Here is a 72,089-nt window from a genome sequence, read left to right as displayed (position 1 = left end):
TCGTCTCCCAAACAGGTCTTCAAGACGTCCTCTTAGAAAGTTGTCTAAGAAGCTCCCTAATTAACTACTTATCTATATTCTGAACTTTATTAAAATTTGTAATTGAATAGGCCAAAGTCTAAACAACATTTTCAATCAGGTACTGTTTCAGTCTACCTTAATTCTGAAAGGTTAGTTAGCGAAATATATTTCGAGAATAATTTAGAGATTCTACGAAAAATATGTACATAACAGGATTCGTCAGTTTCTTAAAAAGTGATTTTATATTACCTTAAATTGCTGTATATATAAGTGAAAGATATATAAGTGATATATAAGTGATACCAATACGATACTATATTTTTGATAGTTTCACAAGTTTGGTAATGTATAAATCGCAATTTAACGATTTACAATACTATTTAAAACATGAGGTAACCAACTAAGAAATTATCATAACCTTAATTTGATTATAATAATGACCATATTTTGACAACAGTAACATATAACAATACACTACAGATCATTGCAATACTACTCGAACAATGCTCTAAAAACTGGGTCGGAAATGAATAATTTCGCCGAACGTGTCATTTATTACTTTAACTACTGTTGGTAGTAAATATATTTACTAGAATATTGTGGTAAATATTGGTTGTATTGAATAAATGAAAAAAAAAAATATTTATATAGGATAATAAGTAGGTAGTTACTGTAAAATTTTAGAGTTAATTTAGAATCTTTACGAAAGTACTAGATACAAAGTACATAATATCGATCGAGACAAAGACTAAAAGAATAAAGGTAAGCGTTTAATAACATAATGTATAGTTATATTGAAAAAAAAAAACATTTTACGTTTTATAATTAAAGCATACTATGACAATACAAGCTGTTGATTTGCATCCGTGCCATAGTCAAGGAGGTTAAAATTAAATACGTAAATAATCGATTTGAATTACGGTAGGTGGGAAAAAGCTAATATGCGCTGCTTTTTTTGATGTTGTAATTTCATGGTATTTCAGAATTTAGCCCACGGTTAAACACAAATCATAACAGAATTCCCCCGCGGCCACAGTGTGTGCGTGATGGCAGCTATGTGTGCGTAGACAGAGAAAACTAATGTCTACGTGTGTGCGTGATTGTCGATGTGTGAGTGTCTTATCTACGAGTCTACGACATGACAGCGCGAGCGCGCGAGCGAGCGAGACCGAGTGATACGCGATAGCAATCATTTTACCTAAAGTTTCGAAAATCACCTTCATTATTGTCATTAACTTCGTTTTACTTTACTTACTAATTTTTGAGCATAAATTTAACACAGATATCTTATTAACTACAGTAATAAGCAATACTAGTGCGCGAAAGAAAGTTCACTAACATGTTAACAGCTGATTGATAAAATGTTCGTTTTGCTTTATCTTTCAGCATAAAGTTTTCGCAGTGATTTAGTTTTTATTTTTGAATTAAATTGGTTGATAATTAGAAATTTTGCTTCCTTCTTAACGGTCTTAGGACCTTGGAACACGGAAATCTTATTAATGACGTAATACTAGTGCGCTAAAGGAAAGTTCACTGACCTGTTAACAGCTGATTGATAACATTTTCGGTTTGCTTTAACATTCAGCGTAAAGATTTCGTAGTAATTTTGTTTTTACTTTTCGATTAAATTGGTGAATGATGGTTTAGTTAAGTGTAGGCACGAGGTGATTCTTTCGGCTCGTAGGTAGGTATTATTGGCGTGGTTAAGAAATCAACTTATTTACACTAATAAAATTGATTAAGCTGACTACGTATTTACAAAATGTACAAATAAATAAATTACCTAGTTTAGTTACCCGGAGGTACTGTTCAAAGCTGTCACCTTCACACTCTTGGCACAATCGAGCACGACGAAGTAGCTGGTTGTCCTTCAGCTAACATAACACTATCACATTCGTTTTTAATGTGTCGAAAGCACTAAGTTAACGGTCCTAGCACATAAGTCTGTCACATGACCAGCATGACCCTCCGTGATGAGGGTTCCCGGTCGGTAAACATTTCCCGGAACATAGGTATGTATGGCTGTCATTGCACATCCTTGGCAGTCGTAACGGGTAGTCAGAAGCCAGTAAGTCTGACACCAGTCTAACCAAGGGGTATCGGGTTGCCCGGGTAACTGGGTTGAGGAGGTCAGATAGGCAGTCGCTTCTTGTAAAGCACTGGTACTCAGCTGAATCCGGTTAGACTGGAAGCCGACCCCAACATGATTGGGAAAAGGCTCGGAGGATGGATGGCTGTTAGTACACTGTTGTCACTGATGGCATACAGGCGGACCATCGCCACCAACTCGTGTTCGTGTAGTTTTCCGTCATCTCGCACTTTGTACCTACACGTCGCGGAATTCAAAGCGCACGTACGCAGCAGCGGCGGCGACATCAAACACACTGCTTGCCGTCGGCGCTTGTTTGTTCCGGCTTCAAGGGCACGCGGGGAGCGGCGAGGCGAGTGTGTGGGAGTACTCGCACTGTGATTGGGTGAATTTGGGTAGGCTGGATGATCTACGATTTTTATTGAACGATCGTTGCGTATGCTTTGTGCATGTATCGTTTGCGTTTGTGTGAGTGCGCAGCGCGGTAGTAAGGCTAGTAACACACGCGCCGAATTAAAGTACGGCTGGGTTACACTGACGGATATACGTAAATAAGAAAAAAACATGAAAAAATTACCTACCCATTTTTTCGTTGATTTGGGTCGAGAATCATTAGCATATTTACGTCCTTGACTATGGCACGGATGCAAATCAACAGCTTGTATAAAACATAATTTAAAGAGATAGTGGAACGATATGAAAAAATCTTCCGTCTATGAAAGACATGCACCAAAGTATACACCCTTTTAAAAATATCCTCGGAAATGTATGATATTAAAAATGTTGTGATTTTATAATAAAACCGTTGCCAGTTGGTCTCGAACGTAATTAACTTTTTTCACAAAGATAACTGTGTTTTGATTTTTGAAACGTAAATTACTGCCCCGAGAGAGTCATCTGCAACTTGAAAAAAAATAAATGATTATTTGCTTTTTCAGGGAAAATTTAGTTATTTTCGTGATGGTGTTGAAAATACTGCAGTTCATTATGGACGAAAGTTTTAGTTTTCAGTGAAAAAATATAGTTTTATTGAAAACCATCGACGCTTAAATAAACGTAGAACCAAATTAGAAGCGACTGAAAACATTGTAAGCATAATTTCCCTAACCGAGTGTCAGTTCTTCTGCATATATTCAAGAAAAAATCGATTGAAATCTCAGCAATGACTATTCGAAAAATAAATACAAAGACGAAGAACTACTAAAATGTCGAAGAAAGTTTAACGAATAAATATATGATGTCAATAGAACGAAAAAGACTTTTGACAAAGTGAAAACCAATATCAACTATATCCGACTTCCACTACTAACGTTTTATTTTCAGCAGACAAATCAAACCACAACTATAGTACTTAACATGAAGAAAACCCACAAGACAATTCAAATAATAATATGCATACTATTCATTCTTATATACCCTTCAAAGTCATGCTGTTACCACTACCCAGAGCCATATATGGGTAATTACTACCCACAACAATATATACCTTTGGGATATTACTACTATCCAAGCTACGATTTTGAAGAACATTGGCCGTATTATAATTTTACTAAGAATGATACTAGTGTTACGAGTATGACAACCAAAGCACCTGTTGAAGATAGGCCTAATGGAAGAACATCGTGTAATATATGGTGCTGGATAAGAAGAGTGGCCCTTTTTATAGTTCAGCAGTTATTGGCTGATAATATGTAGTAACTTTTTTTGTAATAAAATATGGTAATAAAGAATACACGTTTTGTAACAGTATATTATGAATAGTTTTTAAGTAAATGTAAATATAAAATTTAAATGATTTGTAACTGTTTGTCACCTTGTATTGTTATTGTTTTATTGTTTAAGTTATATCCAAGTCCTGTTCTATGTTTTCCCACTTCAAAAATGGAAACCTATTTGTTTCAAACCTATTCTTTGTGATCACATCTCAGAACTACTTCCAACATTACAGTTTACTCGTAATGATAGGTTTTTAAGAAAAGGCCTTCACCAAACTGATACTATAAGAAAGTCATTACTGTATAAAATTAAGTGATTTCTTTCCACTTAATGTTTACGTTAAACTCACAAAGTCTTAATTTGTTAAGTTATAACCATTTCCTAATCTCTGTTGATCCGCGTTTAAGGAGTCGGGGTCAAGTTGCCGAACTTATGACGATCTTTGTTGATTTAAGATTATACTGCTTTCAGTGACTTTATACTTAAATATTTGACAGTAAACTTGCAATTTTGTTGTTTTAATGAAGTTTGAATCTTTTGAGGAACTTTGTTTTTGAGTCTTATTTTGCATTTTGACAACACATTATGGCTATTTCTGCTGAATCTTGAATTTTTAAATGTATTTTTTGGCATTTAGGAATTTGATGTATAAAGTAAGATACCCGCCGCCTTTTCACACTGGCGGAATTTCCGAGGGGACATTTACGGAGCCAGCGATGTCGTTCCGTTTTTGTCTTTCATAATCTGCTTGTGTGAAAAAGCTATACAGATCACTGACAACATTGTTTCTGAATTTGAAATCTAAGTATCTAAGGCTGCATTACTGAGACAGCGTATTAAACTAAAAGGGTTAACCAAGAAGGTTACTGGTGAGTCTTAGGTTTACAATAAACTTAGGAGTAAGAAATTCGATTTGGATATACTTGACATCAAAGTAGGACGGTTTTAAGAGTCAAATAAATATTTAAAAAAATCGTAAATAAGTTCGATACGAAAAAAACCTCTCAATAACACGTAGGTAATGAATCTGATATTTGAAGGGTAGCTCCTAATGGGGTAGAAATTGAATTATATATTTCTTTACCCGTAACCTAATATTAGTGCCAAGGTGTGATAAGTAGGTACTTGCTAATCGTGAACATAATCCTACTTAATATTAGGGTAAAAATACCAATGCTTACCCGTCGCTCGTTACCTAAAATAACTGAAGGTAAGTGTTACAAAAGAAATGGAATGTTCAAAGCTTGCCAACCTTTCCCAACTAATGGATGCAGCAACAGTATCAGTGATTTTTAACTTTCAACCTAGTCTTACCCAGGCAATCCGATACCCTAGTGGTTGCCAGACTTTATTTTGTATAGCATGTGCCTACCACTTAATGAAAAAAAAAGACTTTGTAAAACTGACAAAGGATCAGTACCATGACTTTACTTAACGAGCGATTCATGACATACAACCCTACATAACATGGATATACGTTTAATGCCCTTTAAACACCCGCCATTAATAAAAACCGGCCCAGTGCGAGTCGGGCTCATGCAGAAAGGTTCCGTACGTACGTATGTATGTACCTTATAAAACGGCCTAAAAAAATTACGTTTGTTGGATGGGAGCTCCCTGAGATATTTAAGATTTTTTTCTAGTGTTCAGTATTTATATTTATAGCCTCAACAATAATACATCATCTGAGAAAATACAAACTGACCAGTAACAGATGGACAGTCACACTGATAGACGAACAGAAAGACAGTGAAGTCTTGTAACAAGGGCCCGTTTTTGGCTTTATGTATGGAACCCTAAAAACAAATTTCATTGAAATTCCTTTTTCACACCGAGTGAATATCGTTTCTGTGAATAGGTTTAACCTTGGCATTTATTAATGTCTGAATTTTTCGCACATACTTTTAAATTGGCTTCTATACTTCTTCTTTTATATTTACCTAAATGGAAGATTACGTTTGATCCATTGATGGAATATCTTTTTTGAATCATAATTGTACAGTATCTATTATAAAGAGACATTTAAAGAATTCAAAGGCTTGCTTGGCAATTGTTATCAAGAATAATTCGTTTTCATTACTTAAAAACGTGCACAATTTTAGATTAAACAGATGGCAGGAATAATTAGTACTTTAAGAAGAAACAGTATAAAAATAGTACGCATAAATAATGTTAATGACAACATAAAGTTACAAAGATATGAACCAAGGAACCGTAATCCTAAAGATAAATCAAGTGTTAATTGTTGTTCTGGGAACGCCAAGTAAACGAATTGCCAGCCAAAACATTAAAATGTATTCCTTTATCTTTTCCCCAGTAAATAAAGAGGTATCTTACAACAAAGAAAATCCTTCCGAAATATATTACGCTGAAACAAATTACGTGGCAACACAGCTGAATGTATTTTCGTCTGGCAATGATTGATGTTTTTTGTACCGTTTTTTATCAATTGCCTGCGTCCAATTTGTTTTAAAAGCAGTCATTATTAAAAAGTCACGCCAATTAATTGCTTGACGCGTTCGTTTAATTGCGAACAATAGTTTTGAAGATGGGTCGTCACATAACATTTTATCGTCATCATCCTCCTGCCCTCATCCCAATATTCTATCTGGGATTGACGCAGCATGTTTTCTTCTTCCGTACTCTTCTATTTGCCATCATCTTACAAGTAACATTTATTGAGCGAAATTCAACAACACTATGTTTTTGTTATATTTCGTTATTGCATCAAAATGCAGTTAATTAAATCGTACCTTCTGATTTTCTCAACTGTATATTACATCGGACCTCTTATAGTAAATCGGATTTTTGTAAGTTCTGTCCATTTCTCCTCCCGTCCGGGACGGGGATCAGCTAGTTTGTTATAAAAATAGCGCAAAAATTCTATAAACGTACAACAACTCTAACAACAAACAAAGTTAAGCAAATAAATCAGTCACGTATGAAATAAATAAAATATAGAACTTTTGCAAGTTTTCTTCCACGCAGAAATATTCCTATGAAGATAACTTTGTCCTCCCAAGTGTGAACGGTTTGTGTTAAGGGTCGCATAAACATACAAAAATCAATCGATTCTGATGTCTGTCTGATGAAGCGTTATCTGCAGTATTTTCATGGATGATATACTCTTATATCTTACTAATATTATAAACGCGAAAGTTTTGTGTAGATAACACTAACAAATGGATTCAGTTATGTGGCCTGTTTTATGTCAGATTAACATACAGGCTACTTTTATTTGGTTTGATATATTGGAAACAGATGAAAGAAAAAATACATCAACAAGTTTCAACTACCACATTTAGCCAATTGAAAAAAATACTGGTTATAGAAGTTACAAAATGTACTGTTTTAATTTACAATAAATTATGTACAGCTGAACGTTCCAAATTTAAACAGAAGAAAATATATATTTTTCAATTGTTGTCCTTATCTAAATTCCATAATTGCACACACACAAACACAGTTTTTAAGTAAAAAAAGTTTGTCTTAACGTTACAATAAATCCTTAAGTAATCCAGGTTAAAGTACTTTATTACTAACTTTCATATTAAATAACACTTTGGTCTAGTTTTAATTGGCTTCTAATTATCTGTCACCTAGATTCTAGCTGAAGGCCTGACTTAGTTTAGTTAAGCAAACTACAGATACTTTTGGAATTAATTTAAGCTAGTCAAAGGCTTTAATTTACAGTCATAACTTTGCTCTGGCTTATTTGTAATCTAGAATTTTGGTGACCATTGTCCTGGGTATCTTTTATGTACTTTGAAAAATATAGTTTTCACCTTAACGCGTAAAAACTGGATTTGGGTCAGCATTTAATATCTCTGTAGAAATGATTTCTTCATTCCAATGTCATATACCAGACTCATTGTTTGTCAAGTATTCAGTTGAACTTTCACGCTTCAAAAAAGAAAAATCTTAAGTTACGATTACTTACATTATCAAGTTGTACACTTACGGCCAGTTTCTTCATCAAAAGTTAAAGTTAAAGTAATGCCTAAAGCAAAAGTAACGGTCAAATTCGTTTTTTCAAGGCTAAAGTGACAGCAAAACTAATAGAAAAATTGAATTTGACCGTTACTTTTACTTTAGACATTACTTTGACTTTTACTTTGGCTTTAACTTTTGATGAAGAAACTGGCTGTTAATCAAATAAGAAAACAATAACAGTAATAAAACTATCAAGAATATATAAATACTAATGACTAACTTACGTAACAAAAGAAAGCTGCAATACCAAAAAGCGAACAAGTGAAATGCAGACAGAATTGAAATAACCGGAAAAATCTAATTAAATCCTGCGGAACCCGGAAAAAGTTAACTCGAAATTTTTAATTGTCCCCCGAAGGCTTCCGATCATTAACCGATCGTAATGGGACAGTAAAACGGGACGTTTGCTTTCGTTGGATCTCTTTTTCAAAGAAGTAGATGGCCCTATACACAAAGAAAATTCAATGAAGCGAAATTTGAGTAGCTATATAGAGGAAAATGTATTATAACATTAAAGAAGGCGCAAGTCTGAACGAATTTCAAAGGAAATATAAATATATTGTTTGCCATTATATAATATAATCCAATCCTGTTGAGTGTTGCCAATTGTGCCGCTTCTGTTACATTATAGACATCGATAACGTAACTTATTGAATGCCGTGACATTCACGTCTTTATTCGCTACTTCAAGATACAAAAAAATCTATTTCGTGATCAGCACACCTGGTGAATTTAGTCATTTTTTACGTTATATCGTCGCTAGCGTTTTTCCCTCTTATCGAAGAATCCTGAACAATGGCCGATTGTTTTGCAGAATTTCAACTAGTATATAAAACATTGACCCGCAAATTTTAGAAACAAAACATTTCCTGGCGTTAAGAAAGAAAAACATCCGATTTCTTCTGTTTCAGCTTTCAGTAATTTTGCTCTGCTCGAGTAATGATGTACAATTGTTACATCGCGTGACGTCACTGTGATATTTTTTACAATTAATTAAACCGCAGCAATGGAAAGTAAGTGGTTTTTAATATGTTATCGATCCCGCAAGTAATTGTCCAAAAATGTCTTAATCGTAAAGGAGGCATAAAAGTGTTTTGAAGAATTTAGGCAAAGGTATATACAGCAAAACAAACGAGTTCCTAAAATTCATTATTTTTAAATAAAACAAGAGATTTATTTTTAAGTCTTCACAAAATTCATTTGTGTGACATTCGCGTCTTTGAAAAGTTTCAAAACTGAGTGAAATCATATTAAATTTTCATTCCAATCTCGTGAACCGTTGGCGTTGTTGAGAGATTCTCAGCGTCTGATATTTTCCAATTAGTTGACAAGCTTCAGGACATAACTGTGTACGTTAAAATACTTTCAGAAATACTCATCCTCACGACTTTTGTGTCATTAGCTGTAATAGTGAACAGCTACAAAACAAAGTTTTTCTCCCCAAGTTTGGAGTCGGAACCTCCAATCTCGATCCTGTATGCGCGAGACAAGAAAAGTGATAAAGTTACAGATGACTGTTTAACTGAAATGTACCCACGAAACTTGTATAAGTATCCTCTGCGAATCGATAGGAACGACATCCCTTGTATCATACATTGTGTGCTCAAAAAGTTCGGTATTATGTCCAACGATGGCTACATCAACATAAAGAATTACTACAGGAGAGTGCAAGCGATCCATAGGTACGATCCCAGGATACTGATATCTGATGTCGGCGAGACTTGCGCCCAGAACATTAATGGAATGAACTTGGAACACGATGTGTGCAAGAAAGCCAAGGTCTTCAACGACTGCACGCAACTATACGCTGTATCATATAAAGACCCTGACGAATGGAAATAGCATATAGAACATGTAACGACCCGTTTAATTAATATTTATATCAATTTTTAATAAAACCAATAACCCTACACTGCTTTTATTATCAGGGTAACCCGCAAGAATCAAATAATTTGAGAATTTTTATATGAAGCCGATGTAAATTAAACCATATTTCTTTCCTCACGTTTCGGGGACCCATTTTCATTGAAGGCTTTTGATTACAACATTCCTGCATAATTTAGACGTACGCTCTCTGCATATCAAAGCCTTGAGGGTTTCATTAGATTGTACACAAGCTGCCCAGATTTTTTATTTAGTTTAGGAACTTTTACTTGGTGTCTTACGTGCAGACGCGACGGTTCATTGAACGGTTCATTGTACTATGATAAATGTGATAATAAGTCTGTACTCACTGGGGGACGAATGTCGGCCACGCTTGTCACATGGCGAGAGATGACGTATGACTTTCGCTTAACTTGTGACATTTTTCCCAGAAAGGGTCACGCGTCATTTGTCCTCAACGACTATGTAACAAACAATAAAGGGTAAAACTATTTTGATAGTTTTCTACTTTGAATACAGATGTGCGGTATGTTTACATAAGACACAATATTTTACTCCACTTTGAACCAAAGAAGTTGCGTTAGAAGGAAGCTTTTGACCAAGCAGTCTTTATGTTCTTGAAAAAATGGAGACAACAACAATACTAACTGTCAGATGTTCTAATAAAATTAGACGGCTAGCCAGTCCTCAGTATTGTCAAAAAGCCTTTTTACGGAGTCTTTTGAGTATTCATAGTATTCATAGATCTTTGCAGTTGGCAAAAATGGGAACTAAAGTTTGACAACATTTGCTCGGTGTATTCAGAATCTTATCCTACACCAATGCATTCATGCCTATGTAAAGTTAGGCCCTTATAACAAAACTTGCTCCGAATTATACATACATACAAATCTTTGAAGACAGGATCTTTATTATGAGTAAGGCAGTTTAAGGCACTGGCTACTATGTCATACAAGAGAAATATCTTAGTTACACAGAAACCTAACCGCCAGAAGAGAACAGGAACAGCCATTACTCAAAATAAAGACCTTAATGCCCATTTTCACCAACAAATACCTAAATTAAGGGATCCCCTAAGAGCATTTACGGAACACTTAATAAGAATTTCGTTTTCACCAAAGTTTAGGTATCCCTTATCCATAGTTATTTATGTCAAAATTGGGAGAGCCCTTATTCTAAGTGGCACTTAGATTAAGAGATTGTTGGTGAAAATGGGCATAAAAACTTAAAAGTAACCTAGGTATAGGCTACGTTTTAGTAAATAGTCTAACATTGAATAATTTTTCTAATCAGTCCAATTGATTTTGCGATTAGCGTTCAAGCAAACAATATCTTTAGCATTACAATAAAATATATGTAGTACAGATTTCTATAAAGACAACGCTATTATGCATGTACACAGTCCTGTGGTAAAGTCACGTGCATTTTATCGCGACTGCCCGGCTAGTTTACAAATACATTGCGTTGTAACCTTTGCTTAGGCACGGGGTCCTTTTTCTTGTTGGCTTGTTGATATACTTGCATGTTTGAGCATGATATTACGGAATGTTAAGTTCTACTATTAGAGAACTTTGTTCACTAGGTTTTTATGATAAAGATGGTAAGCACTTCGGCCACCCGTATAAATATAGCCTTTCTAGATAAATAGGCAATCACACTTCTCTCATTTTTGATAACGAACCAATAGTTCCTGACATTGTTCATCATGATTTCAAAAGCAAACGAAGCAGATAAAGATGAATAAAAAACGTTAAAATACAAATCTTCAAACAATCCTTATTCATATAAAATTAATTTAGACCCAAACAGTATTATCAAAACAATTAGTTTTCTCTGAGGCGGGAAAGTAACAATGATAAATTAGACAACATCTGACATTGTCGGAGGTCAGCACAAAAAACCTTTCAATTGTCTAGTTCATATATAACTAGGTATATATCCTTTAGATCCAGTCTAAGCCTTTGAATAAGGTTTATTCCTAGAAACGGGTCCTGTAATTTACTGACCAATTCTAAGAATTATTTACGGTTAGTAAATGTTTTGTAAGCCCCAAGTAATCTGTCTGTATTCTAGATTAGGTTAGCCATCTTATTTAACGATAAAGAGACTTGTGGTAATGTAATTTAAGACTATAATTATCTAACTTTAGCAACTAAAGTTCCAGACACATAAGACTTTTTACACAAAGGTTTTTTGTCCCAGTTGCATCTTGGTCCATTGATAGATCTATACTAATAAAAGTATAAAGATAGACAGATTTGATCGTTTGCTTGACGCGACTCGAATCCAGGATTACTGAATCGATTAGAATACTTCTTTCACTGTTAGGACGCTAAACTATCTGTGCTGAACATGGGCTATGTTTAATCTGGGATAGTTTATTGTGAAATATTAAAGTACACGACACCCAAATTTTCAGTATCTACACTGTCTTTAATTAAAAACTATATACCTATTTTATGATCAGCTTTAGCTACCTACATAACAAAAGCTAATTTGCATGCTATATTAATGTTTTGTTTCTTTCCAGGTTCCCTTACCAATACATAGAATAAATGTCAGCAAGCATCTAAAACCCAAAATTTTCCTCCATTCCAGAAATCCTGGTCTTCACGTTACTCATGATGTCCAGTTTTGCTTACGGTCGCATTTCTGTGATGTACGCCCACGACAAACTGAGTGACATGGTGGCACAGCAATGCTTAAACGAGATGTACCCTAAGAACAAGAGGGTTGAGATCCAGGAGTCTGATGAACCCTGCATCATCTTCTGTGTCCTCAAGAAGTTCGGAATCATGAGTGCTACGGGTGTTATTAATTTGGAGATTTATAGGTACGATATTGCTTTATTTTCAAACTATTGCCCTGCCTTAGGTAAGTATATATAAGTATCTAAACCTTCCTCATAAATCACTATCATTGATGAAAATCCATAACACGAGGTAGACAAGGAGGAGAACTTTATTTTTGAAAATGAGGAAGCACTCACTCCTCTAACATTTGATATTGTGTTTCTTCACTGAAGACTCCTTGTCACTTGTTAAGCAAAGTTTTGACACATTCAATTCCTTCGTGCTATTCTACAAAAACAATCCAAAATCAGTCAACCTCGCGGAAAAATCAGTCAGAGTCCTAAAAATACACAAAGATTCTTCAATGTTCAGTCAGATATAAATCGTTTTAGTCCAACAACTGTCAGATAGTTGTCCAAGTAACACGTTGAGGAATCCAGATAAATGACGTAAAGAACAGTCGGTACCGCGATGTCAGCAAACTCGAACAGAATTTTGAGGAAAATAGAAAATGTTCCTTTGTAATAAAATATGTATAAAAGTATTTTTGTGTGAAACGTATTCACATGTTCGAGGAAACTGTTTCATGTGGAGCGATCGAAAACAGTTGTGTCTTTATTTCCGGACTAGCTGTTCCCCGTGGTTCTACCCGCGTCTCGAGATAATTACTTCCCGCAAATGGATAGTAGCCTACGTATATTTTTTCTCAGGTTCTTGATTGATGTTCCCAAATTTTATTTAAATTGATTTAGTCGTTTTGGCGAGGAACCTGTCAAACTGGCAGAGCAACTTTCGAATTTATAATTTTAAGTAAGGATTATGTGTCAAACGACAGAAATGCTTCATTGAATACATGTTGATGGTATTAACGTTCAATGTATAATAATATCGATTTTCCTTTCAGAAAACGAGTGAAAATAGCGCACCAATTAGCTCAAAGGAACGGAATCAGCGACTACGGAGGTACCTGCATAGAAAACGCTGAGGCGACTCAACACAAGCAAGACGTTTGTAAAAAAGCTAAAGTCTTTAACGATTGTACACATTTATACAGAATCCTACTATAGTAATTTCTTCACGATCCAAACAAATCCGTCATTTCTTCAGTAAATAGAGCCATTTACTATCTGTCCGAAATTTTGTACCCATTAATTAATTAGATTGTGGGTCCTGGGGTCTCAAGCCTCAAGCAAAAAGAGTGGTAAATTAGACCCCGTCCTAATTTACTTGATCCAAAGTTTCCTTGATAAATATGAATCCTGGCTCTAATTTCCTGTTGAGATCTTTGACCTAATAAAAATGAATTTTGTATGAAACAAATGAATGTTTGAAGATGTTTCGTTTTATTTGTGTAGTCTTTGTTTCCCTGTGAGCTGGCAGATTGAACAAACAGAGTTAAAAGAAGCATTTCAAAGAACATATCAGACAAATTCAATTGGAATTTCTACTCGAACGGTTTCACATTGCCTTGTCAAAATAGCAATCCCGATCTACAACTAATTCGTGGGGAGCAAATTAAATGGATTCTCTTGAGAGAATGTTCGTGGATATACGCTTGGCTTAATAAATGTTTTAATACCTAATTTCCGTCGTAGAAAACGTAGAGGGAAAGCAAAAACTGTTGTTTCATTGCTAATGAGGTCTAATATAGGCTATAGTAATATTCAACTCTAACAGCGTTTTCACGATAGCAGATTTTGTACCGCGTATACATACGGTATTTCTACGAGCAACATATTTTATCATAAAGACAAAAACCTATCGCGCAATTTCAGGTATTTGTATGTACCAGTAGTTGATCCTTTGTATACGCGCGACATCGGTCGATCGAACCCCGTTGCCGCAGAAAAATTGGGTGGAAAATCTGCTAGTGCGAAAGCGCTGTATTGTAATATTCTTAATATTACTTAATAACTATGTTGTGACATCATTCGGGTTATTTTTATTTAAGTACATTTCATCATATATCTAATCGATATATCTAGTACGTCTGAAATTGTACACTAGGTACATATTTTTGCAGAGAGATCCATATTTTCTCGCTTCAAAGCTTTGACCTTATGCGGACAAAGATCTTTGGTATTTCATTCACAAAAGCACACCCACGGACAGTGGAGTTTCTTTGGGAAAAGAAATCCGGGTCAATTACCCATCTATGTAGGTAGAGGATTTCATTCAACAGTCGACATGGGATGCCACTAATTAATTTGTATTTATAGACCAATATACTTACCGTCAGTTAAGTAGCTTGTGATTATTTTTGGAGGTTATCTTTCTTCTTTATATCTGTGGCTTTGGATCGACTATATTTTTGGGAATCTCAAACTAACACTCGCGTCTTGAGGGAAATACTTCCCGCATCCGGATAAAAACCTCATATCTTTAAGTATCCAATAAAATATATATCTACATGTACAGGTATTACATGTAGTATGTATATTACATGTAGGTAGATAGAGACCATTTTACTGTTCAATGTAAAATTTTCGATCGGCGTCTACATAGCTGAAATGCTTTTAGAAAATAAGCTTAACAAAATCTGGAAGGCTATTTGAAATTCAAATTGGGAATCCTTTGAAGGCATTCTAGAACGATTTTTTAAATTACAATGCTTTTGCCTTACAGGCGCTGACTTTGTTTTCTTGTTTAGCCAATACATTATTAAGTATGAGGAAGCCTGCAATGCAATTTTTTTTTCGTAATAATATTCACTCTATTTGCATACATAAAGGCGCCAAAATTCGTTCTCGGTTTATCCAAGAATACCTGTGTATATCTACAATGAAAACGGTAGAGTAACCATGAACAGTTTTGTGTTTTGTGCTGTATTTCGTTTTTTACACACGTTATAGTGCGACAGATTGAAAACTGGTGTACCACAGGGCTTAAAATATTGTATTCGGAAAACCTGACAGATTTTACAGATATTTTTTTACCTACGAAATTGTTTTTACTGTAGCTTGTGTACGAATATTTGTTAATAGAGCAAACCACACACAGAATATATCTCGATGCAGGATATATTTTAAATAGGGTTCACTTATTTACACTTGTACTACAACTCCGTTAAACTCTGGGAAAATTGTTATGTTATAATCTAATTTATAAAGTCATCAATAACTAGATACAGATAATAGGCTTTTTACACAAACAATAAAACACACCTTAATAAATTATTTTATTTAAGAAATCAAAAACTCAATTACCGCTCAAAAGTTGAGAGATGACGAACATCGCTATTTTTTGTATCCAGCACCAAATTGAACAGCCCTTCTTCGCTGGTTCCTCTTCTTCTTCTTCCTCGGCCTTCGTGGTTGCTGCCATGGTTGTTTCATCCTGACAGACCACCACGGTTAACAAAACCGTGAAACAAAAGAAAACAAGCAAGAGAACTCTTTTCGACATCATGGTCAATATTTTGTTCTAAATTCGAACATGTGCGGTGACCACGAATTTTGAAATGAAATAAACGATCGTCAGATGTTTTGCAATGGTACCGTAATTTAGATAGTTATCGGATCTGATAGTGATCGGTTATTTCTTTGTAAGTACATGGTCGAACTATAATTTTATTTGTGTAATTTTGTGGTATTAGGGAAATGGCATTTTCGGTGCGATTATGTAGATAATTATGTAGATAGACATTGATTGCACAATTTTACTCAATGTTAAGTCCTATACACAAAGGTTACTCACAATTTTAATATAATGCCTAGGTAAGCTAAATAAAGATGTAATTACATATTCTGAGTCAAACACGAAAGGTGATCTTCAAAGGCGTTCTTCGAAAATATATTAAAGATACTCCTCTAGACTATCTGAAATATTTCTCAGTAGGTATTCGTTTCACGCAATTCGAGCCGAAATTGTCTTTTTCACAATAAAAATATACGTTTCAACTTCCATTGGGTAAATAAACCATTAAATACAAGGAGAGCACTAAAAAATACTAAAGAGGCAGCTTTCATCGTATAAAATATCTTAATAATGTGGAATTGTAGCTTTCAGTACTTTGAATGAAAAAACCAAGAAAAAAGCGTAAGAAAGACTGACGAAAAGAAGGCAAGTAGTAACTTGAATCGATAATATTATTTACTCATACTTATCGTTTTTATACATCAAAGTTATCTTCAACTTGAACGATTTATAGACGGTATGAAATATTGGTTGTCTGTATATATCTACCTTACCTGAAACATGAGTAGCAAGATGTTACTATAAAGATTATACGTGATTCGGTATAAATAAGAGAGAGTCTCTAGCGAGAGATAAAAAATTATTGATAAACGAGAGAGTTTGAGTTTTTGTTGCTCTTTGACTCAAAACCTGCTGAACGGACTTTGATAATGTATACTTAACAGTAATATACCATACTAGCCGTTTTCCCGCGGTTTCACCCGCGCCCCGTGGGAGCTACTGCCCGCGCCGGGATAAAATATAGCCTCTGTTACTCGCAGATAATATAGCTTTCTAATGGTGAACGAATATTTAAAATCGGTCCAGTAGTTTTTGAGTTTATCCATTACAACCAAACAAACAAACAAAGTTTTCCTCTTTATAATATTAGTATAGATAGATCCGAATGGCAAATAGGCTACCTATCTACATACAAACCTGTAGCAAACAGCAAGTAAAGTATTAAATTTATAAACAGAAATAAATTAAAGCCGTCTATCAAAAAGGTTTAAAAAAGCAATTTTTATCTCGCTACTTTAATCCAATTGTATTTTCATCGCTCAGGCAACAGTCAATTAGTTCAGCACTGCGAATATAAACAGACCCTTTAACGAATACAAAGGGATAATTCCGGTGTCTTTAATAAAAATTTGTTCCCGTCATACGGCGAAAGCCGCAGACCACGGAATCTAATAAACTCCCATTACAGAATCCGACCAGTTAAACTAGACCCCAATATTCCTTAATCTATGTTCAAAAGTACGAACAAATCAAGAGTTATGGACAGGTACGCGTGTCTACTTAATTTGGTGGTGTAACAACGCTGAGAACAATTTGCGTTGTTTCAGTCAGAAGTTTTAGTGGCTTTTTTAATTTATATTTTAAGGGATTTTCTCACGTTTCTGCGAAATGGAACGGTGGATTATTTTATGATATTTTTTTTATCTTTTTTGTTTAGCTTTCAGGTTGTATTTTTATTCGTTAGGTGTACCTAGATGTTTTATTTCACGAAATCAGGTGACCCATATTTGTTTCTAAATGTACATCCCCAATCATTATTTTTGTATGGACAAACTCAGGAACGTTCAGTAGTGGCCGTGTTTTCGAGTCTATCAAAGACAATGAGCATGAATATATATGTCACCGTAAGATTACAAACATCGTTAGATTACAATCTATCTCGAGAGATTGTAAACTGTCGAATTATTGTAAACCGTAACACCTGATTGCAATTTAACGCATTATTTTTCGCTATATTATAATCTATCGATGAGAAATTGTCAAATTGTCAACTGTCCGAAAGCTCTCCCTGATTGGTCAGTCTTTTTGTAAGATCGAGAGCGATGTAGAGCGGTCAAATTGTCAACTGGCGTAGAACGGAATGCATCTTGCGCGCTGATTGGTAGAACGTCAAAAAAGACAATGTTCTTTGCAACTCCCGGTGTCACAGCTCTTTGACGTGCAAAAATAAGTGACGGTTTAATTTTTTATAAAATCAAAAATTGTACTTAATTTTTAAGACTCAAATTACACACAATTAAAAATTGTATTAAAAATTGAAGTTAGTGACGAAAACGAATCGCTGCAAAACCGACTCCACGTAGTCTTGTCTGCCCTACCCCTAGAGTGCAATTCAAAACCGCGTAGGCGCGGAGGGGCGAGGCGGCCTGCGAGCTGAGGCGCAGGTAGTTTCAGCGCTCGCCGCCGCGGCTGAGGCTGGCCGGCTCTGCCGACCAGCAAGCCGAAGCTGCGGTGGTGAGCGTGAAAACCATCTGCGACGATAAGCTCGCATGGGACCGCCGGAGCCCCGCAGCGCCGGAGCCGTGACAGAAGTTATGCTTGCTGCATGTTGCATGCTTACTTCCATGCTGGGTCAATTAATATGGGATGTGTTATATTTTAAACAAAAAACTCAGTAGGTACGAGTTAAAAAATTAGAAGGTAAATAAATATTTTTATGATGTCATTTAATAGTATTTAAGAAGTTTACTGTTAGAATGCATGCTACAAATTTAGATGCAAAAAAATAACCATCATGCTGAGTTGTATTTAGAGTGGAAGATAACTCGTGGCTAAGATAGTATTATTTAGATGCTCGACGCTTTATTAATTGTGGCTGACTTAGTAATTTAGAAGGCAACATACATTTTTGGGGGCGAATAATGATATTAAAAAGAAGCCTGTTTAATTAGCACCCCTTTTATTTTATTTTTAAATATTAGTTTGTATTTGAAGACAAAATACCTAACTGTATTTTTATAAGAGTTATTTTTATATAAATTTAATACTTGAAGAATTTTTGAAGAGCATTTATTTTATTTAACTGACACCTCTATTTCATTCCTAACTCTACGGGAACTCCATGGGAACAGAACGGCTGGTCGTGATTGGTCGATCTTACAAAAAGACTGACCAATCAGAGAGAGCTTTCGGACAGTTGACAATTTGACAATTTCTCATCGATAGATTATAATATAGCGAAAAATAATGCGTTAAATTGCAATCAGATGTTACGGTTCACAATAATTCGACAGTTTACAATCTCTCGAGATAGATTGTAATCTAACGATGTTTGTAATCTTACGGTAACATATACATACACACTTATATTACACGTAGTATACAAAAAATAACTCACTGGCAACCGTGAAGCCGAAACTTGGTACTGAGTTCTCTGTCAGTTTCGACGAATCGTAATTTAGTCCAACCGTATAGAAATTCTCATCACATATAAACTTAGCCCTATTACAAAATATCACTAACGGCCAGTTTCTTCATCAAAAGTAAAAGTTAAAGTAATGTCTAAAGTAATAGTAACGGTCAAATACGTTTTTTCAAGGCAAAACTAATAGAAAAATTGAATTTGACCGTTACTTTTACTTTAGACATTACTTTGACTTTTACTTTGGCTTTAACTTTTGATGAAGAAACTGGCTGTTAATCGTACAAAACAATAAGTATGCCATGTGTACGATATTTTATAACCGTTCACAGAGACACTTGAGAGTAGGTACATGACATTTCTAATTAATACCCACTTATAAATGAAATATCGTAATAAAGCTATTTCAAGCAGAAACCATTAAGATAATTATGAACGTAAGCTGAGCAGTGACAAGTAAAATATCTCGGTTAGAGGAATAACTTAAATTAAACGAAGCTGAAAAGCAATTACTAAACGGATTCCTGTGTAACTTGTCAAAGTAGTTGATGTGATGGGATTGCATTTTGATAACTGTTTTGCTTTGGTCGCAAGTAAGTTGGCGAATAAGGATTTATACAAAGTGTGTTATACTTTATCACATTAAATTAAATACGTTAATATACTGGTTAATGTATGTCGATTAACACCAAGAAAAAATAAAAATACGCGTAAAAAAAAAAATGTTTTTTTAACAAAATAAATACAGTAAAAATGTGCGAGAAGTAGAATATCTTTTAAAGTTAGTCAGTACAAACAACGGAAATTACAAAACATTCGATACTTCTATACTTTATCTCTGCTTTATTTATTATACATGATGTTGTAAATTCTTCTTCTTCCGAGCCTTTTCCCAATCATGTTGGGGTCGGCTTCCAGTCTAACCGGATTCAGCTGAGTACCAGTGCTTTACAAGAAGCGACTGCCTATCTGACCTCCTCAACCCAGTTACCCGGGCAACCCGATACCCCTTGGTTAGACTGGTGTCAGACTTACTGGCTTCTGACTACCCGTAACGACTGCCAAGGATGTTCAATGACAGCCGGGACCTACAGTTTAACTTGCCATCCGAAACACAGCCAATGGTGTCTAAGATATACTTAGAAAGTACATATAAACTTAGAAAAGTTGCATTGGTACTTGCCTGACCTGGGATCGAACCCGCGCCCTCATACTTGAGAGGTTGGTCCTTTACCCACTAGGCCACCACGACTACGATGTTGTAAATTATGAAAAGGAAAAATGATTCCTGTAGCTAAACCACGGTATATCAGGTTATTTTTTTACAGTTCGCTATACAATATCATAAATAAAGTATATGTGATAGGATTTAATGTGATTAGGTACGACGCACCCGATATGTACGTGGAATAATTTCGATAGTTACATAAGAAATGATTGGTTTAAAGTTTCAGTTAGGTTCTTAGACGTCAAATTTTTTTCAGCAATATACAGACCTACAGCCGAAAATGGAGATTAGTTCTAATATATAAAAAAAAACCGGCCAAGTGCGAGTCGGACTGGCGCACGAAGGGTTCCGTACCAGTATTTATAAAACGGACAAAAAAAATCACGTTTGTTATGGGAGCCCCAAAAAATTTATTTAATTCTAGTTTTCAGTATTTGTTGTTATAGCGGCAACAGAAATACATCATCGGTGAAAATTTCAACTCTCAAACTATCACGGTTCATGGGATACAGCCTGGTGACAGACGGACGGATGGACGGACGGACGGACAGAGGAGCGAAAACAATAGGGTCCCGTTTTACCCTTTGGGTACGGAACCCTAAAAACGGATATAAGTAAGTAGCATGATTATCAAAGTAAGAGTAAAGTTCGTGGCCATGAGAGTCTTACGTATGAACTTCCAAGCTATAATTTTAAAATATACGATCATATTTCACAAAAATGCGTAGGAAACTTCCAGTAGTCTATTTATAGCTAGTCTATTCAGTACTGAAACTATAAAAGTGCAGGTTTTATTAAAACCTTCCAAGAAAATTATATCTCTAAAAAAAGTTTTCCTCGTATATTTTATAAAAATAGTCTTTGAATTTTACAATTTCGTTACCGGTTTTCTAGGAAGAAAATTAATATGCAAATCTATGGTATCCGAATTCTTTATAAAATATTTGATTACCTAGGTACTTACGTCCATCAGCACCTTCTCTTTTTAAAAAGTAAGGTACAGTTACACCATTTATCCATAATGAGAATCAAACTATGACCAACCGTATACTGGCCGCCCATAGGTGAAATCTGCGGTTTGACAACTGAAAATGACTTAGCTCACCTTAACACTTCTTACTATAGACAATTTATTTGTTACACTTTTGCCGAACATTGGCGATTACAACGTTTTTAATTATTACCAGCGGTCCGCTTCCCGAGGTAAATGGATGGTGAAAAAAGCTCAAGAAAACCTATGTCCTTTTCCTGGATTGGAACCATCTCGCCTCTAATTTTCAGCTTAAACGGTTCAGCCATTCTTGAGTTATAAGTAGAGTAAGTAACCCAAATTTCTTTTATAGGTACATATACATAGGTAACGACGTGAACACAAACGGTGTGACGCTTACTAATGACGACATGCTTTTATCTCCGCCCCATGCTTCACTCTGCTGATTTGATTTGCATGTGTGCGTTTCGCGTATACAGGTATGGGTATGTTAACTTTGAACTGTCTCCGTGTGAGTTTGATGGGCGTTTTGGGGGCTGTCTGTTATTTATTGACGTTTGAATCATGCTGATTATCAGCTTTATTTGAATTTGTTTTTTTACGTGTCTTCTTCCTTATTTGCTTGTGCAATCAAAACACACAAACCCACACCACACACACATACTTTAATTCCAAAACCACTTACACTTCGCAACACAAAGAAAGTCAAAAATAAACAAAAAACACATCGTAAATCACCCACCTATTGGCTAAAAGAATGACCTACTTCCTGAAAATAAAACAACTGGTCACTTGTGAACGCGATACCATACAACAACTATTACATGGTTAATATGACCACCTGGTTCCCGCCAAAATAGAAAACAAAATGCCAGTTTCGCAACAATAAGGATTGTTCGTACAATCATCTTTTTCTCAAACGTTTTATAAGCCCGGCTTGTCACCTCATTCAAAATTCATTAGACTCGCTTCCGTCCTACTGAACACTTGGTAAGTTTACTTTGAATATCCTTTTATTATTTAAAAAAGGCTCCAATATTAAAAATATTTCTGTACCATTATTTGTGTCTTTTAACAGACTTCATTATACTTTGGAAAGCAAAACCATACACAAATAAATAAACAGTGTTCTCCTATTAAAAAAAAAACAGTGAGTGCCACAGAGTTATCTGATACCATTTAGATTATTTGCTCAAATAACTTAATAGATGGATGTCAAAACAATTGTAATGATCAAAACTATTCGGCTCTAAAACAATAAATAGTTGCCTTTCTACCATTAAAATCTAAGGGTACTAGACTAGAAGTTTTCTCATACATTTCTTAGAAGTAACTTCCCAAGTATACAAACGGTTTCACTCGAGTACTTCTTCACATACCATTATCGGTTATCTCTTCAATTCTGAAATCGCATCGTAATTCCGAAGTGTACACATTTCTTTCTCCGTCTACACAATTTGCTACAGCTCATTCCTCCCGATTTTATGTTTATTTCCTTCTCATATTTGTTCTGTTAAAATAACTTGTATTTCCTTCGGTAGAAAGGAAGTTTTTGAAAGTCGGTTTTTCCTGAAGCATTGGCGCCAGGAAAGAATAAATAAAGTAGCGAATCAGTGATAAATGTATGTCATTTGTAAATCTTTAGTTGTTGCTAGGGGTTGTAAAAAATGCGACCATTGATGGACCAGTAAAAATGACAGGCCATTAATAAAATGGGCGCTAGTTAACCTTACAACTTTGAACAAAATGACTATTGGAGATGTCATAATAATCTCCGTTGTTTAACCGACAAAAAAGAGACGAGCCTGTCGTATTGTGAGCCTGCCGTGGGACGCCGGCCCTGCCGTGGGACGCCGGCTTAGAATTGCGCTCCCCCCAAATCATCCCGTGGGTGTCGTAAGAGGCGACTAAGGGAAAACCGGAGGTCGGGCAGCAGCGCCCTCCGCGAACTGTACACGCTCACTGCGATCGCCAACCCGCCTGCCAAGCGTGGCGATTAAAGGCAAATACCCCCTAAATGATATTCACAGAAACCAGGCCCCCAGTCCCCGGCAGCTCCGCTATCCCTGGCGCGGGTAGCGGTCAAGGTAACGGCGGAGCAGGGGGTGCTAAGAATCTCCGGAAGAGATCCGGCTACCCACCCCCACGACGACTGGCCCTGGTAACACACAACATACGCACATTGAGGACTGACGAAAGGATCTGCGAGCTGGAAGAGGAGTTGAGCAAGCTACATTGGGACATCATAGGGTTATGCGAAGTCCGTAGAGAGGGAGAGGACACCGTAACCCTGAAGTCTGGTAACTTGCTCTACTACCGGGAGGGCGACCAAAAGTCCCAAGGTGGTGTCGGGTTTCTCGTTCACAAGTCCCTCGTAAACAACATAATAACCATCGACAGTGTGTCGAACAGGGTGATATACCTAATACTCAGAATATCTGAAAGATATTCGCTGAAGGTCATTCAGGTATATGCACCGACCTCGTCACACTCCGATGATGAGGTGGAGACTATGTATGAGGACGTAAGTAGGGCCATGCATAGTTCCAAAACCCACTTCACTGTTGTTATGGGGGACTTTAACGCTAGGTTGGGCAAGAAAAGCGGTGATGAGTTGAGAGTGAGGCAAATTTGGGTATGGGCAACGGAACCCTAGGGGACAGAGGCTGGCCGACTTTCTGGAGAAAGAGGAACTCTTTATGATGAACTCTTTCTTCCAGAAGCCGCCTCACAGGAAATGGACCTGGTTAAGTCCCGATGGTTTCACGAGAAACGAGATAGACTTCTTCATGACCGACAAGAAACGGATATTCAGTGATGTCTCTGTGATCAACAGGGTTAAAACCGGTAGCGATCACCGAATCGTAAGAGCCTCACTGAATATCAATGTTAAACTTGAAAGGTCCAGTCTGATGAAGTCTACGCTCCGACCTACTCGGTCCCATATTCAAAACCCGGAAAGCTTTCAACTCGAGCTCTCTAATCGCTTTGCTTGCCTCGAGAACTTAGTGTCAGTGGACGAGATCAACGACGGGCTAGTGGAAACTGTCCGCACGGTAGGGTCTAAGTTTTTTAGACCCTGCCGTAAAGATAGACCTCATAAACTGACCGACCAAACCTTAAACCTCATGGCTGAACGACGCTTGCTACAGTTGCAGTCTTCCCACGACGCGAAGTCATACAGGCAGCTCAATAGACGCATATCCAAGTCCTTGCGACACGATCTGCGTCTCTTTAATACGAACCGTGTTAAAGAGACCATACAGCGAAACCAAGGCTCCAAAGTGTTCGCAAAGGACAAGTCTATTGGGCAAAGCCAGATGACTAAGCTGAAACGGGAGGATGGCAGCATAGCGTCGACCAAGGCAGAGGTTTTAGGCGAGATCGAGAGGTTCTATGGACAGTTATACACTTCGGTTGCAAAGCCCGTTGACAGCTTGGCAGGAGATCCAAGAGCCAAGCTGTCCCGACATTATACCGAAGATATCCCGGACATCAGTCTGTACGAGATTAGGATGGCCCTGAAAGCAGCTTAAGAACAACAAGGCGCCGGGTGAGGACGGAATCACCTCAGAGCTTCTGAGAGCGGGTGGAACACCGGTACTTAAAGTCCTCCAGAAGCTCTTTAACTCCGTCCTGTCCGAGGGCAAAACGCCTGAAGCATGGAGCAGGGGTGGGGTGGTGTTGTTCTTCAAAAAAGGTGACAACTGCCTATTGAAGAACTACAGACCCATCACACTTCTAAGCCATGTTTATAAGCTGTTTTCAAGGGTTATCACGAACCGTCTCGAACACAGGCTTGATGACTTCCAGCCTCCCGAACAAGCCGGTTTCCGAAGAGGCTTTAGTACCATAGACCACATCCTTACGCTGCGGCAAGTTATACAGAAGACCGAGGAGTATAACTTGCCATTATGCTTAGCGTTTGTGGATTATGAGAAAGCCTTCGATTCGGTGGAAACATGGGCGGTACTTGAGTCACTCTAGCGATGCCATATTGACTATCGGTACATCGAGGTGTTGAAGTGTTTGTATAATAACGCCACCATGTCGGTCCGAGTACAGGAGCATAGCACGAAGCCGATTCCATTGAGAAGAGGCGTAAGACAGGGGGACGTTATCTCCCCGAAACTGTTTACCGCCGCAATGGAAGACGCCTTCAAGCTCCTGGAATGGCAAGGACTTGGCATCAACATCAACGGCGAATACATCACTCACCTTCGGTTTGCCGACGACATCGTAGTCATGGCAAAGTCGATGGAGGAACTCAGTATGATGCTCGAGGGCCTCGACCGAGTTTCACAACGGGTGGGCCTGAAAATGAACATGGACAAGACGAAAATTATGTCAAATGTCCATGTTCAGCCCACCCCAGTCTCTGTTGGAAGCTCGGTACTCGAAGTTGTTGACTCATATATCTACCTAGGACAAGTAGTCCAATTAGGTAGGTCCAACTTCGAGAAAGAGGTCAACCGCCGAATCCAACTCGGCTGGGCAGCGTTCGGGAAACTACGCAATGTCTTTTCGTCCGACCTCAGTGCCTCAAGACGAAAGTCTTCAACCAATGTGTGTTACCAGTGATGACTTACGGCACCGAAACGTGGTCTCTCACTATCGGCCTCATCTCAAAGCTCAAAGTCGCTCAACGAGCTATGGAGAGGGCTATGCTCGGAGTTTCTCTACGTGATCGAATCCGAAACGAGGAGATCCGTAGACGAACCAAAGTCACCGATATAGCCCACCGGATTAGCAAGTTGAAGTGGCAATGGGCAGGCCATATTGCTCGCAGAGCAGATGGCAGATGGGGCCGAAAAGTGCTGGAGTGGAGACCACGGACTAGCAAGCGCAGCGTAGGACGTCCACCAACGAGGTGGACAGACGACCTTATAAAGGTCACCGGAAGACGCTGGATGCAGGTCGCTTCCAACAGGTCTGGATCTGTGGAGATCAAAGGGGGAGGCCTATGTTCAGCAGTGGACGTCCTATGGCTGAGATGATGATGATGATGATGATGTCGTATTGTTATTACGTCATCTCCAGTATCTTTCATTCCTCTGTGGTGCTGAGTTAGTGCTGAGGCTGAAGTAGGTAGAAAATCTATTAAGCTTAACTATGACTATACATAATTACTTAAAGGTATATCTTTTATTTCCAGAACAATGCATCTATTCAAAATAATATCTTGTCTGTTACCATTCGTCATGGAGATGAATGCGCAGCGGTCAGCGGGCACATTAGTTGATTTCACAGATCCTAAAGTAAGTGAGATATTTTCAGTTACCTCTACTATGCATACGTCAACTGTAGGTACTTCAAATAAAAACTTTAGAATACCTAAATGAGAGGTGAGGTAAGATACCTTGACTAACCTGCATCTGAAATAAAATCTTGGATTTCCAAAACAAAAGTCGTAACAGTTTTTTTTTCAAATTCTTGCCATAACTGCTTATTACTAATTTAAAGGTTCTTTTGGAGCTCTTCATCACTTCATTAATTTTGCTGAAAACTAGATGAACAAGGTCCCCAGAAAAATAAACCTACTAGCGATTATTGAGATAGATTGGCGGTTAATCTAACATCTTCTTATTTTATGTTTCAGGTGCAAGGGCACCTGGACGCTCTGGTCCGGATGGCACAATCCTGCGTCATCAAAGTACGAGCTACTCCCAAGGACGTGAGGGCGTACTTCACGAACTCCTCACCAGTGTCCAGGTCTGGCCAATGCTTTGCAGCCTGCATGCTGGAGCAGAGTGATGTTATTAACCATGGCAAGGTAAATAAGAATAACTTATGTGTACCAATTGAGCAAACCTAATGTAGGATGTCCTTACACGGTAAACCGACGATTTGAAAAGGTGTTGAGCAGTGTATGCATGCGGGTTGCCTAAGACCGGGATGGTTGGCGTTGGGAGAGGCCTACGTTCAGCAGTGGGTAGCAATTGGCTGTTATGATGACGATGACTGCCATTCGCTCATTATATTATGTATTCACACCTATGTAACATGTTATCCAATGTAAATCAGCTAAACAGATGAGCTAAAACAGTAGTTATCTATGATACTGTTAAAACGTCTGCCTTATAAAAGATCCAGACAAAAGAATATCATACATTTACAATATTGGATACGCTCACGTAAATCTTCAGTTTGACATTCATTGGATTATGTCAGACGCGCCTATCGGTGGGCTTTGTGTCAGATATAGTTCTCTAGTAAGAATAGTAGACGTTTTCAAATAAAAGAGCTGATCAGATCTGTCTGAGTAAAATTAAATTATTCAGTGAAATAGTGAGTTAAAGGTATTTGTAAAATAGAATCTGAATCTGAGCAAAATAATTTTATAACGTAAGTAATTACTTACATAAATATGAGTGTGAAATAAGTACCATAAGGCCTGAAACACAATTAAAGTACCTGAACACAAAAAGATCCCATAGCCTAGACATCAGAGAATTGCAAGTCTCTGAACACAGCCTTTGCATTCGAGATTCTAGTGTTCTGGTATTTTGTAATTATTGATTCCGAATATTGCATTTTATCTACTCTAACAAAGTCTTCAATCTTCCCCAGGTGAACAGAGAACTCCTAGTCCATCTAGCAAGCTTGGTAAACGGCAAGAACTCCCGCGTGGTCCGCAAGCTTAACACTGTCTCCCGGCTCTGCCTAGACAGCATCGAGGGAATGTCAGATAGATGCCAACTAGCGTCCACATACAACGACTGCTTGAACGAAAATATGATTGAATTCGCCTTCCCTCTGGATATAGCCGAAGAAGCTGTGAGGAAGATGCCTTTCCATTTAATACAACCCAAGTGAGTAAATTAAGTATAATTAAGTAAGTAAAACTACTTTTACGATTATATTATATTAATCCCGACGTTTCGGATCCTTTACAGCATCCATGGTCACGGGTAGACTACATTTCTACTATTCGTAGAAGGTTATGTTAATATAACCGCGATAAAATCCGTAAAAGTAGTTTTAAATGTCTTATATTCACGTAAGAGTCAGAAATCAATATAATTAAAAAAGTTACTGTAGACAAGATTACATGTAGATATTAATTTCACAAAAGGTCGCGCAGCGTCAATTTTGAAAACATATAAAATAAGCAAGAGTAACTTAAATATTATGACGTTGATATGTCATGATAAAAGTAGCGGTTTTATAAGATCATAGCTCACTTGAACGACTTTGCTCCCGCCCGGGAATAATTACATTTTTCAAATATGGCCTTTAAGTATTGCTCTTTTATTACTCTTGAGGTATGATGACCTTTATTTTTTACATTATGAAGATTTTTTATGGTATACGATTTGAAAATTGTTCTTATAAATACTTTACATAAAATATCCGGGTCAGACTACCGGGTATCTTAGAAGTAAATATTTGAGCACCACGACACCTTCACGACACAAACCTTTTTTCAAAATTAATTGTAACACACATCCAAAAAATGTATTGTGATGATTATATACTGTTTAATACAAAAAAAAATGCAATATTCTGTTTTATGTTTTGTATATTAATGCTCATGAGTCTGTGCTTTGTTTTCCTAGTATATAAAACGTGTGTAGAGTTTCCATAATTTACCGTCACCTATAATTTCATCTTACATTTAAGTCTGCGAATCTGGCAATTGAAGGAGTTTTGTAAAATCCTATATTTCTGTGAGTCAATGAATAATTAACTTCAAGTTCTAAAATTAAAAGAAAAATATGTTTTCCCCTGAAAATGAACCACGAAGATGAATTCTTCTTGTTTTATTTTCAGATTACCTCGTATGAGAAAGACACCCATCTAAAACAATTGCCAGGTGAGCAGATCAGTACTAAAAACCTTTTTTTTATCTTTTCTTCCAAAACTTATTTTAAGGTCTTTCTCCAGACAATTGGTATACCTAAAGCCAAAAAATACGCCACATAACATAATAGTATAGTTTCAAGTGTCTTTAATTAACTACAAGTAAGTTAAATTGGACTAGAATATTGTCTGTCCCCAAAAATTATTGATGAAAAGTTCAATCAGAAATCCATGTTTCAATGGAAAGAGTGATAGGAGGCAGCCTATCGCAGACACTATTTATAAAATATAATGTTATCACTATACAGGAGGATCCTGCTTCCCTTGCATCTTAATGCAAGCCTCAAACGATTCCTTCTGGCAAAGGTATGATGATGGCTCTCCTAAAGACCCGAACATTCTAGAAAATGCTCAAATTAATACGTAGATATTCCTAGTGCATTAATGCATTTATCATAGGAAACAGAATTAAATTTTAGTTTGATAGGCGAAGTAACGATTAATGAACTAAAAATAGTCATATGTCGTGCAATTAGTCATATAAAATACTAAAATAAAATACTACTAAAAACCGCAAAATATATAAAACCCCACAACGATTATTGTCAATCTCATTTACTATAAAATCAACGATATAATTAGAACTGTTCTTTGAGACTCTCATTCGAATCTGTAGAAAGAAATTAGTAACACAATATACCTTCGTAATTTCTGTATTTATATTCAATTAGTATGCAGCTCAAAAACATATTCGTAACTTTCCTTGATTCTAATTGTCTAAAACAAATGAAATTTTAAATCATAAGAGCTCTGTAAACAAAACCCTTCACGAACCCAATCGTTAAGAAATATGTATATACGAGGGTTTTCAAACTTGGTAACACAATACCGTATTACGAACATTTTAAAGCCTGCACCAAGAATCCTTGTTTGCAAGATTTTCAAGTTTAACCGTCGCCACCAGAGATTGTGAGAATTTCACAAATTGGTTTAAACAACTTTTGGAAAAGTTCAACCGTCAAGACAAGTTGATTAAGTCTCCCAATCAATATGTAGATGGATTTCAGAATATTTTATCTACCTGACTTAGTTAGGGTCTGTAAAAGAATTATGGAAATGTGAGACTAGGATTTTAGTCAACAAATATAATTTATGACATTGCCTTTTTTGTCAAGGTTAGATAGACATTACTAACAACCGTTTCCATATTCATCTTCTTTCTATGTGTGGTGTTGGTTACTAGAGATAGACTTTTGACATATGCCAATCAAATTCCTATGTCTAGTAAGCAAAACAACAGATAGATTGAATATAGGGATGGGCCTTAAGAGTTCAGTGTGAAAATGAGACGGAACTATGAATTTTCTTACTTATTTCGGAATTACAGCCTATTGTGTCTTTGCTCATGTCTTTCGCTTATTTTACACCCGATTATAAAATTAGTATAAGTTACAATTAAGCACAATTTTCTTTTTATTTATAAATTTTTGTTTGTTTTGTTTCAGCTTACCCCAAGAAATCCGGTCGATCCCCTACTGAAGAAGATTATCTCTAGTTATAGGATAGATCAAGAAAACTTAGTTTCAATGTTATATTTTTATTTTTATATGGATGTATTAAACGCTTAAAATTATAATTATGTTTTGGAATTTTATTTAATATTAATCGTTTGATGAAGTCAACGCAGGCTTTTAAACAAATTCTAACCGGTCAGATTCGAAAAGGATTGAAAGACTAAAGATACTTACTGAAGTGAACGACACACCTATTTCTACTATGTCCCTATGTCTCTATGTCTCCTATGTCTTCTGACCCAATATTCCAAAAAATAAACCTGGCAACAATATTGTGAACTGAGTCCCACCATCTTAAGGATATAGACTTATGTTCTCGTTAGAATTTAGAATTATGATTTCAAGTGCCTTTTATTGGGTGCAATAGTAGTATGGGCTGTAAGATTAATAGCCTGTATTGAGGATAGCCAACAAATCGATATAAAGTGGTACTCATTTTTATTTATATAATAGGAGCAATAAATAATCTTTAATGTGGTATGAGAGTGCCATTCTGTTTGACTATCAAGTATTTTCCCATTTCTACAAATGTATCATTAGGGAGATGGCTACTTCCTGTAGCCGGATAAAATATAGCATATGTCCTTTATTAGAACTAGTCTGTCTATGTATCAAATGCTATTCAAATCAGGTCAGTAGTTTTGGCGCAAAAGCCGAATAGACATACAGATTGACAGAGTTGCTCTATTGTAAAATGTTATATGAGAAATTATCCTTACCTTATATTATTCATATACTAGCTTCCGCCAGCGGCTTCGCCCGCGTGGTGTGTTGATAAAAAGTAGCCTATGTGTTAATCCAGGGTATCACCTATCTACATACCAAATTTCAATCAAATCGGTCCAGCCGTTTTTGCGTGATTGAATAACAGACATACATCCATACATTCTCACAAACTTTCACATTTATAATATAAAGTAGGATTATGTGGTTTCTTTCTAATTTTTATCAAACCAAAATATAAATGATATCCCATAGAAACACGTTTTTCGAAATGCGTACGGTATCCTCATACGGAGATTAAATAATCCACGGCTGATTGGGACGCCCCCAGTATCTCCGTGACAGGCCTGCTAATCCGTCCCCAAAGAGGGCAGATAACACTGTTTGTCGGGGACTTGGGGGACAAACGAGGCCAAATATAATAATAATGGCCCCAAATGAGCCAGCTGGCTATTTGCGATGTCTGTTGTTTCGCTAGGCTTATATAAGTTCGGTGATAATTATTTTCTACTCTTCTGTTTTGTGTAGTAAGAACATAATTATAGTGTTGTTTGGGGGAATTTTATCCCCAATGAACAATGAAATGAAAGAACAAAGACTTTTGGAAAATGAACAGCTAGTCTTATTTTCCTGGAAAAGACAGATGTGTACTCTCTACGGTATACAAACATCTTTTCAGTTGAATTCGATAACGTGCAATTAGTGGAAAAGGAATTAAAGGAATTTTGTGTTATATAACTCCATTGAACTTTGACCCTTTTTCTGGTTACTCTCATTCCCCGACACAAACATCAAATTTTGTGCATTCAGTAATTCCTGTTACAGTTCTAAGTGAAATACATTCAGCCTTTGATAAATTGTATTATATAATTTAGAGTAGCCGCACACTGCGAACTTTTAGTCGCCCGATAGTTTGTTCGGGCTTATAAATCAGTAAGGAAACGAATGGTAGTACGCACGTTACAACAATCAGGGATTTAGGCATCATTAAATCAATCGAAAACTTTGACTGGATTGAGGATTTTCCTTAAATTATAATAATTTTGGAGCCATCGGCCGACTGTTTAGTCTGCTAAGTGTGAGTACTCTTAGAGCGCGCACACACTACAAACTTTTGGTCGGACGGCTGTCGAAGCGGGCGGTGATTTTTTTTTATCGTGAATTCAATTAAAGTTTTTAGTCGGTCTGATACCGGACAAATACGTGATCGTTGTTATATATGTACCTCCATTCATCTTCGTACTGATTTATGAGCCCGAACAAACTATCGGGCGAGTAAAAGTTTGCAGTGTGTTACTCTAAAGCTAACATTGCTAGCTTGTACATATATTTGAGTCATGTCCGCCGCGTGGGACGCACCCACGCTTGCATTTGCACTAGCCATTTTGAATGACAAATCAAATACATAGAGAACCACGAAGCGAACCAAACCTATAAATAGAAAGTCCCCTGAATACATGTAGGTTGTTTTCGTGAAAAATAAAAATGTAAATACACTTTTATGCATGTTTGGTTTCCTTTTGCAAATAGCAAGTTAAAGGGCGCTACGTTATTGAGTACCTAATGTACGAAGGTACTTACGAAACTTATTATATAAATCTCTTTTATAAAAACTAGGTACTGAAATAAGGCAGAAAAGTCTGATTGTGTAATTTGAACTTAAAGGCCACGTGGAACAACACTTTCAGCAAAGTCTAGTCCAAAATAGCGTGCCAAAAATATAAACATTTGTTACACTCAGACCCTAAAAATACCATCTAGTTATTAAAATTTAAATTAGCCACCAAACTTTTGAGAACCCTTACACAACACTTTTCGAGTTGAGCAAATGAAACTTCACCAAAAGAGTTTCGTAAGTCGTAGCAAACTTTTTACAACTCAAATACAGTACAAATGCAACCTACCAGCACTTTTCAACTCAACGGGTCGACGACACGAAAACAAAAGAGAGAAAACAAGAACAAGTAAAAAAACAAAAGAGAGAAAAATAAGATAAATTAAACACAGACTTTACATAAATAGTTAGTTAATTAACGGGTGGTTTGATAAAAAATCTAATTAATACGTAGTTTTTAATTTTTTAATTTCAATGTAAAGCAAAAACTACATGCAATTTGGATTTTTGTACGCTTTTGAATGAGTACTTGGATAATTTTAAAATAATATTATAATTTTATTAATTACCAGAGCAATGAAAGTATATCATATAAAATAAGAAGGAATTTCAATTTTATTCTTTTTTAGCTTTAAAATAAGAAAACTTTTTAATATTCTGTAATAACATTTTTACAGCTGTAAAGTTTTACATAAAAACCCGATACATAAGCTTTTTCAGTCCTAAGAATAATCAAATAACTGTGAAAATACAATAAAAGCTTTATTTCAATAACTTCAAGGAACTTCGGACGTCAGACAAAGAATTTTTGTGAACAAAAAGGGAAAAAAGGGGTCATGACTGTATGTAAAAGTTTGCCTTTATCAGTTTAATAGATACGACAGTAATTGTATTTTATGTTTTAAAAGAATAATCTGGTCTAGTTCTTTTACTACTATGTACTATCTTCTTCTGGTACCCAGATAGAGGTAAAGAGTAACCTAATGTCTATTTCTTGATCTTAACCTGCCTTCCCAACAATATTCAGTCAAATCGTTAAAGCCATTCTTTATAAATTGTGAAATTAACACGACCTTCACTGGTTTAATATAGTTAAAGAGACCTTATACGGTATGAAAGTTGCAAAAGGCCCCAATAGTACCTTATGTATAAAAATACAGGTTCCTATTAAAATTGTGTTTCCTACAATACGAAGCGCCTTCGATATAAAGTAGATGCACAACCTATTGCATCACAAAAGCGCAATTTTAAACACTTTTATACTGACGTCGATCCAATTTCGCATCCTTACAATATTCTCTCCTAACGTAAATGTCTCGGTATGGAAAATATAATAACACGTCGTGTTTGAAATGGTGTCAGTTTGCGAAGCCAAACAATGTAATGTAAGCGTAGCTTTCAATTGTTTTTGTCATTTGTACGCTGTGGTTAAGGCCATCAAAATATTCGTTGTTTTATTTCATCGGTTATTTTGCAAGGTCATGCTGCGAAATTGCTGAATCGTTTGCAGAAATACGTAACAGTTCACCTGGTTTCTTTGTTGTCCATATTGCTGTATCGTTAAGCTACGATTAGAGCTTGAAATTGCTATAAAGATCATGGAATCTAATTTAGATAAGAAAAATCTACTCTCAACCAGCCAGAGCATAGTTTAAAACATATATTTTACCTCTTTACTGAGATTCTTTACATTTTTTCCCGAAGCAGTTCTCAAATTTACCACTCAACACTCCCCCTTTTCTGTGATGTTACAGCCTCTGGGGAAATTTCTGCTACACGTAATGAAAACCAATATACTATACACTGTATTTACCAAAAGGAAAAAAATATATAAAAATAGTTTCTCCCCAAAATTTATATTACTTTCCAAAATTGATACACGTAATATGATTAGTTTTAAGCCTATATGAGAAAAAATCCCGAAAATAGCGAGAGCCTAAAAGCTTTTAACTTAACCTACTTATAATATTAAAAGAACAAGAAACATCTAAAAGGTTTATGAAAGAATTTTCGATGAAAAATATTTTCGGTAAGAATAGGAATGATGATTAAACATTGTGTTATATTTAGAACTTGTTTGATCAGATGGTTGAGAACTGATCTTACGTAGGTCATGTGGACTTATGAAACATAAATATATATTGTTTGTACTTATGTGTTCCTAAGCAATGAATGTGACTAAAGAACAACTGTAAGTTAATGTTTGTATATTCATATTTATCTGTGCGATATCGCAGTCTAAAAAATACCAACCGATCTTGAATATTTTATATATTTCGCCAAAAGTTTTCTTTCATATTAAAAGTCACAAATTGTGACAAGACAAAAATAGCATTCGTACTGAGGGATTCAAATATCCCCGAAGGTTCTGACGTATATTGTTTACTAGGAACCATGCTCTTGTTATGTTGGTACTAACACTCCCACACGAAAACCCAAAGTAAATAATTGTGTGCAGGGAGAACTTTGTCACAACCTTCGTGGGTAGGCGGACCCTATTTGTAATTTACGACCGAATAATGATAAGGACCTATCTATACTAAATTTAAAAAAGAAAATTGAACCTTCATTTTGGAAGTCGGTTTATGCTTGCCGATTCCCGCGGTTTTAGTAGAACCTCGGAAATGACTGTAGGTATGCGCCCATCAAAAAGGCATTATATGTACAGGTCATAAAACGTTTTCTGAAATCTTATTGAGTAGCACAGGAAAGTAAAAGAACAATGGCCTAGCATTTCTATCAATATTAAAGGATAAAACGAAAAGTAAATATGATAAAATCTTTTACAAAAACGATCATCAATCCTCAAGGATCCTATTAGTTTCTGGTCAAAGTAAATATCTATAAAAAGGCTATAAGAAAGAAAGTCAAACAAAGAGTTATTGAACGAGCCGAGTAAATATGACCAATAGATGAAACTAAACAAAAAATAAATCCTTTAGCTGTATGGAATTATGTTTGAACTAGCAACGTAGGCGATTCATTTCTTTTGCCCATTTTTTGCCTGCGATTTTGCTCAAAAATATATTTTGTTACCTAAACAAGTTATACTTGAAAAAAATCCTTTATAAAGCAAACGAAATATTTTATAATTGTACACTGTGTCTTCAAAAGAAAATATTTTTTCACGTATTCAAAAATTTTATTACAAAATGCTAGTCTTTGTGTTCACATTCGCTCTTAAAAGTAACCAAACCTTTGTCTAGGAAAACGTCTAGATCTGAAAATGAATGACGAATGTTTTATTTAATTTCGATATGTACCTAAAGGACATTGTTCCGGCTCCATACATGTTCTGCCTAAGAACCGTTTGAATGGAAAGTGACTTCTATAAACTCTTAAAATTATATGGAATCCTATGAAATAAGTTTTCACGAACGGACACTTCAGGAAACTAAAATAATTACGAAAAAAGTTAATATTTTGAGGTTATAAATAAAAAATAACCAAGCTTGCGTGAAATATCAGAGTAGTGTTATCAAACTACACTATACAAAATATCAACAATACTATGTACAGCTCTATATGTTCTCTTCTAGATCTAGGAAAAGACTACTCTACTAGATACTAGGAAAAGAGATAGTAAATAGTCAAGTTTAAGATAATTCTTTGACAATGATCATTTTATAAAGTTGCATTTTCTGTCTGTCCCTATGAATGCTTTAGATCTTTAAAACTACGCGATGGATTTGGGTGCGATTTTTTTTTATTTTTTTTTAATAGATAGAGTAGGTCAAGAGGAAGGTTAACACCAAGGTTTTATATTGCCACCGTGCGAAGACGGGGCGTGTGACTAGTTTTCATAAATGCTTAGAATTTTTATGAAAAACAACTACCTAAACGCTTTTGCTTTCAACGTTACGTTTCTTAATATATAGTGAATCCACTTTGGATTTGTGATAAAACGTATCCAAAATGGAAGAGTTCCATTCACCACAATTCATAAAATATCGATATTATTACGATAGAGAATTATTTATTTAAATGATTGATACTACTTTTATATTAGACAGTTACCTAGCTATCTACATGCCATAAGGCGGGAATCGAACCCGCGGTCTATTACCAAGAAGGTACAGACCATACTAAAAATGTCATTACCACACAAAATAATTTAACAGTTAAAGTAAGGTTTACCAATAACAATGAAAGAGGTTTTCGAGGATGTGCAATAAAAACAATATTTATATTCAATTAAAGGTTTTTAATCATCAATATTTCTCAATAATATATTATCTAAGAACTGAGCAGGGGGTTCAATTGAGTTTTGGTATCTCGCCCAGCTTAAATACCAGATAATAGTCATTATGTGGGCACAACAGCCCACTGTTCTACGCCCAAAGATACAATTGCAACAGTATGCCTGATGGTAGGAGCTTCTTACAAAGTACACAATTGCGTCCAACAGTGCATTGCATCTTATTATGCTCGACTGCTTGAGACCAACACGTCGTACATATAAGGTCATGAGCTTCAACCTGTAATAATAAATACAAAAAACATTAGTAAATATCAAGTAACTTGCAATTGTGGCAATTGATTTGAAAACCGAGAAATTGTGTGCTTATGAAAACATAAGTAGGAAACATTCTTATCAAATATCAAAATTAGAAAAACACTTTCGTAGACCACTTACCATACGGGGAACGGTCCATTGTTGTATGCAACGAAGTATATCTTCGTTTTCTAATACCAAAGAACCTCCAGCAGATCCACAATTTATACAATATACTATATTCTGCATCCATTGTTGTAATTATAATATAACTAAATTCGATCACAGACAGAGCAATATCCGAAAATGCTAGTAAAATCCAGTTCTTCACACAAAGCCGAGTCTACCAAGTACGCGTACAACTTTGGCTTGATTACGGACTCCGATATCTAATCCATATGATATACCATGAAACGCATAGAAAATCACAAAAGAAACGATAGTCGCAAAGCTATCAAACTGACTTCTAGCAAACTGACTGAAGTACACCAGTGTTGCCAATTACGAAAACTATAATCCTACTCGAGTGCCAAGCTAGAAATTCGCGATTTCGCTCAAAACCATCTTAAAACATTATACAAATACTAGTTTTTTTCTAGCTAGTCAGTTTAGGTATTTAAATGAATAAAGTGTTAGCAACTAATTTTAATAACCGACTTCGGAAAGGAGGTTCTCAATTCGATCCGTATTTACCGAAATCCCGAAAACTTCCGAAACTGGCAGCACTGGCCGACGGAACATTTTATAAGGCATCAATAATTGTGACCCTACTTTTTATTTGGAATTTTTTTATTTGAAGTGTCCGTGGAATACTATGTTTCAAACAATATAAAAATAAATAAAAATTATAGTATAATTTATATTCACATCGGTTCTTAGGCCAAAATTGAACAATGTCCTTTAAGTCCTTCCCTATAACTACAAAGACACTATGTAATTTTATACTATTATAAGACTAATTATCGCACTCGGAGCCACAAGATACAAGCTGCGCTTAGTTTGTGGCTCAACGACAATGTCAGAGCTATGTAAAGGTATGATTCCGATCGACGCTGCACGCAGCAGTGTTGCCGCAGCAGTGTTGCCGCAGCAGTGCTGCTCAGCAGTGCTGCCTGCCGCGCTGATTCCGAGCAACGCGGCAGTGTCGCTCTGTTCGTGGTGATGCGTTGTTGTGTATTCGTAAGTTTACTTAGAGTTGACAAGATGTCGATTGATGACCAACTTTTATTTATACTGTTGGAAGAGTAAGAAGACGACGATGATTTGTTGTTGCTTTCTGTCAATAGGAAAAGAAAAGCAACAGACTCGTTTTATAAAAGCAGACAACGGGAAGGATGTTACAAGACGCTGATTAAAAACCATTTAATAAGTGATGAAAAAAAATTTAGAGAGTACTGCCGTTGAAATAAAAAACAGTTCATTAATAAAAATATTAATAGAGCGTACTGACATTGCTTTACAACGATGCGATTTTCTTCGCAAAATAAAACAAACTGAGATAAGGTAGTATACTTAGATGAGACATGGCTGAACGCCAATCACATCGTAGGTAAGGCATTACTAATAAACGTCACGGATAGCTGCAGTTCGGACTCTGAGGTAACTGAGGAAACGCTTAACCTTGTATCCGATTCAGATTGATTAAATAAAATACAAATATACTGTGTTTTTTTTTACTCAAAGCATTTGTAAACTTCCAACAAATTATCGATATTTTGTTTATCGATGTGTCCCTTTTTTTCGATAACAGCTTGACGACGTAACTTTTGCAGCACGTACCACGTACATTTCCATTGAGTTTTTTTTTTCATTATTTCCGAACATTACGTAATAATTTCTTAATATTCATTTTTATAATTTAAAAATGTACACAGTTATGATTTTTTCGATTTTTTTATGGGCCTGTAAAGGATTTGTTGTGACAGGCCGTCACTACAATGTCTAACGAACTGTCAGACGCGTCACTACTGGTCTGTCGCGGCGGCAGGGCGATACTGACGCGCAGCAGTGCTGCGGCAACACTGCTGCGTGCAGCGTCGTTCGGAATCATACCTTTAGGTTACTTTTGTCAATAAACATTATTTTATTTTATTTTATTTTTTATTTTATGTGTTTTACTTTTTTCCCAGAAATTATTTGTCACTGCCAAAATCGCAAAAACTTTTATTACATCGCAACATCGTTAAGACATATAAATAAAAATATTGGACTCAAACATAAACATATGTATTAATTAACTATATAGAAAGATAAGCTTCCAAATGGGTTTTTATTTACACTCAGATACATTAAATGGGAAATCTCCAATCAATCATTTACTCGTGATCTATTATTATTTTTTGGGGAAGCGGAAGGACCTTTTAAGAAGGTTTTAGCAAGTAACAATACAGATTTCTCGTATTTTGGCAGATTTAAAAAACGACGTACTGGCTTTTAATCTAGGATATCATGTACTACTTACGTTTAATTTTATATATGTTACAGCCATAGTGCTTAAAAATATATTATTAAAAATCACTGGTCATTATGTACAATAAACAGATTGACCTGACAATGTGATACATTAATCACTTTATCTGGATATTATTCATAATAGCTGGTCAAAGTTAGCCAAAGTAATAAATATGGTATAACCAACTTACTACTGACTAATTCTTAAAAACGGTTTAAGTTATTGTCGACTTTTTTATGGTAAATCATAAAATGATTCCTCCCGCTGTGGGTTAGCAGCGTGAAGAGAATGTCAGACTGTTAGTGACTTAGAATCTCTCCGTGGAGCGCGTGGAACAACGCGCGCTGCAGAGGCTTGCCCGTGTCTTCTAAGAGACGGAAGGACGATGAGCCACCCGAAACTCACCGCACACAGACCCACGCCTACGATGGCCGGGAGAAGTCACTCGACACCCGGGGCACCCTGGTGCCTTCCACGTCCATGGCAGCAGCTGGGATGAAAGATGTTAACTTCTCTAGCGTCTGCATGAGACGAAGGCATCCCATTACCTCTCACCCCTGACCATGGCTTGAACCAGGGCCGGGCACGAGAGGTCGCCACTGCCTATTGCCTCGACGAGGACACGGCCCTTCCCAGGCAGAGCACACCTGGACTGTGTGGTTCACCGTGTCCTCCGGGCCGTCCGTATGGTAGGCCCGACCCACACCTCAGAGGGGACTTTTAGCTACTATTATGGCGTGACCTGCACTGGCGGGCTAACTGGCCCTTTTCGAATTATATTAAGGTCAGCTACCAGACACGTGGTTAACATGAAATAATAATGTTTACCTACTTGTTTTATTACATTATCCAAGTCTATGGAGATATTATATAAAATTGCTAGTTAATGTGATTAATTCTGTGTCAATTATCACTTTATCCAAATTGAGTAGATATTACAAATAATAGCTAGACAATATATATAATATACCGACTTATTACTTTGGCTGTAATATATACATAACATAAACATTAAGTTAAGTCGAGTACGGCCAATAATTATCATAAATATTATCAAATTAGCTCAATCCGATACAACGGGTACAGGCCATAACATACAAACTTAAATACTTACTTCACTTCCAAGGGAAATCTTCACAAGTTTCTAGAACATTTTCCTTTAAAAGGCTCGATTTGTTTGCTTACAAAATGCTGGGAAATTGCTCGTAAAGAACAACAATAACTGTTCTCTTAGATATCAACACTGCACTTAAGAGGCGTTCGTGAATGCGAGCAGAGAATAGCGAGTGCTACACGACATAAAGTTTAAAGAAATATGGTGTAACATCATTATCATATATTCATGTAGAAATTATAAAGAAACCTTAAGCAACCTTTAAAGAACTATTTTTAGTATGTGCATGTAGTTCATTTTCTAGCATAAAAAAAAAAAAACATTTTATGTAACATCATCATTAAGGTGCCCAATTTCTTTATATTGTCTCAGTATACTCAATATTTCGTATGTTTACGGCCGTTCCGAATAATCTATCTGATCTTTTGCTCACGACAGATAGTTTTGACATTAGTCTCATACAAGTTATGTCTAATTCCTACCTCTATATAGTTAGCAAAACAGCCGATAGATATCATATTGTCTTTTATTTACGTCTTATATACGTATATATAAGACGTAAATAAAAGACTAATAAAAGAAAAGTTTTTTATATTTCCCTGGAAAATGCTCAGTAAAATAAAAAATCGGTAAAAAAACTTTTAAGTTAAACGGTTTTATCTTATGTGCACTGAAAACTAGAAAAAAAAAAAAACTGTTACTTACCTTAAACCTACGTAGGTGGTCCCGGTCATATTAGACTAAAATAAAAACGTGGGGCCTATTACCTAACTATTGCTGTAACACTTTCTTCTAGAGGTATAATAGGTGTGGATTGCATCGACTTACTATAATCGTAACTGGAGATTTTGACAATCAATAATCAGCCGTAGCGGGTTCACCAGCGAACGCCGAGCTCACGATCTACCAAAGTATAAAGATATGCTTTCAGGTAGGATTTCAGAGGGCCCCACGTTTTTATTTTAGTCTAATATGAACGGGACCACTTACGTAGGTTTAAGGTAAGTAACAGTTTTTTTTTTTTTTCTAGTTTTCAGTGCACATAAGATAAAACCGTTTAACTTAAAAGTTTTTTTACCGATTTTTTATTTCCTAGTTTTTAGTATTTAATGAAAATACCGAATATTCCTCATTCTATATATGGGTCAGCAACGGTGAGGGAGTGCCAAACTCTTACTGACTAAAAAACCGTTGTGTTTCGTCGTAGGCCTTTTATATACCAAGACCACGGTAACTCTTTCGAACAATCCCCCAGCCCAGGCAGGCCTTGGCCTTGTTGGGCCCCGCTGGGGTTGCTGACAGTATTCTACTTGACTAGCCCTTTCATTTGATACCCATATTGAGGGGGTTGTGGAAAAAATATGTAATCCGCCATTTTGTACCGGCGGCCATCTTGGATTTACAATGTTATTGATATTACTATATTGTATTGTCATCGGAATTCAAGGTGTGTACCAAATTTCAGATCAATCTGACAACAGGAAGATACTTAAATTTGAATTACTAAATTTGACCCAAGAAAGAATAAAACAAACAGGGTGAGCTAAATAAAACCGTTTAATAATTATCTAATTGAGTGTCCCCTTGTAACACTACGCGGTTGATAAACACGAGTGGGAGAGAGCCACTCCGAACTGACTTGAGTAGCAAAGTTGAGCTTGTTTACTCCAAGATATACTGATATACTCGACAAGCTTGTCATTAACTTTATTTGCGGAGAAATATTAGGAGGAATAATATTTTGGTTTCTTATGTAGGTATATAATTGTAAACCACCTGCGTCTGTAGTACGAATGAGCTGATTGAATGTCAAGTTAAGTAAGTTTTTTAAGTAAAATATTTTAAGTGTATTTTGTACATCTTCATCAGTAATTAGTTTGATAAGAAAGTCATCTATCTATCACTGACTATGATGTATCGGTGAACAAAATCATCTTGATGAAATAGTCGCAATTACAAACCAATGTTGTAAGTAGTGACGTTTTGATCGACTTTATGAAGAAGAATAAATTAATATTCATGATAATAAGGAAATAGGAGAATAAAAAATAATACCAAAAATGCATCTAATAATATTAAAATCTTTATTTAGGACGACACTTTCCACATATAAGACCTCGATACATATAAATATATACCGCAAAAGGGCCCAATATGTCTACGACGGGGTTCACTTTAAAATATCCTAATATACATAACTGTATAAATCATCATAATTTTTCAACGAACATGAATAAAATATATAAAAATCCTGTTTAATTCAAACAATGGCAGAGAAGCGAAATATTTTATCACAAGCCTATTAATAATTAACTTTGAAGTGTATAAAATAAGGCGTATTTTACATAAAACCGCTAATAAATATTCGATATTATTAAAAACTGTGTGTTTAATATCTCTGGTATTTACAGCATTGTAGGAACGTAAAGTGACAGAAGGTACATTTAGGAGACATGAATTAATATCAACCATTATTTTGCTTCCGGCGTGCTAGTTGGTCTTTGATCAGTAACATAACAAATAAATAGATTAATGGCCTGTTTCACCGGTAACTGATAAAGCATCAGGAACTTATCTGACAGAAAACTTTTGGTTTCACAGACCAAAAGAAAAAAAAACCTTTATCTGGCAAATAACATTAAGTCTCAGATAACTAACTGATACTTTATGGGTAACCAGTGAAACCCGTCTTAATAAACTGCAAAACGAGAACCAATATCAAAACTGCAATAACCAACTAGCATGTCTGAAGTCACCTTAACTGTAAGCTATTTATCATATCTGATAAAATACTATGTTTTGAATCGATAAGCTTATAGGCTTGGAATCTAAACAAAAATCTGCATCAATTTCATAAGCTCATTAGCATCGAGTATCGGAAAATATTACATTCAAAGTCATGCAATGTACCTTATTTCGAATAAACATATTCCATCTATTTGGTACGCTTTGTATAATATCAACATTACCGCTCTTACATTTGCATATTTACCGGAGTCAGGTCTAGAACTTCACTGTTCAAGACATGTAACCTTGAATATCATTTACATAATATATTACAGGAGATTTTATCAAGCCTTGCGTACCAAGTATCAGGAAAAAAATTGCGTGATATAAGAAGTCTAGGTACAAAAATTGCAAATATCATCAGATTTGTACATACATTGGTAGGTTTGTTGCATGTGTTTTATTGAAAAAGCAGTAATAATTGTGAGTATAGTGCCTTAAATCAATTACCGGGTTTTGTTTCGCCAGGTCAAAGTATTCGCAAATCCTATCCAAGTTTCACAGAAGACCCAATATTGCTCCTTGAGGAACTCCAAACATTTAACCAGTCACTTGCGTCTGTGTGACTATTTCACATAAGATGGGCAGCCCCAGAGTAACTTACACTCCTGTCGTTCCTCATACTTTTCTTTGAACCACTTGATAATTTTCATATACTTCTTGGTATTAATGTTTTCGGCTCTTTTCCTGTGGCGCTTGGACCTGGGGATGGCTGCGTGGGAGAGGAAACCTCCGTCGAGGACCACCATCCGATATTGTTGGAGACACATTTCCAACATCTGTATGCAAAAGACTCATTTTAACTTTGAAGATGGTTTAGCTTACTTTAAGTATTGCCTCTACCCCATCATATTCCCATAATCGACGACCTCAATGGCGCAATGGTCATCATGCCGGACCGCCGAACCTGAGGTCCCGGGTTCGATTCCCGGTTCGGTCGACATTTGTGTGATGAGCATGCTTGTTGGCCGTGGTCTGGGTGTTATGATATGTATTTATAAATATGTATATATGTAGCTATATGTAGTTTATCAGTTGTGTTAGCACCCATAACACAAGTTAATAAATAACTTACCATGGGGCTAACCGACTGTGTGTGAAAAAGGTGTCCCGACATTATTTATTATTTATTTATAGTCACGTCGAAAATTTAGGCTGTCTTTTGATCAAGCATAAACAGCTTTGTTTTAATTCTAAATTCCAAAGAACGGCTATTGGAAGATAATTAATATTTACTTGCCAAATACTACCTACAATTAATGCTACCTTTACCAATATAGCCGTCTTCAAGATTATACATAGGTACACCTTTAACAGAACCCTCCCATAATTCCATTAAGACTTGTGAAGGTATGAGATTACCTGTGTCATCTTGTCCTGGCGCCCCTCCCAGGATAGGGCTTCGCTGTACCACGGCTCCTTGTTGGTTCCGAAGTAGAGGGGCTCCCATCTGTGGTACGGGTACTCCCGCTTGGCTATCAGCATAGGCTGTAAAAAATTCTTCATTTAGTGTTTTCTAGAATGGTTCTTATGGTTGGGAAACATTTCCTACCAGAAAAAAAATAATTTCCTTTTGAAAATCAATGCGGAGGCCTTAATATCTAGCATGATGATGATGACGAAACATTTTATTTTCTATTTTATTTTCTGTATCTTACAATTCGATGTATCTGTAAAATGTAGGTTTGATAGTTCGTTTTATGTTGTATCTTTTTGACATCAACTACTAAGATTTGGTTACCAATATACCGAACAACGAACAGGCAGAAGCCCTTTGATCCATACTATAGTGTGAAAAATCCCGCAATCACTTCGGCATCGGAAACTCGTACTTTATGTACCAATAACTTTTACATTACCACGTTCTCACCATACGGGTAACTGGCACAGATAGCATATATCATGCTTCACTTGGCTACAGTTGAGAGTACCCGTGATTTATTACTAACCTCTTTCGAGATAACACAGAAAATAACTCTACGGAAACATATCGTAGTGACGCATTTTGATGAATAGGGTATGTTGCTTAAGTAATTATCTAGGAAACTTCTGACTAATTAAGTAATTATGTTTGTTCGGCGTATAATTTATGAAGATATTGTTGATGAATCTTAATCAGAGTTGGTGAAGCCTTTGTAATTAGGTTAATTAGTAACAAAAACATTGTTTCTTAGTTACCTTTATAATTTTCCGTTCACCAGATATTAAGGGAAGTAAATAAGTAAGAAAGTTAAAAGTAAATACGTTTCATCTATAACCCCATTTACAGTAGATTGGTTTTCACTCCTTCATTAGGCTAATTAACTTAAGCACTGAATCCCCACTATTGAGCTTCGTAACTACCAGTAACTTGGAAAGAGTTGTTCGCTGCATTCAGAAACTAATCGCGACAAGTACTTACAAACATTAGTTTTAGAAAAGACAAATGACTTTGAGCGAAATTCACTAGAGTCGGGAAGCTTGGCAAAACGAACTCGAGTACATTCGAGAAAGTTCGTCCATCACAACTGAACTGAGATGAATTGGAAAACGCTTCGGTTATTGAGTCAGCCAATATTGGGACAAAGTTGAAAAGAAAATATCTGAGAAGTAGTACGGAATTCACTTTTGTTTTTGTATAATTCAGTTTGCTTATAAGAATTTTAAAATGCGACTTTTGTTTATTTAGTAATTGAAATAATCAAATATTTACAAAATACACAAACCCATATTGGTACACAATGGTTTAACACTTGATTGTAGCACGTGAGTCTTGGTATATACCTAAAGAAACGAAAAAAAGAACGCTTGCAAATAAAAAAATACGTAGAACAGTAACTGCCGAACATAAAACCAATGACATCAACCCAGCAGAAAGTCCAAACGACTTATAAAGGTATTCCCATAACAGCCACAAGTTCAAATTAGGACCCCGTTATAGCTGGTTAGCATTCTAATACGATAAAGTGGCCCAGTTAGGACGCCAAGCTCTCAATAATTAGTTGGCAATTAGTACGGGTGACGCAGACTACGTCTATGAGACGGGCGGGGGGAGGGGTAAAGTGTGTTAGAACTACGGAGCAAGGAACGATGAGCGGAGATGTCTTAAGGCAGGTGGGTATGGAGCCATTCTTCTTGTTCAAATACGTACGTTGGGCATGACCAAAATGATCAGCTACGAGTGATCTAAAGAGGCGTTCGGGTTACTTGAGACATAATATCTGTCAATGATTTGTGTTCTTATAAAAAATGGGTGGATTTCAAAGAAGGCGTATAACGGCGTAGACAGTAACTTTCCTCGTTCCCCGAACCACCGCGTTTTGGCGACGCTTTCTTAGAAGATTTTCCTTTATGACAGATCCGCTCGTCATTTTGTCCTCCATGTTTAAAACTATGCCTGTCACTCGACAAGATTGAACCGCAATGATTGAGAACGCTCAGTTCCTAGCAATCCTATCGAAGATGGAGGAAACGATTTGATTGACTGCCGAATACGGTCTGACAGGACTCTGCGATGTATTGAAATTCTTGACATAGCTCGGTTTTATGTTTCATGTAGGCCCAACCACTATACTAACTGTACTTCGAAAATTACAGTTTCAGTAGATACATTTCGAAAGAATATACACGAAACGTCTTTATAAAATTCTAGCTTCTGTTCATCTACTTTTATCTTTACTAATATTATGACTCCAAACTATGTGACGCTTTCACGCCAAAACAACTGAGCTGATTTAAACACATATGTAGAGATAGTCTACTTAGTCTAGAGCCTGAAAAAGGCCTCTTTTTATCTGGGTGCAGGAAATAGTTCCCTTGAGAAGCAGGAGATACCATGGAGCATAGGTAGTTAGTAGCTTGTTTTATTAAAATTCTTGTAAGTAAATACTGAGATTACTCGAGGTTTCTTGAATTATGTTAAAAAAAAAACGACTTCTTAGAAAAAAACACTCTTAGTAAGTAGTGCTGAATAATACCGGCAACAAATGCAATCCGTTCATCAAAGTCATTCTCATGCACCCGATTATCTTTGAGAGTATATAATAGTACCCATAATAAGATGGAAACGAGTTTTTGCGAGACTTAACCCTGCATCCGACACTTTTGTTTGAGATATCTTGCTTTTGTGTTAAAGATGCTTACAAAGATGTTAAAAGTACTTACTTTTATAATATATTTGTTTTCCGTAACGCTATTTAGTTTAATCATTTTTTGTAAGGATGCCGAAAAAACTTAAGTACTTTATGAAAAAAATATAATATGGATTTCTACTGCTCGACAGGTAAGCTACTGTGTCTTGCCTTTGAGCGCGAGACAAAATTTATGATGAGTGCTGACCTTCTCGTACACTAATAGTGACGAAACTGTAAATTATCTCACGTAGTTTTAGTTAGTGTTTAATTCTATTATTTTTATTTTTAAGTCATATTGTGTAAATGACCGTCTTTCTTTCTGTGTTGCTTAGACGAGACATTTCCCATCAGTATTGAAATTCATCTTAATCCAGCACATAATACATTTGATTTACCACGCTCTATTGACACCACACATTTTCCGTATCAAACATCCTGAACACACAATAATATTTCACACACAAGTACGCTTCCGTATTCTTAATGCTTCCGACCATCCATCATACATTCCAATACTTGCTTAATGGATGTTCGACAGAATTTGACAAATAATCATATTAAAGACAATATTAATTTTAAGTAATACCTAAAGGTATGTCCGACTAGGCAGATCTTATATTAAGTATTCATGTATCGTTTATTTAAAGACCTAAAATAAATAGTTTGCTGTGCCACATCTGTCTCAATAAAAAATCTTTCAATCCCTAAAACCGCAACGCAATATCAAAATACATAGTTATAGATAAATGTTCCATTTAATGGAATACAAACAAATTGTTTCAATATATTCTCATGGACTCTTTCAATCTAAGACATACCTAAGATGAAGGAACGAAAATTAGGATCTAATCTAGGCATTAATTTTGATCAAGTACCTATTCAACGTAGTAGAATGATTACCTCAGCCAAAACGAATAAACATTAGATTGGTCTAGATAAATCTGTTTGTATGTACATCTAAGAAACCTCATCACACAGATGTGAATTCGTGTATAAATCTATGCTATTACAATGTCTATACCGCAGAGTACGTAAAGATGAGCAGAGATGCCAAAAGGTAGTAATAGTTCAGGCGCCTTCTTGTAGGTCAAATACGTACGGTAGACGTGACCAAACCGATCAGTTACAAGTGTACTATGTCCTAACGAGGTGTTCGAATGGGCGGGATTCAAAGAAGTAGTATAAGAGCAGCGACAGTAACGTTACCCGAACACCCGCATTTTGGCGCACTACTATCAGAGGAGATTTTCCGTTATGACAACTCCGTTTGTCATTTTGTTGTCCATGGTTAATACATATCTTGACAACGCACGGACAGACATACTGCGTCTATCTGGAATTCTGTATACATATTGGCTATTATAAAGCTGAGAAATACCAACACGTAGAATCGATCGAATTTACGCTACTTGTAGCAGTCAGTTTGGGGATGGGTGACTATAAATTGTTTATAAACCTAGTTCATTGCTCTCTGATTACGATACGTTACCATTAGGAAGCCTGCGAGAAACCGTCAGTTGCACAAGGCCCCATTAAAGTTAAAGCTTCTTTAAATCTATTGGTGACTCTTTCTTTGTCAGCAAGATAAAAAGTGTCAGCAATAGAAGCTTTATCTTTAATGGAGCTTTGTGCAACTGACGGTATGTCTACTAATTTAATGTAAGGGCTTTTTTGAAACAGTAAATATTTTGTCGTCATTCCGTCAATCTGTACTCCTGTGTCAATTTGTATTGTAAATACAGTGTCTAATTTTGTCAACCTATTTCCTAGCCAATTTACAGTAAATCTATGAATGATGCCTAGAAATAAATTCTCTCATAAAAATAATGTAAAGTTGCATCTATACGTTTCTATAGTTTTTGAACTTCAATATTCATCAATAAAAGTTTTTAATCAAGGCTTCAAAATAAAACGCAGTAAGAATTGCAATCTATTAGCTCACTCAATCTAACGCAAATAATTTCTGCAATTCGTTCCGTCAATACGCAATTACAATCATACTGATTGGACTTACTTATCAATGAAGTGATTTGATTCAATTCATACAAGGTTTTTGTTGTAAACATTTTATTTAAATTGGAAGGTAATTTATCAGAAACAGCTTGGCTTGAAATAAAATAGAGGAATATTTTGCTTGATTGTTGGTATATGATGTAAGGGTAACACAAAGATATAAACTAACACAAACATGACATCTGAATTTTGTTCTAGACCTATTAGAAACATGCTGATGTCATTCAAGTAGGTTCCTTCAAAATAAGCACATTAAACAAACCTTGCTTTCAAAAGGTGTTCACAGTTTATAAAATCTACCACAATAGAAGTTACAAATGACTCACTTGGTACATTATGTTTAAAACAATAATGATATCTTAATTCCAAAAAATTGTGTGTTAAAATAAAATACTTTGGTTTTGCGCCAAAGTACAATTTTATCCTGTTATCACTACCGAACATGAGGCAAGCCACTCCGCCGGCAGAAGCTAGTCTCCAGTAATCCGATTCGATATGGCTCGACTCGACTCTCATAAGGAAAACGTTATATAACAGATGTTGGTGTAATCTACAAATATTTTCCGGGTAACAGAAATTGCCAGCTTGAATCCATGTTTTTGGGTAAAAAGCTACCGGTACAAATTCACACATGCCTTTCTGTATTTTGTTGATGCAGTGGGTACCTAACTATTCTTATAGTTTCACCTAAGTCTCGGAGACTCATGTTATCTGTATTGGAATTACCATTAGGAAGGCACGTTTGAAAACTATCAACACTATCGACTTCTTCGGATTTGACAATTAGTACTTATTATGGCTTCTAAAAAAGAAAGAATAGAGTTACTTGTAATCATTCTTAAGATGTCGAATCACAAAGAATAATCATATCAAATACTCAAAGCATCCACAAGAAATCATCATCATGAACATACATAAAAATGGAAGTCAAATAATCCACTCGCTTTTCCTAAAGTTGGATGAAAAGTGTGTATGTCTTACCTCTAAAACATTTTTCGAAGGTCTCATAAGCCATGTCTGGAGTCCTGGAAACCGCTGGCAATGAGGACACACCCGCTGGTGGAAGTATGTCGCTCGGTTCGTAGCTATCATTTGAATTAACCTGGTGAAGAAACATTCTGGATAAAAACAAATGTTGGCAGAAATAAAGGGTTGGGTACATGAGTGATTGTTAATCGCACCACCTTTGTACCAGTTTGGCATACTGCCAAAAGTATATGGGCCTTTGTACAACCTCTATATAAGACTTAGAAATTGCCGGCGACATGTGCCACGGTTGAGGACCACATTCTTCAATAAACCCACGTTTTATGTTATTGTACCGAAGGAATGTTTTACCATACATATCAACAACATTCCAAACACATTTTCAAAAATTCAACGTCTAAAGAAGAGGTATGCATAAAATTGGAACCAATAAAAATATTCCATCTCAATAAAATTTTACGTCGCTTTACAAGTGCATGCCGGAGGGTACATTTACTGGTTGGAACTCGATAAAATTGATATAAAGTACGTTTTGAAAACGGCACGCCTTCAGCGTAAATTTGGAAGAACGTGAAATTATAATAAATGCAAAAAAAAATGTATTGGAATAGGTGATAGAGCGTAGAGTACTTTTCTCTCATATCGAGCTCAATGACACCGAAAAAGAATAATTAAAAGACAGTCCATGAGACAATTTAAATTCAATGACAATTCAAAAATATTTTGGAAACCAAAGGAATTAAATGTCCACATTGCGCACTTTCTTTCAAATCTAAACTCTGAAACCAGGACTCTGATGTTGAAATCGGGCATAACACATAGCTAGTTCATTACATTTCGCAACTTTGTTTCAAGTCCTCTCTTCAAGCGAGAAGCATGGACTTGCGGCTTTATATTGTTATTGATTCTATTCAGTAAGAACCAATGCTTTACTATCATGATAGGATCACAAAAAAAACTTATGATTAAACAAATCGTCTGATTAGCAATATTGATTACATCTTTGCGGTAATATTTTTCTTTCCTACTTATGGGTCATGACGTTCTTTCTAGTCAAGTCACGCACAAGAAATAATAAAAGAATTATGATAGCTAGGCATCAAGAATATATCGTGTGGAAACGTCTGAAGTAGAAACTAGTTGATATGTGCCCTGAATATATCTGAGATACTAATCTCTATCTTGATAGAAAAACAATGATATGGAACGCTACCTAAATTGGTTTTGGATTCAATTTCGGGTACTTACAAAGAAGACGTGTCAGGTATAGTAAGTTGATTGAAAAAAAATATATGTCTTGTGACGGCATTCGAAAATATACGTACTAGTTAATCTCATACCGTACATAAGTATACTCAACTTTAATTTTAATATACTAGGTATATTGTAAACTAAGGATCGATTGCTATGAAAACTGCATTGTAGTTACTCAACAACGACAAAATAAATCCTTCTCAACACAATGAGGATCTGCTGCTGAAGTATGTAGCTGCTTTAGGTCTTACACACAGCTCAAAAGTTGCAACTATTCAATGACAAGAAAAGAGCAACCTTCTACACAAGACCGCAACAATAGCAACAAAAGGAACTATATATAAGCACTAAGCACGCTCTCTGTATTCCTTTGTACTGCTCGCGTAAAAAATAAACAATTTATCAACTTACGTAACTTTTTCGTGCGGGATTTTCTCTCCTCTCTCCACTTCAAACAGAGGTACGACAAACACAGTCTTAGCAAACACACAGCCAGCGTCCCTTTTCTCATCCCCCATTAATTTCCTTATCATCTTCAAAAATTTCGGCGCCAAACCGTGACTCGGCACCATTTCTATATCGGACACTAAGAAATAATTGGTCGTCGATGCGTTTCTCGCAACATTCCTACCAACGTTTATTGGATACATCATCAATGTTGACCGTCTATATGTGTTTGTATAATCTATGTTCTGTCCTGCACAATCCTCAAATCTAAAGTCAGGCACAACGAATCCTGAATCTGGAAGCTTTAACATCATACGTTCTATTTTATTCTTTCGCGCTCTCTGTATGTATTCCGCTCTAGTCTTATTATTCAACTTGCGATAATTTTCTAATTTCTGTCTTAATAATTCTTTCGTCGTTATGTTTACCATCTGAACTGGTGGAGGTGGTGTGGTTAAAAACTTTCTTCTCTCTTTCAAAGTTCTTAATTTGGGTAACAGACGTTTCGGGAAAAATAAATGAACTGAAACTTTAGCCATCATCGGGTAACAATGGCATAAGTGGTCTAATATTTGCATAGCAATGTCTAGATCGTAGCTAGGTACAAATGTAGCAAGACTGATAGGACCATCCCAAAACTTTGCAATTTCTACTATATGATAGAGAAATTCTGGGGTCGCTTGAGTAACGTACGTCACTGCGTCAACTTTGCTGGTGTTAAGGAACGCCATACCCGTAATGGCATTGTAGATAACCCCGTAGTGGCTCCTACTGCCAGTTTCAGGGGACGGCAGTACTGTGATTGACCTCCATCTGAGAGTATTCGGCAGGCCATAGTTGAACATGCAAAAACTCATGTTCCCGGGCTGGCGGCCTCTTAGGAAGGCGCCTGGGCTGTAGCTAAAATCACCGACCCTCCGCTGTGGGAGTGGGTGCTCGTGGTGTCTGTATGCGTACATCTGAAGTACTGCGGTTATGGTTAGTATGAAGAAACCTATAAGAAGTATGGTCGAGTGTTTCCTTGTCAACCTGAAGGAGTAAGCTCCGAATATCCGCAGGCATCTCGACATCTTTATCTTTCATTGTTTTTATTTATAATGCTCTTTTGCTAAACATGCTCGCTCTTTACAATAATTTGTTATTACACTGTATACACTTAACACACACTGACACCATAATTAAATTAACTTTCGTCTCATTATTTTGGACAAGATTTTTTGTAAACACAACACACAATGACAAGAAACGAGTAGGGCTGCGGTAACCTGGTTTCCGCACCCAAATAAACGCCTACAGCCTCTCACGACATACTAGAATTTTGAAAATAATTAGTAGACCACGAAATAATTGTTGTATCAACTCATTAAGTTTCGGAAGTTTGTTAAAATAATGTTATTTTCACATCAATTTTGGAGACGTATTTCATCACCGTATAACGTCGTATTTGACAGTTGCTGCGCGCGCCGTTGACAATCTGCGCAACTGGGAAATCAATATTCCCGCCACGGTGTTACGAGTGCGTTCTCGATTACTGATTTTAAATACAAATACAAGTTCGGAAAACGCAAAGAGTTTTTAATATAATTTTATTGTCGATAGACGACAAATACCATAGAAGTTATGATACTGCAACTAGACTATGCACAAAATTCAACACACTTTTAGGATTTATAGTACTCTTTCTGATTATATTTAATGAAAAACAATACATTTTTTCAGTCGTAATAGAAAATGAACTTTTTGTTTCTATTACTTTTGTTTTATGTATGTTGTTTGTTCCACAAACTTTCTACCTATGAGGAACACTATTAATAATTTTGTCGTACAGGCACAGTAATTTAAAAATACGTCATGTAATTGCGTAGCTTGAGGTAATCAATAACATGAGGTATTTTTTTAATTACTTTTAGAATTATACAGGCAGTTATTTTATTTTCATGAATAAAACACAACGTAGGCACTAATAGTTGACCCTTAACTTACTTCTATGGAGACATAAGTAGAAAGCAAGAAGTATTTATTTAAAGTATTGAATACCGCACTGTTAATTACAAGGTTCGGGGTTTGATTAGAGTCCAGTTAATATCTTTTTAGGTATTTTACATGATTAGCGAAATAAAGATAGGCTCACAAGGGTCAAAGTAAAATATAATAATTTTGTATGCCTTTTAGTATTTTTATCTACAAAAATAGTAAAAAAGTCTTAGGTAAGTATACTAAAAATAGTCAAAGAATACGCAATTCTAATAGAAACGCTGATAAGATTACGCGCTCATTGAATAGAATGTTCATTGAATCAATGTCATCATCCTCCTGCCCTTATCCCAATTTCATTTGGGGTCGGCGCAGCATGTTTTCTTCTTCCATACTCCTCTATCTCCCGTCATCTCACAAGTAACATTCTTTCTTACCATATCTACTTTCACACTATCCATCCATCGTTTTTTTGGTCTTCCTCTTCCACTATATCCGTCCACGTTCATACTCATCACCTTCCTCACAACATGACTCTCATTCCTCCGCATCACATGCCCATACCACGACAGCCGGTTTCCACGCAGTTTTTCTGATACCGGCGCCACTTTCAAACTTCCTCTTATATACTCATTCCTCACTCTATCCATTCGCGTAACTCCACACATACCTCTTAACATTCTCATCTCTGCCGCATGCAATTGTCTTTCATTCGTCGCTTTTGTGGGCCAGCACTCTGATCCATACAAGACAGCAGGTCTGACCATACTCTTGTAAATTTTCCCCTTAAGTTTAAGGGGAATACGAGGGTCACAAGTTGTTCCCGTTACCTGCCGCCATTTCATCCATCCTGCGTTAATTCTGTGCGTAACTGTCCGATCTATTTCGCCATCGCCCTGAATAAGCGAACCGAGGTACCGGAAATCGGAGCAGACTGGAAGAAGTGCGTTATCAAGCGCTATGGCTTCAGGACTGGAGAGGCCGCCGAAATCGCAGAACATGTATTCGGTCTTGGTTCTGCTGATTTTTAAGCCAACATTCTCCAGTCTCTGTTGCCAACTCCCCAATCTGCTCTGGATCTCAGGTCCGTCTTCACTAACCAGGACGATGTCGTCGGCAAACAGCATGCACCAGGGTGCCTCCTCCTGTATGTCCGCCGTCAAGGCGTCCATAATAAGCAGGAAGAGGTAAGGACTTAAAGCAGACCCTTGGTGCAGGCCCACAGCCACACTGAACTGGTCAGTATTGCCGGCCGACGATCGGACATACGTACAGGACTGCCTGTACATCGCACGAACTAACTCCACATACTTCCCAGGCACACCTTTCTCTTTCATGGCCCACCACAACACTTCCCGAGGCACCCTATCATACGCTTTCTCAAGGTCAATGAACACCATGTGCAGATTCCTGTGCACACGTCTGTACTTCTCGCACAATTGGCGAAGTGCGAAGATGGCGTCCATTGTCCCTCGACCTGGCATAAACCCAAATTGGTTTTGGGTAATTTCACTCTCTTCTCGCACTCTTTTCTCTATCACTTTCTCCCATACCTTCATAGTATGCGACATGAGCTTTATCCCTCTATAGTTGCCGCAATCTTGCACATCCCCTTTATTCTTGAAGATGGGCACTAGCGAACTACTGCACCATTCTTGCGGGATGACTTCTTCATGCAGCAACTTATTGAAGAATAAAGTTAGCCACATACATCCGTTCCTCTTTAATACCTTCCATACTTCAGCTGGTATATCATCAGGGCCCAAGGCCTTTCCATTTTTCACACTTCCAAGCGCTCTTTCAACCTCATCCATGCTAATTTCTCTTACCAATCCCTTATTTACTTGTGCCTCTTGGAGTATTCCATTCCAAACATTCTCTTCATTCATAAGCTTTTCAAAATAAACCTTCCATATCTCTTTTATTTCCTCATCTTTACATAAAACCTTGCCAGATTCATCTTTCATGCATTTTATGTGGGTTATGTCCCTCGATCGTCTTTCTCTCTCTTTCGTAATACGGTAGAGCTCTTTTTGGCCTCTTGGACTGTCCAGGGAGTTGTACAACCTCTCCTGCGCCTTAGCTCTGGCAACTGCTACCGCCTTCTTTGCTTTCCTCTTCCATTCCATGTAGATTCTCTTTCTGTCATCCTTCAGACTTGCATTCACTATTTCAACATTCTGCCACTCTTTGAATGCTACTTTCTTTTCTTTCAAAACCTTTTGTACCTCATCATTCCACCACCATGTATCTCTATCTATCAAACCTTTTCCTCTCGACTCTCCGCACACGTCTTTTGCGACTTCCCTTATATGGCTTGCCATTTCACTCCAACATTCATTCACACATCTACCTTCCATCTCCTTCATTTCTGAAATTTTGTCCACAACCTGACTCCTAAATACATCAGCACATTCTTCCTTCTCTAGCATACGCCATCTAATCCTTGGAGGGGGCCGATCTTTGTTGCTTTTGGGCAACACAGTCACTTTGACATCCAGAATCACAAGTCGGTGCTGAGTGACTAGTGCTTCGCCTGGCAGCACTTTGCAGTTTTTGACACAGCATAGACTACTCCGCTTCACTAGGAAGTAATCTATCTGTGTCGCGTGGTGGCCGCTCTTATATGTCACGAGGTGCTCCTCTCGTTTATTGAACCACGTGTTTGTTATGGCCAGGTCGAAGGCACTGGCAGCTTGAAGTAATGTCTCGCCGCTTGCATTCCGGGTTCCAAAACCCCTACCACCATGCACTCTCTCATATCCATCGCTCAGTCTTCCTACGTGACCATTAAAATCCCCACCCACATAGACTTCCTCACTATCCTGTACATTCATCATCAAGCAGTCAAAGTCCTCCCAAAACTTCTCCTTTACACTCTCCTCGCAGCCTGACTGCGGCGCATAAACACTTATCACGTTTATGGCCTTGCCGTCCACAATTAATTTAACCGCTATTAGTCTATCATTCATTCTTTTAACATCTACTACACATTCTTTCAGCCTGTTGTCCAAAACTATACCCACACCATTTCTCTTGCCGTCACTTCCACAATAGAAAAACTTATATCCTTCACCTATCTCTCTAGCCCTTGCACCCTTCCATTTTGTCTCTTGCAGGCACGCTACATTTATTCGTCGCCTTTTCAAAACATCTGCTAGCTCTCTTCCTCTTCCAGTCATCGTTCCTACATTCCAACTCGCATACCTCAATCTCAATTCTCTCACACTTTGAGCTTGCATCTTACGTCGCACCCGCCCGTTTTGGTGCGACAACCCTTGTCCATTTCCCACAGGAGCCGGGTGCTGCTCCTGCGCGTCGCCTGTGGGGTACGCCCTAGCCCTATCGCTCATAACTTTATTTACTTTCTTCATACTGCAGAAGTTTTGGCTTAAGTTTTATGGTCGGCCGCCTGCCTGACACCAACCCTCTTTGGGAATGCTATTGTGGTGAATTACCCGTCACCGTGCGGGTGGCCCAAAGTACAGATGTTATGCACTGGCCTTTAGGTTCCCTTTAGTCGCCTCTTACGACACCCACGGGTGTAATTAAATTATTTAATTGAATTCGATTTAAACAGTTCGTTGATTTTATTTAATCTCAAGTATTTAAAATAAATAAGAAAGGTATTTACTATCTTCAGATTTCTTTTTGATTACGTTCCACAGAAAATATAGTCCAATAGGTATATTTTTCTACTACTTAGAGAATGGTAAAGGAGCTATGTAAAATAAAACTGTGGTTACCCTGACGACTACGGGTTATCAAAGAGCTATAAAATTAACATTAGGTAAGAAAAACGCAAAACGTACTTTTTATAGAGCAATAAAAAGAAACTACAGATATAATCAAAATAAATGGTATGTGTCATATCGACTCGCAAAACCGCGCTTTTATCCTACTTATATTATAAATGTGAAAGTTTGTGAGAATGTATGGATGTCTGTTTGTTATTCAATCACGCAAAAACGGCTAGACCGATTTGATTGAAATTTGGTACGTAGATAGGTGATACCCTGGATTAACACATAGGCTACTTTTTATCAACACATCACGCGGGCGAAGCCGCTGGCGGAAGCTAGTCTACTATAGTTTTTACCGAAACGTTTAAAACCGCGGTAAAGTTCGCCTATCACTACCAGGCTTTTAAAAACCGAACAGAACACATCCATTTTTCTTATTGGACATGGAAATAGCCAGAATTGGTAACCGCGGTAATCGTGGACTAGTCCCTGAGTGACAGACCACACGACGTGAACTCAATTTAACTTTGCTTCTTTCCTGGTTCCAAGGCAATGTTAATATGGATAAGGCTGTATGAATAATTGAATATTATTAAGCAGAAACTTAGAGGGACGGTGCAGCTGGTGAATTGAAACGCAAGAGTTTTGATAGAATAAAATTGTATTTAATGCATCGCAATTTTATGGTTTATATTTCCGCATCTTTGAAGTTTTGCGAACTGTAAAGTGTATAGCTGCTTCTATTAGTTGTCTTTCACTTAAAGTTCTTTTTACCAATGTGTGTATTAAAACAATATTTTGAGTATGTCCACATGGTTCTTTGACTACAATACTAAGTTCAATAACCAAAACACGAATTTGATGCGCTGTTTGACGAGAATAAAATTACTTGTACTTCGGTTTGTTTGGAGTTGTCTATCAGAAAGAGTTTCTCATTGATTGATTGATTAGACAATAAACTACCTTTAAAGGTCAAAGAAAATGTTAAAGATTCAATAAGCGTGATAAATTAGGCTAGGAAATATATGAAATACAACCGATAAATGTAATTTTATTCAAAGCAGAAGTGAACAACTAAACAACGGCCGTAATAGATTTTAATTACGCCCCGCTACAGATCGTCGGCGAAATTGGGCGAGAACTGGCCAAGTAATTGCATTCAACTTTTAATGAGAAACAGTTTGAAGGTTTGAGAACACGCTACACACTGTTTTTGGTACGTTTACAACTCGTGGTACACTGCAGTTGAACATCAGATACCATGAAGAACGCGCTCAAAGAAAAATTTAAAACCAACGCTTTTGTAAAACCACTTTACAGAAAATTGAGGTACAATAAAGTTAGGCCTAATATTTTAATTGATAACACTATTAGACTAGATGGCAATGGAATAAGTGTCAAACGAAGTATTGCAAATAGCAGCGGTGATAAACAATATTTTTGCAAAGATAGAAGAATATTTTTGTGTGGTTCTAACGCAAGTAATATTAACAAAGACGTTGTTAAGGCTAATGGAAAGTTTAATAATGAAGTAAGGAAAGGACGTAGTATGTTAAGAACAGAAAGTGATAATGCCAACAGTGAAAAGGGAGGTGTCGATGATAAAACAAATAAATTCGTTCAAGCTGATAATGAGATTGCCGGTGTTCGCAAAGTAAGTGAAACTGTGAAACTATCTCCGCGTTGAGTGATGAATATTATGAAAGTAATATAAGTTGTAGTTGCTCACGCGACTTGTTTGTAATCATATTCTAGCAAAGTTTCTTGATGTAATGGCAACAAGTTCGCATTACGCTTACATTTTCTTGAAATCTTAACAGCATGAAATGTTCTTGAAGGATGAAGTAAATTAAAATACATTTGTCTCAACTTGGAACTACATAAGATACAACATCTGTTTGTGTTGCAAACAAGTTTTCTGAAGAATAACTATTTATCACACAACATATTACTGCGTCTGTGTTCTCTAAAGGGCAAGATAGAGATGAACTTTTGGATTGTCATTACTTAACGCATAGATATTGTTAACACTATAAAGCTGAAGAGTTTGTATATTATATGCTTGAACGCTCTGATCTCTGGAACTACTGAACCGATTTGAAAAAATCTTCCGAGTTAAACAACGCGTTAAGGCGACGAATTGGTCAACAATAATTCCATAACCGGCACGCGCATCTAAGGCGCCAAAAGGGGTCGGAGCGTCTGAGCGGGGCGAGGATAACAATACGCGCGCTAGCTTATAACTAAAAGTCGTAAGCGACAAAATGGTTGTAATTTTATTATTTTGAAATGATAATTTGATAAAAATTCCTTCTACAATTTTAAAGAGTATGTATATACTCAACTACTAAAAAAGTTAAGAGGCTTAAATCGGTCCCGTTTGCCCATAATATATGAATCTCTTTTTAAAAAGAGGTATGTTTGATATATTTTTCTCTGTTATAAAAGTTACCTGATCATGTTTTGACGTCTAACAGAATAAGGTTTATATCATGAACTTTCAGGTAACCAAGTTGTATTTTGATCCGTTTTGTATTTACTGAGAAAAATTGAGATCCTTGACGCAAAAAATTCCAATTCGTCCTCTTAATTCAGGAAGGCTATACTTTTTATCCGTATGCACAAAATAGTACGCATAAAACCGTAGGAAGCCACTATTATAGAAATAATAATTCATTCTTTATTTTCTTGTCGAAGATCACATGGCTGAGACTGTACCCGATACCAAAATTCCCTGAGGAGTCTATTGGCTCCGTGATCTTCAGATGCATGGTCTGCCAACTCGGGCTGGGCTCTTTTCTTATACTGTGGACTATTATATGGGTTTTCACCATTCACACTTTTGAAGGTAAGATTATGTATTTTATTTTATTTATTTATTTACCAATTTTTGTACTCACACATTAATTAATTCGTTTACGCCAAATAATTTTGCGCCTCAAAAAAAATATCTGTTTTCATACAGATTTTGTCGACAAGCTAGTGATTTCACGATAATAAAAGCAAACATGAACTACTACGAACGATTACGACTACTACTACCGAGCGCACGCACAAGGCGACAGATAGCTAACCTTAGAGACGCAAAATTATTGTGTAGTATTTAAAGACTGATGACTTTAATTAGACCACCGTACCACCGACCATCACTACCACCGTTCTTACGTACCATCTTGTGAATAAATAATCCTAAATCGGCCTCAGTATAATTTAATCGTGTATATAATTTTCTGACTCTAATCTAGATGCATTTACTTTCAGGTCCCCATGAAGTAAAAGTAACCATCAACTTTGAAAAGGATCAACACCTACTAGTTATTAAACTAGCTACCGAACTGAGGCAGGTAAGTAATCTAACTAATATTAGAAAGCTGAGGAATTTGTTTGTTTATCCGCACTTATCTTAGGAACGACTAGGCTGATTTGAGAAAGTTATGTGATAAATAGCCCATTTACCAAGAAATGCTATGTATACTTCTTTTTGGCCGGGGGTCCGGAGCAATTCTCACGGATACGGATGTAGTCATAAAAAAATGTTAAACATAAATAAATAAATGCATTGATACCAATTTCGGTAATCTAATCTTTAGCACTCCTACTAAATCATTAACTATAAAGAAAGAATGATACATTTAACACTAGATACCTATGTTATACTTACACGTAGTTTCAAGTAACCACTGATGAAAAGCGACTAATTTTAAAAGCATTTTCGACAGAAGTCTGTGCAAAGAAAAAGCTTCCACATAAAATCCAGGCAGTAAACTAACAGAGTCACATAATTTGAACAGCAAGAATTCTGTAAGCTATTAGCAGCACTTTCTAGAAATTAAATAATCGTAGCGGAGGCAGGTATGTGCTACTTTTACAGGTAAAAAATATTACAACAGAAGGTCCAAATACATAAATGTGTCCTTGTAAAAAGAATCTTAAGCTTTTAGGTTTAAGCATCTTTGCTAAATTAAGTTGTACTAAGCTGGAAAATACGAGTGTCTAAATGGACCTTAACCTTTCTACGAGACAATTTCGTACTCCTATGCATCGCACCATCTGTCTACCAACAAGGTGGACAGACGACCATATAAAGGTCGCCGGAAGACGCTGGATGCAGGTCGCCTCCAACCAGTATCTGAGATCTAAGGGGGAGGCCTATGTTCAGCAGTGGACGTCCTATGGCTGAGATGATCTTGATGATGATGCATCGCACGCACACACGCAAACCAGAGCAGAGATCTTCATGGTATCAATTCAAGAGTGGTACTTCTGAGTGTTGCATCTAAGGCAGGATTTTTGAAGGCTGCAAGTATTCCCGGAATGGCCGCCGGTTAATTTCATGCAGCGCCGACTCGTCGGAGGTAAGTAAAGTTGCATAAAACCGCTCAGTTAAAGGTTATACGAGTAGTTTTAAGGTTTAAAGGTAGTTAAATTAGTTACATTATATTTTTACGGAAAAATATTGATTTTGTATGATTTGTACAGTTTTTTATGATCTTTAAGTCATTTAGTACGTAAGAATGTTTTGACAAAATCATACCGACATTTTCAGGATGGTGGACACTCCAAACGCAGCACGATCTTTATCGGACAAGTTGACCACCATTTTCTAGTTAACTTTATTAAACGAATCTCAAAAAATGAAACAGGTATGTACGAAGAGTCATAGTGACGTCATATCGACAATTCCAGGAGTCAAGCATTAAAAAACGCAGCGGCACCAAAATTTGCGCATTCGAAAACTTTGTCGGACTCATCGTAAGGAAGGCACTCACAAAGTCTTAAATGTATATGTATCAAAAAAAAATTTGTTCGCCGGCCTGGGGACTAACTTTTATTTACATGAAATCATGAAAAGTGATTTTACTCTAGACGTGTACACTTCATACTATGCAGTATTAAACCACATTCTTTTACTACAAATCCTGTTTAATTACTTCTCGTAATTAAAATAGCTTCTCAGATGTCAAAGCCTAACTTTTATATTGTCTCAGAAACTCAGGGCCTTCTAACTTTCGAAGTTCTTCAGCCACGCGTCCTTTGACAACTTGTTGCACAGATTTCATTTCAGCTTTACTAGAATAGTTTATTTTGTTTGGGAGTAAAAAGCCACAAGCATAGTTCTACAATCTTATCTTCGTAAATACTACTACTTTTTGCTAGTTGATAGCTAATAAGCCAGGGGTTTCACAATTATACAAAGTGCAAAAAACACCTAACGTATATAAAATTTAAACCGTGTCTATTTTTTAATCGCCAGTAAACATAAGCACCCAAAGACGATAAGAAATTTTATTTTATCTCTTTTCAAAGAGCCGAAAATAATCGCTGAGTTAAAAGGATTATCAATGTGAACCTCATTTTCGTCTGGGAATGCCCTTGCCTATATTACTTTAAGACATAAATACCCACATATATGTAGCCGAATATACCACAGTATATACCAACATATCAAAAGGGGAATATCACAAGATTTTCATCCTGATATCCCATCAAGGGAATATAGAAAAAAATATATACTTCACCCGCCAATTTGCACATCTCCTAGAAATGAAATTTGAATATTGTCAACGGAGCAGGTACGTAAGTAGATACTACGTTGTCCCGCGGGACTGCCTGCCCTACATACTCGACGACGACTCGACGTCATATGAGTTTATAAATAGACTCAAATGGCAATGTGTGAGTTAATAGGATCGTTTTCATTCGTTTTTGGATACAATTAGCTTTAACAAATGCTTGTTTGTTGTTTCCTTGTTATCAATATTATTGTATGAAGTTCTTTTTTGTTCTTACGACTGTGGGTTATCGAGTAATTTAATGGTGCAGTGGTTAATACTTACGCTTAGGATGCAAGAGTGTAATTTAAAATTCGCATTAATAGCAACATAATATGCAGTCTCTTTTTACCTACCTTCGTGGGGTTAATATTATGAGAGATTTAAACTTAACTTAATTTTAATAACTTTAGTTCTAACCTATGACAGACGCTAGGTACTTGTTTGCATTCTCTTCAATGTTGCATTAATGTTATTTATCAACAGTAAAATCTATCTTAGTATATTTTACTTATCCGAAAAAATATTTTAGAGGCTTTTTTGCAAAAACGCTATCCCCCATAACCTTCATTATCTCAAAGCTAACACCATCTATCCAGAAGTACTAGAACCCTGAATACAACCGTAATAAGCTACGGCAAACATTTAATCACTAGATGGCTGAACTGAATCAATATTGACTCGGTTGCAATTGCGTTTTCGCGTCAACGCCTCTCAATTGATTGGGTGTCGTGTTACATGGTCCTTTGTTTACAATAATGTAGCGTGTGATTGCTATGGATATACTATGGTAAGTCATTATAATAAGACTGATTAATATGCAATGATAACCTCTGTATGTTCTTGATTAGCTCTGATATTTGATATAATGGTGCAACAATAGCCGCGGTGATTGGACACAAAAGAACAAAGGACGATTGAAGCTCTGTCAGTCTATCTGTCGACTGTGACCCTGAAAAAGTACATGGGCTATTTCTTAACCTTCTTCTTAATTAATTAGTCCTTAATCTTCTCGGGTCTCGGGTGGAACCATGGAAACAGAAACTGTTCTTATTTCATTCAACATAATAGCAACAGACAGTGTGATCAATTTTTATTCCGGACTCACCTCATTTTCATGCCAAGAACACCTTTTGATTCAACGCAAAAAAACTTTAGGTACATAATTCCATTAATCCATTACGCCGTCCATTACCTAATTAAAGAACAAAAACAATTAAAAAACTTAACTTAATATAAATTCATAACGAACTTTCCGGCCGGTCGGCTCAATAAATCTTGGACTTGCTATAAAATAATTCGGAAATGAAAAAGCAAAAAACCTTGTAAAGCTATAAATCTTTCTGAGAGTTTAATAAAAACTTTCTGATGAGCTAAATCCAGATGTCAAATCAAATAACGGTAGACCCCGTACTATGGAGTTGTGGGTAAATCTCGTTATGCAAATTTATATCTACCTACTGAATCTCCAGTAAATATTATTATTAACTCTAATAAACATAGAATAACTCGGTAAAAATACAGTTTTAAAGCCACGCTAATACAAGCATTTTAATTGGATTTGTAAGACTAGCTGAATTAGAGTTTACACTGCGGACTTTTTAGTCGGGCGCTTGATTAGTTCGGAGATGTATGGAGTGAGTTCAATTTAAAATTTATGATGGGATATGCAACTAAACAGACGGCTAACTCGGCCGATAGCTTGAACACTAGATATGAAATTCTTTGCTCGCGCGTACTACCCGACAGTTTGGTCGTATAAGCTACCAGTTTTAAATTAGCGGAAATATATTCACTGCCATAAACTATTTGTATACTGATCTTGATGGTACATAATTTAGACGAAAAAGAGGATGGCATCCTGTCGCTCGTCACTAAAACCAAGAAAAATCCAGTTTAAAGATTTTTTACAACATAATTAGTCAATACCAACTTAAAAAAAACGGTTGTCTGTAAAGTCGGTTTACTGACGATAGTCGAACGTGACAACGTCATAAGAAATTGATCGTCAGATGTCGAACGCTGCCGAACGCGGAAGGCCGATCGTGCCTCTTTGTCGCTCGTTGCGTGCTCTCGCTTGCCCTACAAGCCTTAAACGGAACGCCTCAGAGCGAGGTAACGACACGTATCTTTGGCGTTAATTCTCGAAAATAAACAATATACATATAGGTAGGTTGTATATATGTAATTTATCAATAATCTGTGCAATTATGACATGATATTTTTTTGTTTCGTGCAATTGACAGCGTGGCAGTTGCCAGGGGTGGAAATTCAATCACCCGTAATTAAAAAAGAGGTTTGCTTCGAAATCTTAAATAATCTTAAATCTATCAAAACATTTTTACATACGTTAGTTAGGGAATGTTACTCAAAATTTGAAATAGTGAATGTGATTTTTTGACGTCAGCGCATTTAAAAGAGGTGGTGTGCGCCTTCAGGATAAAACCGACATAACTCGTTCCCAGCTATCTTGCACTCGGTCTAACCGGTCCAGCTTCAAGTGTAACCGGGTATAGCTGAGCATTAAATAGAGATAACTGCAGGCTAGGTAAATAAAACGGGATATGTGCGAATAGGACTGGCGCTCGGACATTTACGTACCATTGTCTATAAAACAGCAAAAAAAACACGTTTGTTGTAAGGGAGCCCCCTAAAATATTGATTTCATTGTAGTTTTGTTATAGTGGCAACTATAATACAGACATCAGCTGTGAAAATGTCACCTTTCTAATTATGATAGTTCACGAGATACAGCCTAGTGGTAGACGGCCGGCAGACTCAGGCTGCATCCACAGCGGGATCATTTGATGACTTCCCAAACAACAAAAATTCTTCTTCCCTGTTTAAACATTGTTTTTGTTATTAATTGTATGTTTAAAATACCCTAAAAACTTTACTCCCATTTTTCTTGGTAAATGTCTTAAACTAGCAACATCAGTGCTAATGCAGTGCAGTGAACAGATTTTTCGGTCGGTTTGATCGGTGGGATCCTTACTAAAAAAATGGATTCAGCTCAATCTATACTCGACGACTCGTTTACTGCTAAGCTGATTGATGAAATAGAAAAAAGACCTCCACTTTATAATAACAACTTACGAGCTTACGCAGACGTGTATTTAAAGAAAATACTATGGGAAGAAATTTGTGAAGAGGTTATACCGCAGTGGAATCAGCTAAGTTCTGAAATGAAAACGAAAACAGGTACGTATGTACATGTTATGATATTTACTCAATAAACACATTTACAAACATTTACAATATAAATAAAAGTTATCCTAGTAATAAAAATAAAACTAAAAAGCGTCAAAAAAATCGTCCTCATCGCTGTCAACTGGAAGCGAGCCTATGAGCCAACCTTTTGGTCCCGAGAAACATCTTTATGTTTATCTGTATTACACCTTCTCATATTGACATGGAATTGAGCCAGCAGGAGAAATAATATGACATGAACGTTATCAATTTTTATCCTTTTCTGGTAATTTTCGTCTTGTTTTTCTGATTGTTTTATTACTCCATCTTTTACCCTCACATTGAAAATTGAACCAATTTTAATCCAGTCGTCTCCTTTTTTTTCTAATATGTATAATGGTTGAAGTACGTGCCCCATTTCTAACATACATCATTAAAAATTTTTTGTAGTATAGATTCTCCCATCAAATCCGACAAAGATTGAAAACTTACTTCAGCAGCAAAATTTCTACAATCAAATTTTTTTTCAGGTCGCGATTTGCAAAACAAATGGGCAAATTTACGAACCTGCTTTCGTCGAGAATTGAACGCTCAAAAAAACCCAAAGTCGGGACAAGCTTCAACCAAAAGGCGCCAGTACATCTACTTTCAGCAATTATTATTTTTACTTCCTTATGTTGGAAATCAAAAAAATGAAAGTAGCAAGCGGAATGACGATAAAGATGATGTTGAAGATGATGAGGAAGCTGGTACTAGCAGATTCTCGATTCCTAGCCGAAAGAAACCGAAGATGGAATCGAATAAGTATGTGGACGAAGTCTTAAACGAGGCACAGAAAAATAATGAAATGAAAATAGATGCAGATACAAATTTTGCCCTATCGCTTGTTCCGTCTCTTCAGAAACTTACTGATGAAGAAAAAATAGACGCCAAGATTGCTATACTAAAAGTTTTTAAGAACATAACAGAGACTAGGTATACAAATACTTTACAAGCAATACCTCAATCAACTAATAGCCACATGATGGAACTGCCCATGTCTTCATTTCAGCACACAAGATCATCATTGCATACTTTCCAGTAATACAGTTCAGTTAGATAATTCCTTTTTTTCTGATAATTCAATTTCTCAGGTCGTTTTGATAACTAAATAAGAAATATTTCATTTGTGAGTAAAAACCGTTATATCTTTAAATGTGTCTGAGTTTCGTTTATGATTTAAGAGTTAAGATTTGATTTGTGATTTAAGGTGAAGTAAAACATGTTACTGTTTGTACTTGTGGTTTATATTTATCAAATTATTACCTCATTGGGTCGCTTAATCTCTCTTCTACTGGTATAGAAAGTCTTAAATGCGTGCCCATATTGGCAATCGTAATTTTCAACCAATCGCACAACGTCGTTAAAGCTAGACATGCTCATTCGGTAATATTCGAAAAACATTTTCGAATCGTCCATAAATTTCGAGTGTAGAGCATTTATTTTTTCTTATAAAAGATGCACACTGTGTATTGGGTGCACCTAATGCTGTGTTTCTCTTTTTTATTTTTCTCCTCCTGTGTAACACAACAATAATAATTGTTCTCGAAATATCAATTTTTCGAGAAACACATCTACCGCTCAGATCTTAGGCTTTTTAGACTTAACGACATTACCTAACATTCAATGGTCGATGAAAATGCTCCCAGGTATTATTAGCCTTCAGGGAATTATATTCATAGCCTCTAGACATGTCCTTTTCTGGTCTTTCTCTCCGTGACAGGATTTTCTATAACACTAAAAGGTGACGCATGATAACTCTATAAAAACTGAATTGAACGATTCTAAACAACCAGCATATTGTGTAACTACCTATGAAGAAGATTTTACAACAGTTACCAAGCGTGACTACTGTGCAGGGGGTCACGGGTTTGATTCCCGAACCGCAACGCATACATCCTAAAAAAAGTCGGTCAAAAAATACTGGTTAGTGTGCGCACTCACCAACGACTTGACCAAAATAGTATACACCTCGATCAAAATGTCGGCCGACTGAAAATCGTTTGTTTTTGATTACTTATTGAATGTTACCACATTGAATTTGAATTCTTTATTACGTACGCAAACAGAACAAAAATAAAGCCTGCTATTAACGTAATCAGCTCAGTTTGTACCCCCCATCAAAAACCAGCTATATGTAGACGTAATCCAGACACTTTTTCTTCCCCCAACCGAGCATTTCATATTACGAAATTTTCATTAAACCGCACAACATAATTTTCAGTGTACCTTTGGCAGGCTGCCATTATCATCAAAGTGTGAGTGCCAAACTGCCTCATTGCCTCATACGGACGCTTTGAGGCCAACTGTCGGCCTATATAACTTCATCAACGTTGTTTGTAAATGTTTGGAGATGTTTCTAATGATGTGATGTCAAGTGGTCCGCATTTTAGCACTTTGTTTTCCAGTTGTATTACGTTTTCAACCTTTCTTTCAAAAGAGATTGATCATTATGAACTTAAGTCAACAAGTATCGCCACAACTCAAGTCTTGAAAAAGAGATTGGGAAAACAATTTAAAATGGTTGATTCATTGTAGAATACTAAAAGTCTGTTTCTTAAAGTTCTATTGTACTCGGTTTCACCCATTTGTATATTTTGAAGAAATTGTAGCTACATAGCAACCGATTAGTAGCCGCATTCCGTTAGATTGGCAGCATACATATACTTAGTGGCGTAACGTTATTATTTATTTAATATCCAGCTTAATAACATAGAAAAATTAGTGTAAGGTCCTTTCGAGTATCTGTAGTCTGTACACTAAGTACTTCACATCATCATCATCATCAGCCTATCGCAGTCCACTGCTGGACATAGGCCTCTCCAAGTGCACGCCACTGAGATCGATTTTCGGCTTCTCGCATCCAGCTCCTGCCAGCCGTCTTGCTCAAGTCATCACTCCACTTCACATGTATTGTATGTTCCAGTTGTATTCAATCTTACGTTAGAGGCAGTGCTATTCACTAACTACTCGTGGTCCGTGCTAACCTTATTTACTAATGAGGTACGGAATGTTAACTGTACTGTAGTGCTTACTATACTTGTAGACTTAGGTAGTTTGAAGCTAGGACGTGAAGACGAACGAAACGATAGATGTTACATGGATGTTACTTGCTCAATACGGGTTGGTGATTTCAGAGTATATAGTCCAGGCATTCCAGGTTTCCTCGAGATGTTTTCCTTCACGTTTTTATCAGCCATTGGTGTCTAAGATATACTTAGAAAGTACATACAAACTTAGAAAAGTTGCATTGGTGATTAACACTCAATCCTTCTCCGTCTGAAAGAAGGCCTAGGTCAAACAGTGGGACGATAAAAAGGCTGTAACTATAGATGTTACTTGTGATCATTGGTAACGGCCGCTCCCTATATTCTACCTCTTGACTGATTGCTTCCTAACTTGTTGCTGCTGGGGAGTTTGTTCCAACATTTCTTCTTCCCAGCAAAAACACATAGGAAGTGGTGAAGGGTGGGCGTTTTGGGGGCTGTCTTTTGTAAAAGTGACGATTTTGAGCCTACTTTGAATAAATGACTTTTTCTAAGGGCAGAATTGTGATATTATTTCTATACTAGCTTTTGCCCGCGACTTCGTTCGCATGATATAGTGATTTCCGGCATATTTTTGGTTTGACCACCTTTGTTGTTTTTGGTTTGGTTTGGCGCTATATGTCCGGAATAAATTTTATTTTTTATTTTTATATTTTTTTTTTGAAATAAAAACTATCCTATGTCCTTTCTCAAGTTCCAAACTATGTCTGTACCAAATTTCACACAAATCAGTTCAGTAGTTTAGGCATGAAGAAAAGACAGACAGACAGACAGAGTTACTTTCACATTTATAATATTAGTTAGGATATAAATTCCCATCAAAATCGATATCGAATGAAAGTAAAAGTAGGCGTTACTTCAGTGTCGAAACAATTGTAGCCCAAACACTGACATGACTGACATGTGCAATTTTTTCTAAATCCCGAGGAAAAATCAAGACATAAGAAAATAAAGTATAGAGTTTTGGACGAAAATATGCCGCGTCACGCTAACTGTATTAACGCTAACGCCTAACACGAGGATGGATCGAGGCAATTTTTTTATACTCAGCCAACTCACCTAATACGACAGGTGTGTAAAATGAAACGTAAAATGTTGATGTACGAAAATGACACGTCATGTAATATATTTGGCTAATCCATGAGGAAAATGCATAAAGAAAATATGTTTAATATTCCTCACACAGAACAGTCAGTCGTCATTTAGTCCCAAACTAATCAGAGGTTTTACTATTGGTATGGTTTGTACAGACAAGTGAAAAACATATTTATATACTTTTTAGGGTTCCGTACCCAAAGGATAAAACGAGACCCTATTGTTTTCGCTCCTCTGTCCATCCGTCCGTCCGTCCGTCTGTCACCAAGCTGTATCTCATGAACCGTGATAGTTAGAGAATTGAAATTTTCTCAGACGATGTATTTCCGTTGCCGCTTTGAATACAATAAATATTTTGGGGAGCTCCCATACAACAAACGTAATTTTTTTGCTCATTTTCTAAATAATGGTACGGAACCCTTCGTGTGCGATTCCGACTCGCACTTGGCCGGTTTTTTATTAATACACACATTACACACACTACACACAGAATACAAACGCACATATTTATAAACACCCAGA

General features: G+C 36.5%; 6 protein-coding genes across 6 annotated transcripts; 4 read left to right on the top strand and 2 right to left on the bottom strand.

Annotated features, from left to right (window-relative positions):
• Nucleotides 1-8,825: 8,825 nt before the first annotated feature.
• Nucleotides 8,826-9,661, top strand: LOC124636038. The gene is made up of 2 exons (XM_047171995.1): nt 8,826-8,832; nt 9,144-9,661. Exons 1-2 carry the CDS (start codon nt 8,826-8,828, stop codon nt 9,659-9,661), a joined length of 525 nt encoding a protein of 174 aa, XP_047027951.1.
• A 2,639-nt stretch (nt 9,662-12,300) lies between these two features.
• Nucleotides 12,301-13,827, top strand: LOC124635920. Its single transcript, XM_047171885.1, has 2 exons — nt 12,301-12,536; nt 13,400-13,827. Exons 1-2 carry the CDS (start codon nt 12,325-12,327, stop codon nt 13,560-13,562), a joined length of 375 nt encoding a protein of 124 aa, XP_047027841.1. The 5' UTR covers nt 12,301-12,324; the 3' UTR covers nt 13,563-13,827.
• A 12,884-nt stretch (nt 13,828-26,711) lies between these two features.
• On the top strand, nt 26,712-30,894 carry LOC124635942. Its single transcript, XM_047171908.1, has 4 exons — nt 26,712-26,810; nt 27,152-27,325; nt 28,123-28,364; nt 30,861-30,894. The coding sequence occupies exons 1-4, from the start codon at nt 26,712-26,714 to the stop codon at nt 30,892-30,894; spliced, it is 549 nt and encodes a 182-aa protein (XP_047027864.1).
• Nucleotides 30,895-43,388: 12,494 nt separating this feature from the next.
• LOC124635716 lies at nt 43,389-54,333 on the bottom strand. Its single transcript, XM_047171668.1, has 4 exons — nt 52,893-54,333; nt 51,222-51,342; nt 45,478-45,603; nt 43,389-44,894 (listed from the first exon to the last, which is right to left on the bottom strand). The coding sequence occupies exons 1-4, from the start codon at nt 53,996-53,998 to the stop codon at nt 44,682-44,684; spliced, it is 1,566 nt and encodes a 521-aa protein (XP_047027624.1). The 5' UTR covers nt 53,999-54,333; the 3' UTR covers nt 43,389-44,681.
• On the bottom strand, nt 54,229-58,276 carry LOC124636034. Its single transcript, XM_047171990.1, has 2 exons — nt 56,331-58,276; nt 54,229-54,238 (listed from the first exon to the last, which is right to left on the bottom strand). The coding sequence occupies exons 1-2, from the start codon at nt 58,274-58,276 to the stop codon at nt 54,229-54,231; spliced, it is 1,956 nt and encodes a 651-aa protein (XP_047027946.1).
• Nucleotides 58,277-67,199: 8,923 nt separating this feature from the next.
• LOC124635499 lies at nt 67,200-68,470 on the top strand. The gene is made up of 2 exons (XM_047171358.1): nt 67,200-67,398; nt 67,917-68,470. Exons 1-2 carry the CDS (start codon nt 67,200-67,202, stop codon nt 68,468-68,470), a joined length of 753 nt encoding a protein of 250 aa, XP_047027314.1.
• The last annotated feature ends 3,619 nt before the right edge of the window (nt 68,471-72,089 follow it).

Source organism: Helicoverpa zea, chromosome 13, assembly GCF_022581195.2.
Source record: "Helicoverpa zea isolate HzStark_Cry1AcR chromosome 13, ilHelZeax1.1, whole genome shotgun sequence".
NCBI lineage: Eukaryota > Metazoa > Arthropoda > Insecta > Lepidoptera > Noctuidae > Helicoverpa > Helicoverpa zea.
This window is presented reverse-complemented; position numbering and strand designations above follow the sequence as displayed.

Excerpts from the sequence above, each read along its gene's own strand:
- LOC124635920 (XM_047171885.1), top strand. The coding sequence starts at position 12,325 with ATGATGTCCAGTTTTGCTTACGGTCGCATTTCTGTGATGTACGCCCAC. Across the intron at positions 12,537-13,399 it reads ATTAATTTGGAGATTTATAG|AAAACGAGTGAAAATAGCGC; the intron begins GTACGATATTGC and ends TTTTCCTTTCAG.
- LOC124635942 (XM_047171908.1), top strand. The coding sequence starts at position 26,712 with ATGCATCTATTCAAAATAATATCTTGTCTGTTACCATTCGTCATGGAG. Across the intron at positions 27,326-28,122 it reads ATGTTATTAACCATGGCAAG|GTGAACAGAGAACTCCTAGT; the intron begins GTAAATAAGAAT and ends AATCTTCCCCAG. Across the intron at positions 28,365-30,860 it reads TTCCATTTAATACAACCCAA|CTTACCCCAAGAAATCCGGT; the intron begins GTGAGTAAATTA and ends GTTTTGTTTCAG.
- LOC124635716 (XM_047171668.1), bottom strand. The coding sequence starts at position 53,998 with ATGTCGAGATGCCTGCGGATATTCGGAGCTTACTCCTTCAGGTTGACA. Across the intron at positions 51,343-52,892 it reads ATCCCGCACGAAAAAGTTAC|GTTAATTCAAATGATAGCTA; the intron begins GTAAGTTGATAA and ends TTTCTTCACCAG. Across the intron at positions 45,604-51,221 it reads CTTCGAAAAATGTTTTAGAG|CCTATGCTGATAGCCAAGCG; the intron begins GTAAGACATACA and ends AATTTTTTACAG.
- LOC124636034 (XM_047171990.1), bottom strand. The coding sequence starts at position 58,276 with ATGAAGAAAGTAAATAAAGTTATGAGCGATAGGGCTAGGGCGTACCCC.
- LOC124635499 (XM_047171358.1), top strand. The coding sequence starts at position 67,200 with ATGGATTCAGCTCAATCTATACTCGACGACTCGTTTACTGCTAAGCTG. Across the intron at positions 67,399-67,916 it reads TGAAATGAAAACGAAAACAG|GTCGCGATTTGCAAAACAAA; the intron begins GTACGTATGTAC and ends ATTTTTTTTCAG.